Below are 72,089 nucleotides of genomic sequence, written 5' to 3'. Positions count from 1 at the left end.
ATGGGTCTCGCTCATTTCCTATCACAATGACTGCTATGGTGAGTTTGATTTTTTTTAAACTTGAATCCATTATATGTTGTTTGGATATGAAAATGTTATGTTGTGATACATATATATATGTTAAACTCTGTTAGTAAACATCTACTGTCTGCAAAAAATGTCTGCAAAAAATCTGTTAATGATACCCTTGCCACATGTTTGCATTCGAAATCTGTCTAAACTATACTCTGTTTTTCATTCCAAATCTATCTCGTCAAATCTGTTTCAATTCCAATTGAAAAAATCTGCAAAAATCTGTTTGACAAAATCTGGTTGGAAAAATTTGACGTACAATCTGTTTGCAAATGAATGTTTGAACAAATCTGCAAAGTCTGTAAAAATCTGTTTGAATTCTGTTTCAATTGTGTTTGAAAAATTTTGTACACACACGTTAGAATACACATAATATGAAGTGATTATAAGTGGCTATCAGTAGATGACTGACGTGTGATTGTATGCATGAGCAGATTTTGGTTTACCATGATATATCATTCAACTTTGTTCAATCAGTTCAAGTCAAATACGATATCCACATATGTTGGTCAAATCAAATACAATGTTCATTTGCATAAGTTCATATGTTGAGTGGCGTCATGATGGTGACTTTCCTCATTTACGCACTTGTCACGACCCAAACCCGGCCCTATGGGTTTAGCACCGTAACCGGCCAGTAATCCGAGATTACCAAAGGCCTGCAGAACAGTAATACAGTAAAACAGAGTACAGGGCCTGGCGGAAGCCAATACAGTAATGAAACAATGCCCAATGAGCTGTGACAGTCTGTATGCCAAAATATGTTTTTTTCATACATTCATACGTAAACAGTACAGAACAGTATGCACAATATTTACATTCATTCAAACTAGGGACTCAACCCTACACAACAGTACGGAAAACATTCAGTCTATACAGAACAGTAAGACAGTACAGAAGGGGGAATTGTAAAACACCCCTAAGCCTTAACACAATAGGCTCGGAACCTCGCAGTGAGGCACATAGGCTGGCTTGACAAAACTGGAGTCTAACCCACGCTCCTAGCTCCGGTCTGGTGGCTGAGCACCTACATGTATATATAAACAGTGAGCTAAAGCCCAGTGAATAACATAATGCGTAAAGAGGTTTAGAATGAATGTCCTTACGGTAATGAAAACAGTTCAATTCAATCAGTATTTCAGTTGTTCAGTACAGTAAACAGTCATATGTGGTACATCCATTAGCATAACAGTAACAGTAGGTCTTAAAAGACCGAATAGTAATGATGGCCATCAGTCAGTAAACAGTAGTGGCTCCACGAGGGAACCGACAGAGATCTCTGTAACAGTAACAGTAACAGTAAACAGTAGGTACTAAGGATGCCACAGTACAGTTCAGAAATAAAGGACATACATTCATTCAGTAATACCAGTTCAGTAAACAGTTCAGTTCAGTATTCAAAAGATATCAGTTGAACATATCTTTACACAATTGTTACTCACAGAGTTCGGGCTACAGTAAGCTAGAGCGTGTCTCCCCAGTCGCCAACCCTACACAGTTAACAGATTGAACACACTAAGCTACGCAGTTGGGAAAGTAACAACTTAAACCCTAATTTGCCTCGGTGTGTTCTACATCTATATCCTCAATAAGATGCCTTAAACTAGGTCTAAGAATGCCTAGAATGGAGTGGGGATGCAAAGATGCACATTTAAAAGCATTTTCAGAAAAACAGAGTCCCGCTCGAGCGCATGTTTCCCCGCTCGAGCGGACATGCAACAAAGGTACACGCTCGAGCGTAAACTTTTCCACTCGAGCGTACTGTAAAAGTACTGGATGGGTGAAATATCCGCTCGACGCCCGCTCGAGCTTGAGACATGACTCTGCTCGAGCGCCTAATCCTCCGCTCGAGCGGACTGCAAAACAGTGCAGAGAGATGCTGGTTGCTCGAATTCCACGCTCGAGCGTAACTTTTCCCGCTCGAGCGGAAGTGCGAAATCTGGAAAACCCAGATTGCACCTCCAAGCTCAAACTCAAGTTTAAATGCACCAAAACCGATCCTCTTGGGCTCATTTTCTGGAAAACATTTATAAACACATAGAATAACGTGGTTCAAAGCTCAATTTGAGAAATCAAAGCCCAAGGGTGTTTAATTCAAACCCAATTTCAAACCAATCTCAAATCATTTTCAAGAACAATCTTCAAACATGACATGCATGATCTTAAATCATTTTCAAAGCTTTAATGCTGTTTCAAAAGAGCTCAAGCCTTCAAAAACAAGATGAACTCCTGGAGTATGACCAAAAGATGGACATGCATGTGAGGTATGATGAACTACCACCTCAAAACTTCAATATATGTACATGCATGCAACACTTAAGCTTCAATTCAACAACAATGAACCAATTCATGACTTAGTTCTACAATAAAGCATGAATCATGCAAGAACAACTCAAAGACACCATTAAGATGATGAATGATCTACCTTAGGTTTAGAATTAGAAGTGAGGGAGCTCAAATATGCAATCTCCTCAACAATTTCTTCAATTTCCAAACAATTCACAAGCAAAATTGAGATGAAATCAACTCCTCAAGTCTCTCTCTCTCTAAGGTCGGCTAGAACAAGAAGAAATGGCTGATGAAATGTTCTTCAAGTGTGTACATAAGGCTCAAGTGTGTGTATTGAGTGGGCCACTAAGGGTGGCAATTTGGTAATTAAGCCTAACTCTTTAATTAGCTTATTTAATCTAATTTAATCATACCTAATCACTTTTTCAATGAATGTACCATAAAATTACATTAATTATGAGGATCATAAAACACTAACCAATTTCCGGTTCGGCCGCCGATAAGGCCTTCAATTAATAGTTTAAACATAAAACACGAACAGATCAAACAAACAGTCAACAGATAAAATGCAATTCAAACAGATGTATTCACTCAATTCAGTTTCAATTTCGGGCAGTCAGTTCAGTACCTTAATCAGTTCAATTCTCAGTCAGTTATCAGTCATTATCAGTTCCGTTTAACAGTAATCGGTGATTATCGGTAATCAATCAGTAAACAGTATGAGGGTTGTTACAGTCTCCCCTCCTTATAAAAAGTTTAGTCCTCTAAACTCGAGTTACTTTCATTCTGGAAGAAAACAGGGTTCAGTGGAAACAGTTCAGGATATCGTTTAGCCATGTCATCTTCCCTTTCCCAAGTGGCATACATACCACCATGGTTCTGCCAGTCGACTTTCACCAATGGGATTTCCTTGTTTCTCAGTTTCTTGATCCGTCTATTTACAATCTGTATAGGCCGTTCCTCGTAAGTGTAGTCATCACTCAACACTACACGAGTAGGCTCTATCACATGGAAGGGATCCCGGAGATAATCTCTTAACATCAAAATGTGGAAAACATTATGCATATGCTCCATTTCAGGAGGGAGCGCAACTTGATACGCCACCGGATTAATTTTCTCAATAATCTCATACGGTCCGACGTGTCTTGGCACTAACTTGCCTTTGACTCCAAAACGAGTTTGGCCCTTCATTGGTGTCACTTTCACAAAGACGTGATCACCCACTTCATACTCTCTGTCTCGTCTTCGGATGTCAGCATAACTTTTCTGTCTACTCTGTGCAGTTTTCAGTCTTTGCTATATCAGTTTCACTTTCTCAGTGGTTTCATAAACAATCTCGGGCCCAAGCAAAGGCCCATCTCCAGCTTCTGCCCAGCAAATCGGAGATCTACATTTTTTGCCATACAATGCCTCGAAAGGCGCCATACCAATACTCGAATGGTAGCTATTGTTGTAGGCGAATTCAACTAATGGCAGATGACTTTCCCAGTCTCCCTGAAAATCAAGGATGCACATTCTCAGTAAATCCTCCAGAGTTTGGATGGTCCTTTCTGATTGTCCGTCTGTCTGAGGATGATAGGCACTACTCAGTCTCAGTTCAGTACCCAGTCCAGTCTGTAGGCTTTGCCAAAACCTCGATGTAAACTTCGAATCCCTGTCAGAAACAATAGACACAGGCACTCCATGCAGTCTCACAATTTCATCAATATAGATAACGGCCAATTTGTCCGCATTATAGATTGTCTTGACAGGTAAGAAGTGAGCAGATTTGGTTAGTCTATCAACAATAACCCAAATTGAATCCATACCTTTTCTGGAGCGAGGCAATCCCACAATGAAATCCATCGTGATATGCTCCCATTCCCATTCCGGTATGGGTAAGGGTTGCAGTAATCCGGCAGGTCGTTGATGTTCAGCTTTGACCTGTTGGCAATGAAGACATTTGGACACAAAGTCGGCAATCTCTTTCTTCATTCCCGGCCACCAGAGATTCTGTTTCAGATCTTGGTACATTTTCGTATTCCTCGGATGGATAGACAATTTCGAATTGTGGCCTTCTTGCAGAACTCTTCTTTTCAGTTCAGTATCATTTGGTACACACAGTCTTTCTTGAAATTTCAGTACATTATTCTCAAATTTGAATCCCGGTCTCGGCTTAGATTCTCTTTCTTCGATGATCTTTTTCAAGAAGTCATCCAGTTGCTGTTTCTCTTTAATCTCCTCAATCAGCGCCGGTTGAGCAGAAATAGCAGCTAAGATTCCACCTTGTTCTCGTAAAACAATTTCGATTTCAGATTTTTCAAGGTCACAAAGCAACTCTTTCTGTCCTGTAAGCAAACAGGCTAAGTTTCCAATCGATTTCCGGCTCAATGCATCGGCAACGGTATTGGCTTTTCCCGGATGGTACAATATCTGTAGGTCATAATCTTTAATCAGTTCTAGCCATCTCCGCTGTCTCATGTTCAGTTCTTTCTGTGTGAAAAAATATTTTAAACTCTTGTGGTCGGTGTATACTTCACATGTCACCCCGTACAGATAGTGACGCCAGATTTTCAGTGCAAATACTACTGCAGCAAGTTCCAGATCATGGGTCGGGTAGTTCTTTTCATGCGGTCTCAGTTGACGGGAAGCATAGGCAATTACTTTCCCATTCTGCATTAAAACACATCCCAAACCCTTATGAGAAGCATCACTAAATACAGTATAACCATCCGTACCTGAAGGTAAGGTAAGAACCGGTGCAGTCACTAATCGAGTTTTCAACTCCTGAAAAGCAGATTCTCTTTGGTCACTCCAGTCAAATGATGTCCCCTTCTGAGTTAACTGAGTCAATGGTAAGGCAATTTTGGAGAAATCTCTGACAAATCTTCTGTAATATCCAGCCAGTCCCAAAAAGCTTCGGACTTCAGTCACATTTGTCGGTCTAGGCCAGTTCACTACAGCTTCAATTTTCTCGTTCTAAAAGCAGTTTTATCAATGTCTTCTGGTTTAACCTTCAGTTGATGATACCCCGATCTGAGATCGATTTTGGAAAACACTTGTGCACCCTGTAACTGATCAAATAAATCATCAATACGCGGTAATGGGTATTTATTCTTTACAGTTACCTTATTCAGTTTACGATAGTCAATGCACAGTCTCAGTGAGCCATCTTTCTTCTTGACAAACAAAACAGGAGCACCCCATGGCGAAGTGCTAGGTCTGATGAACTTTTTGTCTAACAGTTCTTGCAATTGCACTTTCAGTTCTTTCAGTTCAGTTGGAGCCATTCGGTAAGGAGCTTTAGAAACTGGTTGTGTTCCGGGAATCACATCAACGGTAAATTCAATCTCCCTGTCCGTCAAGTCTCCTGGAAGATTATCTGGAAAAACATCTGGAAATTCCCTGACTATAGGAACACAATTCACCTCAATTTTAACACTATCATCAGTAGACGCAGTCAGCACAGAACACAGATACCCTTTACACCCCTTCCTAATTAATTTAGCAGCTTTCACTGACGAAATCAAATACGGAGGAGGTACTACTCCACTCCCATTAAACACAAATTCAGGCAAACTAGGTGGATGGAAAACAACTTGCTTGGTCACACAGTCAATAGTGGCATGATATTTTTGTAACCAATCCATCCCCAATATTACATCAAAATGATCAATGTTCAATGGTAGTAAATCAATAAACAGATGCATATCCCCAACAAGGATTTCACATGCGGGGTACATATAAGCACATGTCATGGACCCTCCTACGGGTGATGATACGGCTAGCAGATAGTTCATAGGTTCTAAGGGTCTATTCAATTTTCGTGAGAAAGCATGCGATACATAAGAATGTGTAGACCCCGAATCAATCAATACATATGCATTTTGTGTACAAATAGAGAGAATACCTGACACAACGGTCTCAGTATTTTGCACGTCTCCCGGTACTAGGGCGAACACTCGGCCCTGCCTTATGGGCTCTTTCCCGGTAGCCTTGGGGTTCGGCTTTGGTGCTACAGTTGATGCTGCTGCGCTTAGTGCAGCTTTACTACTGGCTTGTGGAGCAGAGGGGCAGTCTTTAACCATGTGGCCCACCTTGCCACACCTGTAGCAGGCTCCAGATATTTTGTAGCAGACCCCTTTGTGCTTCTTGCCACACTTGGAACAGGGTGGTATGAACCCACTCCCTTGGCTAGGGCTAGTTGTCAACCCCGTATTCTGTTTCTTGTTGGCTGGGTTGTGCTTGCCTTTCTTAAATTTGAAACCCTGCCTCTTACCACGCCATTCCGACGTTGGTGTTTCAGTTTTCAGTGCTTCAACGTTTGACTCGGCCATTAATGCCCGGTCGAGAACACCCACAAAAGTCGGTAGTTTCAAAACATTTATTCGGTCAAGTATTGTAACATTAAGGCCACCCTCAAATTTTCTGGTCTTCTTATACTCAGTATCCACCATATGCGGTGCATATCTAGCAAGCTCGGTGAATTTCATCTCATATTCGGCAACCGACGTGGTGCCCTGTTTCAGTTGTTCGAACTCAATTACTTTCCTATCCCTGACACACTGTGGGAAGTACTTTTCAAAGAAGGACTCCTTGAACTGAGCCCAAGTCATAACAGTATTTGTATCACGGATCAACATCCACCACCTTCTAGCTTCTTCTTGTAGGGCGAAGGTAGCTAACAATACTTTGTTTGCTTCTGAGCACGGAAATACTTCAAATAGTTTCTCTGTTTCCAGAACCCAAGCTTCAGCCTTTAGCGGTTCCAGCCCTCCCCGAAAGGATGGCAGTTTCATTTTGCTGAACTTCTGGGTCAGAGCAATTATATCCCCATCATTTACATTTGCATTAGGTTCCGGCTGTACCGGAGGAGGGGGAGGTGGGGGCTGTTGGTTCTGTTGTTGTTCAAGTCTAACAGTTATCAGTTCCATCATTCTTTCCATTCTTTCCATTCTTGCCTCAGTAGATGAGGATTCAGGTTCATTTGCATTGTCCATTTCACTATAAGCAGTTATAACAGTTTTAAACATAAGCAGTCATTTGTTTAACAGTTTACCACATTAGTATGTATTCAGTCATAACATAACCACACACTTATCATGCTCATGAGATGCCCTAATAACTTTTCTAGGACACCCTATAGCTCATTTGGACACGTGTGTGCGGTATAACTCGTGGAAAGTATCGCTCTGATACCACTCTGTCACGACCCAAACCCGGCCCTATGGGTTTAGCACCGTAACCGGCCAGTAATCCGAGATTACCAAAGGCCTGCAGAACAGTAATACAGTAAAACAGAGTACAGGGCCTGGCGGAAGCCAATACAGTAATGAAACAATGCCCAATGAGCTGTGACAGTCTGTATGCCAAAATATGTTTTTTTCATACATTCATACGTAAACAGTACAGAACAGTATGCACAATATTTACATTCATTCAAACTAGGGACTCAACCCTACACAACAGTACGGAAAACATTCAGTCTATACAGAACAGTAAGACAGTACAGAAGGGGGAATTGTAAAACACCCCTAAGCCTTAACACAATAGGCTCGGAACCTCGCAGTGAGGCACATAGGCTGGCTTGACAAAACTGGAGTCTAACCCACGCTCCTAGCTCCGGTCTGGTGGCTGAGCACCTACATGTATATATAAACAGTGAGCTAAAGCCCAGTGAATAACATAATGCGTAAAGAGGTTTAGAATGAATGTCCTTACGGTAATGAAAACAGTTCAATTCAATCAGTATTTCAGTTGTTCAGTACAGTAAACAGTCATATGTGGTACATCCATTAGCATAACAGTAACAGTAGGTCTTAAAAGACCGAACAGTAATGATGGCCATCAGTCAGTAAACAGTAGTGGCTCCACGAGGGAACCGACAGAGATCTCTGTAACAGTAACAGTAACAGTAAACAGTAGGTACTAAGGATGCCACAGTACAGTTCAGAAATAAAGGACATACATTCATTCAGTAATACCAGTTCAGTAAACAGTTCAGTTCAGTATTCAAAAGATATCAGTTGAACATATCTTTACACAATTGTTACTCACAGAGTTCGGGCTACAGTAAGCTAGAGCGTGTCTCCCCAGTCGCCAACCCTACACAGTTAACAGATTGAACACACTAAGCTACGCAGTTGGGAAAGTAACAACTTAAACCCTAATTTGCCTCGGTGTGTTCTACATCTATATCCTCAATAAGATGCCTTAAACTAGGTCTAAGAATGCCTAGAATGGAGTGGGGATGCAAAGATGCACATTTAAAAGCATTTTCAGAAAAACAGAGTCCCGCTCGAGCGCATGTTTCCCCGCTCGAGCGGACATGCAACAAAGGTACACGCTCGAGCGTAAACTTTTCCGCTCGAGCGTACTGTAAAAGTACTGGATGGGTGAAATCTCCGCTCGACGCCCGCTCGAGCTTGAGACATGACTCCGCTCGAGCGCCCAATCCTCTGCTCGAGCGGACTGCAAAACAGTGCAGAGAGATGCTGGTTGCTCGAATTCCACGCTCGAGCGTAACTTTCCCTGCTCGAGCGGAAGTGCGAAATCTGGAAAACCCAGATTGCACCTCCAAGCTCAAACTCAAGTTTAAATGCATCAAAACCGATCCTCTTGGGCTCATTTTCTGGAAAACATTTATAAACACATAGAATAACATGGTTCAAAGCTCAATTTGAGAAATCAAAGCCCAAGGGTGTTTAATTCAAACCCAATTTCAAACCAATCTCAAATCATTTTCAAGAACAATCTTCAAACATGACATGCATGATCTTAAATCATTTTCAAAGCTTTAATGCTATTTCAAAAGAGCTTAAGCCTTCAAAAACAAGATGAACTCATGGAGTATGACCAAAAGATGGACATGCATGTGAGGTATGATGAACTACCACCTCAAAACTTCAATATATGTACATGCATGCAACACTTAAGCTTCAATTCAACAACAATGAACCAATTCATGACTTAGTTCTACAATGAAGCATGAATCATGCAAGAACAACTCAAAGACACCATTAAGATGATGAATGATCTACCTTAGGTTTAGAATTAGAAGTGAGGGAGCTCAAATATGCAATCTCCTCAACAATTTCTTCAATTTCCAAACAATTCACAAGCAAAATTGAGATGAAATCAACTCCTCAAGTCTCTCTCTCTCTAAGGTCAGCTAGAACAAGAAGAAATGGCTGATGAAATGTTCTTCAAGTGTGTACATAAGGCTCAAATGTGTGTATTGAGTGGGCCACTAAGGGTGGCAATTTGGTAATTAAGCCTAACTCTTTAATTAGCTTATTTAATCTAATTTAATCATACCTAATCACTTTTTCAATGAATGTACCATAAAATTACATTAATTATGAGGATCATAAAACACTAACCAATTTCCGGTTCGGCCGCCGATAAGGCCTTCAATTAATAGTTTAAACATAAAACATGAACAGATCAAACAAACAATCAACAGATAAAATGCAATTCAAACAGATGTATTCACTCAATTCAGTTTCAATTTCGGGCAGTCAGTTCAGTACCTTAATCAGTTCAATTCTCAGTCAGTTATCAGTCATTATCAGTTCCGTTTAACAGTAATCGGTGATTATCGGTAATCAATCAGTCATTAATCAGTAAACAGTATGAGGGTTGTTACAGCACTGGACCTTTAGAGGGTTTTACATATTTCTTATTTTCCGATTCTAAAATTTTAGTTTTCTGTCAGATTTTGCGTCTGTCACACTTCAATTCTTGTATATAAGATGACTACAATGTAATTCTTGTATATAATGTGAGTTTAGGGATCTACGTCCATTGCCACATATGAAATTTGTGTAAACTAGAATATTGCTGCCTCTATTTCCAAATCTCGCTACAAATCTGTCTGAAAATCTGGCTGCAAATTTGTCCATAAATCTGTCTAAAAATCTATCCAGAAATTTGTTTAAAAATCTGAATCTGAAAATTTTATTTTTCTTGTATCTGTCTACAAAGAATCTGTGTAAACTACAAATATGTCTACAAAAACTTTGTTATCAAACAAATCTGTTTGCAACAAATCTGTATCCCAAAATCTACTTAAAGTGTCATTGATTTATACGTTGATGTGTTAACAGGTTGCAAAAAATGGAGAGTTGGATTTTCCAAAGTTCTATGAGGACAGCCACACTTCAAAGAAAATGAATGACTAAATCCATCCGAAATGCCGTGAGCTGCATGTAAGTATGTGACAAGGAAATATATGTATTCAATATGACTGTACTTAGTACCCAATAATACATATATGTTGCCAAAGTTTTCTTCGTCTTATTTATTTGCAATGATAGCAAGAGATGGTCAATGTACAAGCGGCTGCCATCAAGTCGGGGACGTCATTGGCACAGGAAGAGCTTCCAAGGCAAGTGCTTGAACAGAAGAAAAGGTACTTGCTTGGATTTGGGAGTGGCCCACACCCCTCTACCATATTTGCATCACGAGCACACGATAAGGACATGGAGGCAATGCGAGCTGAGGTGGAGGCACTTCGTGAGGAGCGGCAAAAAGATCATGACGAGTTAATGAAAGAGCGAGAGGAGTGTGAGAGATGTTACAATGAGCTGTTGAAAGAGCGAGAGGAGCGCATTCAATTATCCAATGAGATGTTGAAAGAGCGGGAGGAGGGACAAAAGGCAAGGGATGAGACAAATACAAAGGTCGAACATCTTAATAACGTAGTTGCCAAACTGTCACAACTCTTGGGAATCTAAGTTGGGCATCCGACGTTTGTTTTTTGGTAAGAACAATTTCATTAATGTCACACTTACTTTGTTTAAATATGTTCGCTTTAAGAGTTGAAAATGTCATCAATTTGGGAGTTAATCTGCCTCACAAATTCAATGGGAGTTGTTTAAATATGTTCGCTTTAACTTTTGTTTATAAGTTTCTAAGCTGATTCTTTATACTCATTCCTAGATTACAAACCAAGATTGTCATTCACTGAAACCTTTGTTTATACCCACCAACCATCAACAAAAACCTTTGCATTTTCAACTATAATTGACATTGTATCATTACCACCCAAGACCCTCATTCACTGAACTCTTACCTAACAAAAAGAATACTTCAAATGAGAAGTTGTAAAGGAAGAGCACTACTAAGTGACAATTAGGAGACATTTAAGATGCATTGACAATTCATTGAACACTCTACTAACCAAGTTTGCTTGTTTCATTAAACTATCTACTACCTAGAAGTTTAAAGCTTATTTATGAGTTGTTATAAATTAATAAAAACGCAAATCTCCTAAACTACCAAATGTTATTTGTGCAATTGATTTCTTGTGTAGTTACTAGAGTTTGGTATTGAGTTTTCTTAACAATGAACTTGTGAATAAGATATTTACTTGATTAAGATTAACTATAGTAGCAACATGTTACAAAAACATAGCGAATTTCAATCTTCGTTTAAAGTACCATGTTGTTTTCAACAGTGGTATTTTGAATAGTAACTCGAACCATTGTTTTAACGTAATGGTAAGCTTCCCGGTAACAAATGTGACATGTAGGGACAGACGGTACGTAAATAGGACAAATACGTTGGGAGTTAGAGTTGAAAATGTCATAAACTTAGTCGAAAAAAGGGGTTCGGGGGCAAAAATGCAAAACAACCCCCGAGCCACTATTTTTTTTTTGTAACAGAAAGCTTCCTGGTGACAAATGTGACATGTAGGGACAGATGGTACGTAAATAGGACACGTACGTTGGGAGTTAGGGTTGAAAATGTCAAAAACTTAGTTGAAAAAAGGGGTTCGGGGGGAGAAAATGCAAAACAGCCCCTGAACCACTATTTTTTTGTAACGGGAAGCTTCCCGGTGACAAATGTGACATGTAGAGACAGATGATACGTAAATAGGACACGTACATTAGGAGTTAGGGTTGAAAATGTTATAAACTTAGTCGAAAAAAGGAGTTCGGAGGGCGAAAATGCAAAACTGCCCCTGAACCACTGTTTTTTCGTAACGGGAAGCTTCTCGGTGATAAATGTGACATGTAGTAATAGACGGTACGTAAATAGGACATGTACGTTGGGAGTTAGGGTAGAAAATGTCATAAACTTAGTCGAAAAAAGGGGTTCGGGGGGCGAAAATGCAAAACAGCCCTCGAGGCACCATTTTTTCGTAACGGGAAGCTTCCCGGTGACAAATGTGTCATGTAGGGACAGATGGTATGTAAATAGGACACGTACGTTGGGAGCTAAGGTTGAAAATGTCATAAACTTAGTCGAAAAAAAGGATTCAGGGGGCACCATTTTGCAAGAACTAAATGTGACGAAGGACATACAGTTCATGCCTATACAGTTCATGTCCATGTGTATTAGAAGTGTATGTTAATGCCTATACAGTTCATGTCCATGTGTATTATTACATGAAAGCAATTCCATTCATGTTTAGTGAATTATAATTCTATGACTTGAGTTCATGATTTACAAAAAAAAAAAAAAAAAAAAAAAAAACCTATTTACATTGTTTCCGAGGCATGATAGGACTTGCAACATATATAAATAGATTTGAACATTGTTCTTAAGGCCACTGTTATTCATGTTTAGAATAATAATAAAATAAGAATGAAATTACAGTTGGTTGGTAATGAATGCATGATTAAGATATTTGTGTATATATATATAATACTTCACTCACCAGTTTAATTAGCATTTCAGTTCATTGGTATTAATAGGCTACTATTACATATATTGTTGCTTGGGTCAATCTGTAATTATAATAAAATATATAAATATAGGTAGATGTATGCTAATGTTTCATGATTTAATTCATCGGATTGCTCAGTTTGTGAACTTTTTTTTTTTTCTTGATTAAAAACAAAATTGCATGCTCATGAGTCTCTAGTTTTATTTCCTATAGTTCATGATATATGTTCAAACTGTCAAGTTAGGAGACAAATACAAAGGGGTACGTAAGCAGGACACGTACAAAGGGGTAGTATGTTTGTGCCTCTTAAATATAGCATTGCCACTGTATTTTCGTAACGGGAAGCTTCCCGGTGATAAACGTGACATGTAGGGACAGATGGTACGAAACTAGGACACCTACGTTGGGAGTTAGGGTTGAAAATGTCACAAACTTAGTCGAAAAAGGGGGTTTGGGGGGACTAAAATGCAAAACAGCCCCCGCGGCACCATTTTTTCGTAACGGGAAGCTTCCCGGTGACAAATGTGTCATGTAGGGACGGACGGTACGTAAATAGGACACGTACGTTGGGAGCTAAGGTTCAAAATGTCATAAACTTAGTCGAAAAAAGGGGTTCGGGGCGCACCATTTTGCAAGAACTAAATATGACGAAGGATATACAATTCATGCCTATACAGTTCATGTCCATGTGTATTAGAAGTGTATGTTAATGCCTACACAGTTCATGTCCATGTGTATTATTACATGAAAGCAATTCCATTCATGTTTAGTGAATTATAATTCTATGACTTGAGTTCATGATTTACAAAAAAAAAAAAAAAAAAAAAAAACCTATTTACATTGTTTTCGAGGCATGATAGGACTTGCAGCATATATAAATAGATTTGAACATTGTTCTTAAGGCCACTGTTATTCATGTTTAGAATAATAATAAAATAAGAATGAAATTACAGTTGGTTGGTAATGAATGCATGATTAAGATATTTGTGTATATATATATATATATAATACTTCACTCACCAGTTTAATTAGCCTTTCAGTTCATTGGTATTAATAGGCTACTGTTACATATATTGTTGCTTGGGTCAATCTGTAATTATAATAAAATATATAAATATAGATAGATGTATGCTAATGTTTCATGATTTAATTCATACGATTGATCAGTTTGTGAACTATTTTTTTTTTTTCCTTGAAACAACTTGAATTTGTTTTAGTAGTATGTTTGTGCCTCTTAAATATAGCACTGCCTGATTAAAAACAAAATTGCATGCTCATGAGTCTCTAGTTTTATTTCCTATAGTTCATGATATATGTTCAAACTGTCAAGTTAGGAGAGAAATACAAAGGGGTACGTAAGTAGGACACGTACAAAGGGGTAGTATGTTTGTGCCTCTTAAATATAGCACTGCCACTATTTTTTCGTAACGTGAAGCTTCCCGGTGATAAATGTGACATGTAGGGACAGACGGTACGAAACTAGGACACCTACGTTGGGAGTTAGGGTTGAAAATATCACAAACTTAGTCAAAAAAAGGGGTTCGGGGGGCGAAAATGTAAAACAGCCCCCGAACCACTATTTTTACGTAACGGGAAGCTTTCCGGTGACAAATGTGACATGTAGGGACAGACGGTACGTAAATAGGACATCTACGTTGGGAGTTAGAGTTAAAAATATCATAAACTTAGTCGAAAAAAGCGGTTCGGGAGGCAAAAATGCAAAACAGCCCCTGAATCACTGTTTTTACGTAACGAAAAGCTTCCCGGTGACAAATGTGACATGTAGGGACGGACAGTACATAAATAGGACACCTACGTTGGGAGTTAGCGTTAAAAATGTCATAAACTTAGTCGAAAAAAACGGTTCGGGGGGCGAAAATGCAAAACTGCCCCCGAACCACTGTTTTTACGTAACGAGAATCTTCAAGGAGAAAAATGTGACATGTAGGGATGGACGGTACGTAAATAGGACACCTACGTTGGGAGTTAGAGCTAAAAATGTCATAAACTTAGTCGAAAAAAGCGGTCCGGGGGGCGAAAATGCAAAATAGCCCCCGAACCACTGTTTTTACATAACGGGAAGCTTCCCAGTGACAAATGTGACACGTAGGGACGGAAGGTATGTAAATAGGACACCTACGTTGGGAGTTAGAGTTAAAAATGTCATAAACTTAGTTGAAAAAAGCGGTTCGGGAGGCGAAAATGCAAAACAGCTCCCGAACCACTGTTTTTACGTAACGAGAAGCTTTCCGGTGACAAATGTGATATGTAGGGACGGATGGTACGTAAATATGACACCTTATTAGTTATGTGGCACAATATTTTTGGTATGTAAATAGGACACCTTATTTTGGTAATACTATAGTTTGTTTAACTCTTTCCTTATTAGTTAAACGTGGCACAATATTTTTGAAAATTTGTTTAGTGCTTTTGTTGATTGTGGCCCTTTTAATTGCCATAAACACAACTTTTGGCATTAATTCATAGAATCGATGCTTGTCAAGAATTCCATGTTTGGGTGTCTTTCATTAATTAATAGCTATTACTCTCCTTGGCTTTTAATGTTTGAAATTATTACAGTTGCTATATAGGCACCAAACTAATGAATTTTATTTTTTTTTTTTTGCAGATGGTTTTGGACATACAAATGTGGATATATAATTTTTTGACAATTACGGGAGGGCATTATTTTTGTACCTCTATCCGTATATATAGTGGTTCGTACAAATTACTCTTTTGGTGTGGTAGAAATTAGCATAGCACGTGGTACAAAATAGTTTTGGGGCAGTACAGATTAAATTTTTGTTGTGGCGCATATGTTCTTTTTGTCAATTAATTTGGTTATTCCTGTATTATGTATGGATTTAAATTATTGACGTTGGATTAGACTTGGAGTGTATGGAATTTGAATTATATATAGAAATTGGATGTTGAAGATTAATTTTTTGGATGCTTGGAATTGAAATGTGTGCACGTTGTTGAATGCTGTAATGGTTGATAATATATTTTAGTGTTGATGGATTATATTGTTTATACAGGGTACAGGTTGTACTAATAATGAATACAGATTGTTTACAAATTTTTTTTTTAAAAAAAAAAACAAAATATTGTTTGGCCACCAAATGTTTTGGTAGCGAAATAGGTAATCAAAAGTTTTGGCTACTAATAATTTAGTAGCAAAAACATAACCCAAAACGTTTTTGTGACCAACAAATTAGTAGCTAAAAAATTTGAGAATGAGAGAAAGAAACTATTGGCCACTAAATTTTTTAGTCACGAAAAAAAGGATATCATTTAGCGACTAAAACTTTTGGTGGCAAAAAGTTTTCAAATGAATCTTAATAGGTTTTTGGCTACGAATAGTTTTAATCGGCAAAAGTCACCACCACTAATGACATGGTGGCTAAAAATATGTATTCTATTGGTGACCAAATTATTTAGTCTCTAATAGTTGGTCAAAATTTAACGATAGAACTTTTAGTGACTAAAAATTTAGTAGCGAAAAGGTCACATTTGCTGACTAACGAAGGATTCGTAGGTAAATGTTCACTTTCAGTGACCAATATTTTCGTAGCAAAAACGAATACCTTCCCCGACTACATGAGCGTAGTAGGCAAAAGTCACATTCGGTGACTAACGATTTTAGTGGCGAAAAGATACCATTTGGCTACTAAAAGAAATTTAGTAGGGAAATGTTTCATTTTTTGGCGACGAAATGAAGTTTGGTTGCCAATACTATCGCCGACAGGGTATAGGCGACGAACTTGGCGACAGGAAAATTTGGTCGGTAAATCGTTTCAGCAACCAAATTTAGGCCTTTTGCCGACCAATAGTTTAGTAGCCAAAAGTGAGGGAAAACACCCAAAGAAGATTATATGTTGGAAAAACAATGAGCAGAGCACATTATGCTTGTTGACTTGGAAAGGAATGATGTTGGAAAGGTTTATACTCCCTTTTACTAAATTATGTTGGTATAAATTTGCGTTTTCCAAAAACTCCCAAGGATAGAGTTCATACACAATGTTTGTCCTAAATTTCTGTGTAAACCTGTTCTTAAATGGATGAAATATCTTGGCAACCAGAGATGAAGGGCGTCCTGCAATGAATATCCTCAACAGAGCTCTCAACATTTTCACTCTTTTCTTGCCTTTCTGATAGATCTATTTCCGAAACTTTGGATTTGAATTGAACTGTTTTAGTTTTTGTTGATCTTGGTTGGTACAATCATCAGAGGCAAGGCCACTAATCGACAAAGGGGGGTCGTAGTGGTAGGGAAGAGGCTACAGGAAGAGTGGATGAGAGGAGAGGCGGCAGCCATGGATGGTGATGGTGATGGTGATGGTGATGGTGATGGTGGAAACTAATGGTTTAAGAGAGTTAGAGTTAGGGTTAGGGTCAGGGTTTTGGGAAATAAATATTTTGGTAATTAAATTTTAAGACAAAAATGTAATTAAAAAAATCATTAAATGTATAAAAAGAAAGGAAGTCGTGTGTGAAAATAGAATTTTCCCAATCTCACCCATGGACCGTGCGGTGAAACTCATAGTTATTTTTGCTATCTGAACATTCATTATTCACGTGAAGTTCAAAATATTGCTAATCCAATGATGTTATCTATGAAGTCAAACAAACATCATCTAAAATGTGTAAAAGCTTTTATTTGTGTATTTACTACTTATCTTCTTAATTAATCATATTTATTTATAATTGTGGAAATTACATCCATCTCTTTGAAGTTTCTAATTTCATAAGAAATTATCGATTTTATCAATAAATTATCAAATTAATTAACAATTTTTAATGATGATAGGAATTTATTTTAATTAGTAATTCAGATAGTTTTATCACTGTATAAGAAAACAATCATGAATTTATTTTTTTAATTAATTTTGTCAAATAAAAAATTCTAACAAAAGAATATTTATAATTTTTTAAAACAACAAATACCAATTCGTATTTTAAACAAATTTTAAAAAATGTATTTATAATTTATCCTATATATCAATTTCAATGATATATACAAACTATCAATTCCACAACCGCCCAAAAAAAAGAAAAAAGAAAAAAAAGGTCTAAACTACAGTTTATATTTATACAATGAGAGAGAGAGAGAGAGAGAGAGAGAGAGAGAGAGAGAGAGAGAGAGAGAGAGAGGGGGGGTGAGTGAGATTTGATGGTGGTTGGTTGGTTTGGTTGTATTATATTATACTATATTATAATATAATAATATTATAGTATTGCATTGAATTGAAGGGTGTCCAACTCCAACGTGCGAATTTGCAGCGGCGACGCTTGCTCCTCCAGTCCACACCTCCAACTTTCTTCTTCTATTTCTTCTTCTTCTTCTTCTTCAATATAAATATATATATATATATATATACTTTGTCTTTGGCTTTGGTGAAAGTCTTCACCTATATCCATCTATCTAACCCAATCATCATTGAAAGAAAAGCTCATACCCAGAGATAGATTCCAAAATGGATATCATTAATTTTTTTTTTATATTTTATTTTTCTTTATTTATTTCTACTCTGGTTAAAAAATTTAAAGATTGAGAGGAAATGGGGTGCTCCCCTTCTAGTGGGTCCAACTTAGATTTATTAAGTATTAACAGTTATATATGATCGGATTATATTTATTTTAAAAAATAAATGATTTGAGGTTGTTAATATCTAATTGACTTTTCTTTTTTTTTTTCTTCGTATGGCCTCGCCACTCTATTTAGAGATGTCTTATTATTTCTAATAAGATGATTCGTTAACAGATGGCTATCTAAGAGCGGATAACAAATGTGTTTCCAATATTGAGCAGGGTTTCAGGGTCAATTCGTGTAAATGTCCTTACAATCTATTTACCCTGATAATAATGCTGTAAATATAGCATTACAATGCCCTCTACCTAAATAACAATAAAAAAGGAGTTAAGCAATTTGCTATGAATTCTTCTACAACCATTACAAATAAACATCTCAAATTATTGAAGGATGCCTGGGATTTCCCCACTCAGAAGGGGCAACCATCTTGTTGTGTTTAAGCCTGATCAAAAAAAAAAAAAAATCTTGTTGTGTTTAAGGCATAACAAGATTCCCAAATCCAATTAACGATCTTTTGTCACACCTTTTCTTATCCCTTAAACATTGATTTGATTGCAAGATTTATCTCCGACTCTAATCTTGTGAAAAAGAGAGCTTAGCATGAAGGGACACGGGAGAATAAGACAAAGGATTTGGTTTTATATTTGAAACACAAGATTCATCTAGTCCATATGCATTCAATTTGGGTTCGTAAGGTCCCTAATTAGTTCCATTCAGATAATTTGAGTCGTTCATTATTCATAAATCTTTATGTTGAAAAAATTAAATTGATCTGATTATCGTAACCATATGTTTTCATCATATTTCTATATACTTATTTTGCATTATTTTATTTTATTTTCATAGATAATCTACATATAAAAATTTATTAAGATGAATGACTTAAATCATCGTAATAGAATTTGTCATGGATTCCACATTCCCAACCTAGACACATTCCACTCTGGTGTGTGGATTGTAGAAAATATTTTCCCCCTTATATTTCTTGCATTGTTGCGTGTTTGACCTTAGATTAAGGTGTTACTTCCATGTAACCATGAACCACACAACTAATTTAATATTGGTTATATCATAATTTTTTTTTGTAATTTTTTTATTTTATAGTGGTTATCATCTGACGATGCACTAATAAGACTTAATTCATGCATTAATGAATTGAGATATGTTTTTAAGTCATGAGATATATTGATTTTGTGCTTACATTTAAAATTCTCTCTCTTAAATTAGTATCTTTTATTCAAAAAATCAACTCTTTTCAATAAACATCATCCTATTACGATCCACTTAATATGGTGTGGAATCTAATTTTTTTTTTTTATAAAAAAAAAAAAAAAAACTAAATTTTTGTGAAAGAATCCAAACTCTTAGTTTAAATATGATAGTCATCTTAACAAATGTTATACACACACATATATAAATCACTAATGCTATATCGTATCAATTTTAGACCCCTAATATCAACCCTCAATTGCATGATAAATACTTATTGGATAGTTTTTATATTTTAGTGGGATTTTTAAGTGATATGACTTATGACACATCACTAGAGGTTAGTTTGAGAGGCCAAAATTGGAGGTTCAAAACATTTTCTTACATAAATAGATAAATAAAAATAAAAAATTTATCAAAATAAACCAATTAGAGTTGGTTGGATAGCCCCTTTCCTCTTCCCTTGTATAGTAATTATATATATCCTATAATATTTTTACATGTATATATTTAAAAAAATCAATTGATGTTGTTACTTGTTAAGTAAGGTTATCAGACATGTCAACGATTCTCTATTCTCTATTCTTAAATTTTGACTTATTATTGTATTAATTATTGAATCATGTAAATTTTATAACATGTAAATCTTAAGACATAATATAATTTAATGATTATGAATGTATTAAGATAAAAAGACATAATAATTTAGAGACAAATTAAAATGAGAGACATTTAAAATGAGCATGGAAAAGTCAGTGGATTGTCCTCTTCATGTGACTTGCATTGAGTTCAACAGTTCACAAACAAAAGTCATATAATTCATTCATTTTTTTCTTTTTTTGGGGTCATTGCAATAACTAAATCAAAATGTAATTTGCTGACAGTCAATCCCATATTCCAGTTAATGCCTTAAGCACATTATCTAAGTGACTAGATAGTCTAAAAATTGATCGTGATTAGTAACGACGTAAGGGATAGACAACTTAGATGTTCGCTTAAAGATTGCAAAGTAGGGGAGCCCCCACTTTTTTTTTTTTTTAGTGTAAAAAGATTATAAATAGGATTATTTTAATTGTGAATATTATGAATTTTAAATAAAATTATAATATCAAAAAATTAAAATTGCAGTGTAAAAAATTATAAAAAGTTTCAATTAAATTTTTTAAACTTTAGACTTCAAATAAGATTGAGCCGCCTTTAATCCCAAACAAAAAAGACTTCACCATGCATGTATTGAAATTGTGTGCATTTAAATATATATTTATATATATATATATATATATTGTCTCCTGTTTGGAATTTCTACTATCTTCACAAAATCTCAGCTTTCACTATCACACCAACTGCAGTGAAAAATCAAGGACATACTTCAAAAGTGTATTATCAGAAATATGTACAAAGATGATAGAAGATTAACCAAAATCAAACGCAACAATCATTCTAGTTGAGTTAAATTATGCTGCCATATACAGGGCGGCCCTCGGGCATAGGCCACAAGGCCATGTCCTAGGACCCCTCAAAATAGACTTAAAAAAAAGGGCCACCTCCTGTTATAATTTAATGTAATATATTATGTATGTTTTAAGTTTAAAAAAATTTAAAAAGGCCTATACAAACTTAAAATAAATTGACCCATTAAAAAATTGAAAGGCCATTCAAAAAAATTAACATTGTTATCCATTGAAAACAGGCCAAAAAAATGGGTCTCTCTTATTATAGTTTAGTCTAATATATTAAGTATATTTTAAGTCCAAAAAAAATTAAAGAAGGCCCAAATTAACTTAAAATAAATTGATCTATTAAAAAATTGAAAGGTCCATTTAAAATAATCAGCACTGTTATTCATTGAAAATGATTTTGCAAAAAAATTAGATTATGCAAGTATGATTGATTTATTTTGCTTCTAAAAATACAAGAAGAGTGAGGATTAAGCGATACTTATTAGTTATTATAATATAATGCTAAGTTTTTTTTTTGTGATTTTGACACAAATCTTTTGTCTTTTACTTTCAATTTTTTTTTTTCATTGAATGTGAAGGGCCCAGAAATTTATTAGTTGATTATCGGCTGTGGGCCCTGGAAATCTCAGGGCCGAGCCTGGCCATATATATATATATATATGTATTTTTTCCTCACACGCTATGATATTAGTAATTTGGTAGAATTATATTATATTATAACAAGCCGACACTATTTCATTGATTCAGATATGAAATCTCACCTTATTGACATTTAAGTATTTTTTTTTTTGGATCACTTGAATCATAACTCAAAGAAGATTTACTCGGTCGTTAATTTCAGGATCTCAAAATTAATCGAGATGTACGTAAGTTGACTCGAACACTCATTTTAAAATAAAATAAAATTAAATTAAAACAAAACTCACCCTTGCACCTGTGTAGTTTTGCATTTACTTTTCCATATCTCACTAATTTACAATTTTTCAAAAATCAATGCATCATAGGTTAATATATAATCTTTTGTTAATTTTAGTCTTTTAAAGCTAACATGGTGGGCGGTGGTTGATCAGAAGTCCATTATTAAAATGGTTTTTAATCATCATGAAGAGTGGAAAAGGTGGTGTGTGCGAGAGTCTCCTAGTTGACAATTTCATCAAGATCTCAGATCCCTAGGTTTTCTGGGATTTCGTACAAGGCTCATTTTCCATAACCATGAGGATGAGATGATATTAGCACATTATTATTTATTTTTATTTTAAATTAATTATACATTAGTCAGCATAGACATAGGATTGTTGCCCCAATCATGTTCTCTCTCTATATATATTTTTTTGTTAATGAAAAGGAAATTAAACTCCCTATATATATTTAAAAACAAGAAGAATGCCCTCTATGTTGTTAATGAAAAGGAAATTAAACTCCCTATATATATTTAAAAATAAGAAGAATGCCCTCTATGGAAGCGTAGTCATCCTAATGAATCGGTGAACATTTTTTTTGATCAGCAAATAAAAGAGAAAATATATATAACACTACGCCAAAACAGGGCATTAACGGCGATTTTTTTAACGGCGGTAACGAAAACCGCCGTTAAAGGTACTATTAACGGCGGTAACGAAAACCGCCGTTAATACCGCCGTTAATTTATCATTAACGGCGGTTTCATTACCGCCGTTAAAAAAACCGCCACTAAAGTGTCTTTAACGGCGGTAATGAAACCCTCTATTAACAGTGGTAACAAAACCGCCGCTAATGCCGGCCTTTAACGGCGGTAACAAAATCGCCGCTAATGCCCAATCATTACCGCTGTTAATGACGGCGGTCTTTGCCGGCGAAACTTCAGCGTGCTCCGGCGAAACTTCGGCGAGCTCCGGCGAAACCATTTATAATAAAGTAAAAGTAATGTTTAAATATTTATTTAGGGAATATATTTCATGAAGAGTGGCTATGGCAGAGTGGTTGGTGTGGGTAGATGAGAGGTCTTGGGTTCAAAACTTGGGGAGTGCAAGAAGAAAGAATTACATTTTGAAAAAATCTGAACCTGTTTACGGCGGTAAAAAACCGCCGTTTTTTGTCCTATATTACCTCCGTTTTTGGTCAACTTTTAACGACGGTAATTTACCTTTTTACAACGGTTGTACTTTTTCCGACACGTGCATAAACGGCGGTAACGAAACCGCCGTTAATATTGTCGTTAAAGATTTTAACGGCGATTTTACAGCCTTTAATGGCAGTAAAAAACCGCCGCTAAAGCCCAATTTTGGCGTAGTGTAACGAACGCAAATACATCAGTAGCATAGCAATTGAAACCAAACAAACTTGACACCAATGAGCTAGCCCGAACATCCGCTAGTAATACAACCGTTGGTGAGAAACCAACAAGAGGAAAACCAACAGGAAACATAGGAAAATAATAGCATAAACCAGAGGAGAATAAACCAGTAAGAGTCACCAATGTGGTAGCAGCAGCAGAATAACCCACAAAATATATCAACAGCATAGCAGCATGCACCAGCAGATAATAGCAGCAGAGTCCGAGAAAAATCAGCAGAGGCACGGCTGGTTTTCAAAAGCAGCAGTAGAGTCCGAAAAGAAGAAAAGAAATTAGCACCAAAATAGGCACCAAGAAAATGCACCTACCAGAGAAGAAAAGAAACAAGAAGTAGGACAGGCACGGCTTCAGCCTATCCCTCTTCGACAAAACTTAATTTGTTGTAAGTTATACAAAAAATCATTGACTGAAAAAGGCAGCTTCACATCAGCAACTTTAACCCACATAGCAGTCCTGGTTTTAATTATATCACACAGACCAAACAGATCAGGTTGCAATTCAGAAAACAACACCTCATTCCTGTGTTTCCAAATAGACCACAAGGCAGCAATAGGTAATCTTTCATATCTTTCGAGATCCACCCTACAATATGGGGTAAAAAAGCCAAAATAAGTGATTTTAGCCCTTATAAAAAGAAAACGGATTCTTGAACCTCTTTCACGCTCAGGTCACGTCGAGGTACTGCAAAAGAAAAAACTGCAAAATTTGATCCAATTTATCGCAATCAATCAGTTAATATGTTGGTTAACCGTATTCTGAAACACAGAAAAAAATCATTGGCTTATCAAATTATCTATCGAGCCATGAAAAAGATTCAACAAAAGACAGAAACAAATCCACTATCTGTTTTACGTCAAGCAATATGTGGAGTAACTCCCAATATAGCAATAAAAGCAAGACGTGTACGTGGATCGACTCATCGAGTTCCCATTGAAATAGGATCCACACAAGGAAAAGCATTTGTCATTCGTTGGTTATTAGCGGCATCCCAAAAACGTCCGGGTCAAAATATGGCTTTCAAATTAAGTTCTGAATTAGTGGATGCGGCCGTTAAGAAATTGCAGCCTTTCAAATAGGAACTAGCCAATCCATGAGTATACCATGAAGTTACAAAGGTTGTACCTGTGAACCAACCCCCTAAAGCAAAATAGGCACAAGTAAAAAGCAATAAACCGGACCAGCCGACAAAAACGAAACGGTCCCTACGTAACCAATCATCCATAATATCAAATAAATCATTTTCTTCTTTTGTAAATTTACCAAGGGCTATAGTCATAGTAATCCTCCTATTCAACTACTTCAACCATTTCCGAACACCTCATAACATTTTCAGGGCGTTTAAAGATTCGATCATTTATGTATGATTTGATTTCTCGCGCAATAGGTATATTCTCTATAACCTCCCCACCAGGACATAGCATGCATTCTTTATTCTTTATTCTTTATTTTATAATTTTGTTGCGCATGCATTATTTTTTATTTTCTTGGAAGGTGTATTCTTTCTTTCTTTTCTTTTTTTTTCCTTGGGAAAATTACATATCAGTTTAGTTTTTCAAAAAAAAGTTTCAAATCAATTAAAGATTTTAAAAATATTAATAATTAAAATTTTAAAATTTTAAATATTTTATAAAAATTTCACTGATGTGTAATTTCTCCATTTTTTATTTCTATCATTTTTGGGATGAGGGTTTGCATATACATGTTATTGATCTCACATGCATGATGAGTATATATGTAGCATAAATTTCAATCTGATGGTCAAAACTTGAGGGGTATATTCTCTTCAAAGGTTTCTGATGAAAAGCTTGAACTCAATTCTCATTACAAATATCAAAGATACAAAGTTTATTTATACAAGAGGTACCTAACCGGCTTAACAAATTATAACTATTTCTAACTAATTACCATGTGATATGGAAGTCAGTTGGAAGGTGTAACTATCAGTAAGCCTTGAGCTGAAGCTGAGCCATGATCTTGTACTAAGGAAGTTGTATGAGTTGCAACTGAACTTGCAGCTTTGATTGCAGTTGAATGAGCTGCAGCTGGATGATCTGTTGCAATATGAGTTGCTTCAATATCCTTATCAGCCCCCTTCAAGCTGATGGGAGAGGAGTGGACCATGAGCTAATTGGACTAAAGAAAATGAAAATGAGAAGCAGACAAAGGCTTAGTAAATATATCTGCAATCTAATCAACAGAGGGAATGTATTTGAGAACAAGTTGTTTGCCAGCAACCTTTTCACAGATAAAGTGACAGTCCACCTCAATGAGCTCGGAGCGTGTATGAAACACAGGATTAGAGGCAAGAGCAATTGCTAATAAGTTGCCACACCAAAGAATAGAGGGAATGGTAGTAGGAATAGAAAGATCATGAAGAAGCATCTGTAACCAGCTCAATTCAGCCGTAGCATGAGCAAGTGATCAGTATTCAGCCTTCGTACTGGACCGAGAAACAGTAGGTTGTTTCTTTGCAGACCAAGATATGATATTTGAACCAAGATAGACACAATAACTCGAAGTAGATTTGCGGTCTATGAGGTCACCAGCCAGTTGGAATTAGAGAAGACTTGTTAGGTGAAAGAACTAAGACAAAAAATTAGACCATGAGAGAAAGATCCCTTAACAAACCGAAGAGTTCTCTTGACCAAAGCAAAGTGACCATTTGTAGGGACATGCATGTATTGACATGCTTGATTGACAACTAAGGAAAGATCTGGATGAGTAATAGTAAGATATTGCAGTGCTCCAATCAAGCTTCGATATAACTGAGGTTGAGCAAAACGAAGGGAAGCAACAAGATTGAGAAGAGGTTTCATGGAGCTAGGTGTAGGACAAGATTTACAAGAAGTCATGCCTGCTTTGACAAGAATATCAGAAGCATACTTCTGTTGGGATAAAAAAATAAGAATCCCCAAGAGATTGAATTGAAATTCCCAAAAAATAGGAAATGTCACCTAACTCCTTCATGGCAAATGCTGAATGCATATGGTGGATAAGTGTTTAAAGATGAGAGGGATTGCTTCCATTAAGGAGAATCTCATCCACATACACAAGAAGAATAATAATAGAGGTATAAGTTTATGGATGAACAAAGAATTATCACAGTGGATAGAGGTGTGCGCGGTGTGGGTCGGTACGGTTTAGGAGAAAAATATAAACCGTATGGCGGGTGGCGGATTGATAAAAATGTCATTAGAATTTGTCATTTTTCTTATAAAAAATCGACAGTTCGTTTGGCAAATAATGACGGATTTACCTTGGCGGTTCGGGCGAATTGCCGGTTTATAAAAAATATAATTGAAATTACAAAACTTGAATCAAAGAGTAAAAAGACCTAATTTATAAAGTAATTGAAATAGTCAAAATTAAAATATTCATCTAATATAACATTAAACATTAACAAACTAGTAAACTAAAAATCCAACACTCCAAACAAATATACAATAACAATTTAACAAGGAAATAAATACTAAAAAAAAGTTCAAAAAAATATTCTAAAGTTGATCTAAGTTCAACCTAGTTCACAAATAATTCAACATAGTTCAACAAAGTTCATCCAACATCTAACATAGTTCAACATAGTTCATCCAACATCCAACATCCAACATAGTTCTAAAATAAATTCTGAAAAAATAATCAAAGTCCACAAACAATCTAAAAGTTCGCAAGTTAATCTAAGTCCAACATCCAACATAGTTCTAAAAAAAAATTATGAAAAGTTAATTAAAGTCCACAAACAATGCAAAAGTTCAAAAAGTTAATCTACTCATCAAACTTCCCAATAACTTCAACCCTTCACAATTGCTTCAACCAAACTCCAAAAACTTCATTAATCTGTAGACATAAGCAAAAAAAAACATAAATAAATAACAAAACACAATCATCAAAATCATTATTAAAAAATTAAAAAAAACAATACAATAAAATAATATTTAAGAGTAAGAATTAAGTCTAACCTCAAGAACTTTAAAACCAAACTAACTTGGAGACAAATTAGTCCTCAACAATAGTTGCTTCTTGTATAGTAGATGATGCAAAAAATTTTGAAAAATAAAAATATTTTTAATGTTATTCAAAATTACATAAAAACTAAAATCAATATTGAATAATTAATTTAAAATAAACACAAATCAAAAAAATTACCTGACTCGATTTCTTCATATTGTTGAACATCATCCATACATTCTTTAAGATTGATTGGAATTGATGAAGACCGTAACCAATTTTGTGCACAAATTAGCGCCTCCACCATCTTTGGCGTCAAAGAACTCCTAAATGGATCAGGCACACGTCCATTGGTACTAAAAGCTGACTTAGAGGCTACTGTAGAAATTGGGACATCTAACACATCTCTTGCTATTAGATAGAGAACATTATACTTATTGCCATTAACCTTCCACCAATTCAAAATATCAAAGTTTGGAACTCTTGGGTCTACACAATCATCAACCAAATATTTTTCCAACTCTGACTTGTTCTCCACACTTTTTTCCGACTCCAAATGGTTAATATATTGAGAGGCAAAGAGGGTCATGGGATCTTCATCTTCCTTTTCATCAACTTCCATCACTTGAGGAGCTTTACTTGCAAATGAAGATGCAACATTAGCAACATTGTTCTCTTCAACATAATGATCGAACAAGCACTCCAATGTTGCCTTCACCCTCGCCACTAAAATTTCTACCTTGTCATTTTCATACACTTTATTGAATGAAAACTTCAGATATGTCAACTTGTAGCGAGGGTCTAACGCAACGGCAACATATGACAAGAAATTGATATTATCAAGATTCTCGCAATATTTGTCGTATTTCAATTTCATCTTATCAGCCATGTTACTCAACACTGCATCCCCACTTTTACTCAATTGAACTAATTTAGATTGCACCGATACAAGTTGATAAAACAAAACATTAGATGTCACATGCAAAGATCCTGAAAGTTGCAAACTCACATGATAAAAAAATCTTAAAAATTTCACAAAGACTCTAGCTACCTCCTAATCCTCTTCTTTAGGATATGAAATGAATCTTTTTCCTTTTCCTTTGCCTCTTCTACAGGCCCGGCCCTGAGATTTCCGGGGCCCAAAGCCAATAATCAACTAATAAATTTTTGGGGCCCTTCACATTTTTTTTTTCATTGAATGAAAAAAAAATGAAAAAAAAATGAAGATAAAAGACAAAATTTGTGTCAAAATTACAAAAAATATTTAGTATTACATTACAACAATTAATAAGTGTCGTTTGATCCTCGCTCTTCTTGCATTTTTAGAAGCAAATAAATTAATCATACTTGCATAATCTATTTTTTTGCAAAATCATTTTCAATGAATAACAATGCTAATTATTTTAAATGCGCCTTTCAATTTTTTAACAGGTCAATTTATTTTAAGTTAGTTTGGGTCTTCCTTAAATTTTTTTTTTAGATTTAAAATATACCTAATATATTACAATAAACTTTAATAGGAGGACCCTTTTTTGGGTCTAGTTTTAGTGGATTACAATGTTAATTTTTTTGAATGGGCCTTTTAATTTTTTAATGGGTTAATTTATTTTAAGTTAATTTGTATTTTCTCTTTATTTATTTTTTTAACTTGCAACATATCTAATATATTACCCTATACCATAATAAAAGGGGCCCTTTTTTAAGTCTATCTTGAGGGGCCCTAGGCCATGGCCTTGTTGGCCAATGCCCAGGGCCGGCACTGCTCTTCCACCATCATTCTCATTTGAATTTTCATTTTCATCAGCATTTTCCATAAAAAATAACTTGAATCGTGGGTCTCCCTCTTCTAAACACTCAAAAGCTTTTTGGAATTTCTCGGCTACCTCCAACATCAAATAAGTGGGATTCCACCCTGTTGGAACATCAAGGCATAGCAAACTTTTACAAATAATCTTTTTATGCTCCACACAATTTTTAAAAGTTTGTAGCCTAACTAGAGATGACTTTACATATTTCACAGCTTTTCAAATCTTGGCAATTGAATGATTTTGTTCTTTTAAATCATCATAAACAATTAAATTCACTATGTGTGCACAACATCTCATATGCAAAAACTCATTTGTCAAGATAGTGGAAGGCCAATCTTTGGTTCTTCTCTTCAAAAATGCAATAGCACCATCATTAGAGCTTGCATTATCAACTGTAATAGTGAAAATCTTCTCAATCCCCCAGTTTTGCAAGCATTTGTCTAATTGTTTGCCATTGTCTCACCCTTATGATTAAGAACTATACAAAAATTAAGAATACTTTTGTGCAAATTTCAATCATTATCAATCCAATGGCTGGTGACACAAATATAATTTAGATTTTGAATTGATGTCCAAGTGTCAGTGGTTAGGCATACTCGTTGTTTCCTTATAACTTTTATCAATTTTTTCTTTTCATCAAGAAATAAGTTCAGATAATCACGAGCAACAGTAGTGCGAGAAGGGACAGGAAACTTAGGTTCTATAACTAAACAAAAATTTCTAAACCCTTCCTTCTCCACATGCCTAAAAGGTAATTCATCAATTATAATCATCTTTTTTAGTGCTTCCCTACAAAGTTTTTCATCATATCCTACTGCTTTGAGAGATCCAATCCTTCGACCATCACGTTTCTTTTCCTCTCCTTCTTTTTTAACAAAAGATAGCGTCTTTTGTTTTTTGTCCACTTCCCTAATAGGAGACTTCATACACTGATACTTAAAGTGGTTCCACATATTACTAGTCTCGTCTTGTTTTCCACGAGCACCATAATCCTTACCACAATAATTACAAGCAACCCTAGGTTTATCAGGCTTATAATCATCAAGTAAGGTGAAGTGTTCCCAAACCTCAGATTTCTTTTTATCTAAATTAATACTAGGGCATGGACGAGTTTTACCAGAATTTTTAGCAGGCATTGTGGTAGTGGTAGAACTAGCAACAGTGGTTGATTCGGCAGTTGGTGTAGGATTTCCACCAGCAATTGTATTTTCCTCATCCATTCCCTATTACAAAAATAAAAAAAAAATATATGAATGATAAGTAAATAAATAAAAATTAACAATGATAAATAAAAGTGAAGCCCATTCTCTTGCATATTATTTTGGATAGAAATTATGAATAAATAAAAATTATCAACGATAAATATTATCAATGATAAATATAAGTAAATAAATAAATAATAAGTATATTCCTGTGACCATTCTCTTGCATATTATTTATATAAAATCCTTAATGTGATAAATTTGTACAAAAGTGAAGCCCACAAGAGTAGCTCATCTATGGCTTCTAAGCAAGTCAATGTTTAACATATCCATGTTCAAGTAAACAAGATGTGATAACAAATAAACACCTAATAACTATAATAATAGAGAGAACATGAATAATTTTAATTTTAATTTAAAATTATTATTATAATTTTAATAATAATTTTAATTTATTTTCAATGTTTTAACACCTAATAACTATTATTTAGGTGATAGCTTATTTACCTCAGATCGAACAATGTGATTATAATAATAGAGAGAACACGAATAACCACAGTAGCAATTGATAATGTTGAAAATTAATGCACGTGTGTGTGTGTGTGTGTGTGTGTGTGTGTGTGTGTGTGTGTGTGTAACCTAGTGATCCAAAGGAACATATGGGTGTGAATCTATGCTGGGCCTTATCTATAAGACTTAAAAATCTCTATATAGAGAGAGATAGTTTAATCATACACACTGCAGCAACATTGAAAAATCTATAACGAAATGAACACTGAGAAATCATACAGATCATAAACTATATTTAGCAAAAAAAATAGGTATGGAAAGCGAAAAACTGAGCTAGATCTGAGCTAGTCGAGCAATGTAAGAAGGGGAACTGGGTGGAAACTTACCATTTATTATATGTATATAGAACATATACATCTGAGAAAGAGAGCATCGAAAGAAACTATTAGACAGAGAGAGAGAGGGAGACTAACAGCAGTGGTGGTGACGATCGGCACAGTAGCGGCGGTGAGAAAAGGAGACGAAAGGCTGTCGGCGGTGAGGATAGACTGTCAGCGGGGAGTCGATTAGCACAGCAACAGCGGCGATATGTGTAAATCGATGAAATGTTGTAGCAGTGGCGATGAAAAAAGACTGTGTGTGAGTGTGAATGAATGAGACGAAATTGAAATGGGTCAATTAGGTTTGATGGAGAAATTATTCTATGTGTGTGTGAGAGAGTATAAGCATAATAGGTTTTTTTTTTTTTTTAAATATAGGCGGGCCGGGTCAGTTTGACCTGCAGGTTGGGATATTCCACCCGCCACCCGCACCGACTCGCCAATGTTGGACCTCCCACCCACCCAACCCACCCGCTAGAGTTGAAATTTTGCAAGATTCGGAACGGTTCGGTGCGATTTTTGCAGTATTATGCACAGCCCTAACAGTGGCTATTAACAAAGCCTTGAGAAATCAAAAATATGGAAAAAGTAGAATACCGAGCTCTGGGAGCTTGTTTCAACCCATAGATAGCCTTCTGTAATCTGTACACAAGTTGTAGGGAAGAAGAATTGACAAATCCTGGTGGTTGTGTCATTTAAACCTCCTTATCCAAGGTACCATGTAAGAAAGCATTGCTAATATCCAGCTGCTTTAATGGCCAATGATGATGTAAAGCAAGACAAAGCAAAATGCGAATTGTAGGATGTTTAGCTACGGGACTAAAGGTTTCAGTATAATCAATACCTTCTTGTTGCAAGAAACCTTTAGCCACCAACCGTGCCTTATATCTGGCAATGGAACCATCACTGTTTCTTTTAATGCGGAACACCCATTGACAACCAATACCCTGCTTAAAAGATGGAACAGGGACAAGAGACCAAGTTCCTTGAGCCATTAAGGCATTGTACTCTTCAAGCATAGTAGCATGCCAATGTGGAGAAGCAAGGGCCTATTGGTAAGTAGAAGGCTCAATATCAACAAATGAGGAGGATGTGTGTGCCACAAGACCATGGATCTTTGAACGAGTGACCATGAGATGAATGTTTGCAGAAGAAGAAATAGAAGGTAAATCAATAAAAATAGACTGAGCAAGAATAGGTTGTGCTAGTGCAGTAATATGTTGAACAGAAATATACTAAGCTGGTGCAGCAATAGTCTGAGTTAGTGCAGCAACAGAGAGCTGCTGAGTCAAAACAGGTGCAGGAACTGATGGAGGAGGCTGAGCTGATGTAGCAGCAACTGCATGAATGGAAAGTGCAATAGAGGTCTGAGGTAGAGAAACGGGAGCTGCAGACATAGAGGGCAAAGAAGAAGCATGCCAAAAGAAAGACTGAAAAGTAGACAAGGAAAAGGCTGCAGAGACAGGAGATACAACAAAAAAAAGAAAGATATCCTCATTAAAGCTCACATGTCGAGAAAGATGGACTTTACCTGTGGCCATGTCCAAACATCTGTATCCTTTATAGGAGGAGTGATAACAAAAAAAAAAACACAGAGAGTAGACCTAGGTTGAAGCTTATTTCTAGTATAGGGTTTCAACCAAGGAAACCATTGGCACCCAAACACTCTGAGAAAAGAGTAATCAGGTAAAGTATGAAAAAGAAGTTCATAGGGTGATTTATGAGAAAGAGTTGCACTGGGCAGTCTATTAATGAGATGAGTAGTAGTTGAGACTACATCAAACCAAAACTTGGTGGGAACAGAAAAGTGATGAAGCAAAGCAATAGTGGTCTCAATAATATGTCTATGTTTGCGTTCAGAGACACCATTCTGAGGAAGAGTGTATGGACAAGATAATTGATGAACAATGGCCCCGTTTGGTGTAGCTGTTAAAACAGCTTATAGATTATAACTTAACAGATTATAGATTATGGCTTTAATCAGAAGTTGTTAATCTGTTTGGTATAGCTGATGGATTATAGATTTAAGTTGCTGAGTAGTGTTTATTAAATAAGCTGTGAAATAGTTTTTTCAATTAATTTTTATTTTTTGTTTGTTTACATTTCTCATAAAAAATAATAATAATAATCTATAGTCCATTTGAGTCTTTTTCTATTTTTAAAAAAATAAAAAATAAAAAAATTTAAGAGTATAACCATAAATTAATATGTCCATAGCAGAAACTGATAATCAGAAGCAAGGGGTGAGCAGCTTCTCAGAATCAGCTTTTTTGAGTTAAAATAAGCTGTTAGAATCATAAACTGTTTGAAATAAGTTTAACCAAACAGTCCAAAATAACTTTTTCAAAGTTAAAAGCCATAAGTTAACTCTGAAAAGCTGAAACAAACACTCCCATTGCCTTGAGCTTTCAGAAATTAAGTCATAAAGGAATTAACAAATTCAATACCTCCATCAGTCCTAAGCACTTGTAGTTTAGTAGAAAATTGAGTCTCAACGTAAGTTTTAAATTCCAAAAATTTGGAGAAAACTTCACTTTTATAACAGAGAGGATAAAGCCAAGTAACCTTGCTAAAATCATCAATGAAAAGCACATAGAATTTGTAACTAAAAGAAGAAGAACGAAATGGCCCCTATACATCACTATGAATAAGAGATAAGGATTTATTACAGTAGAATTGGAAAGCTTGAAAGGAAGTCTATGACTTTTAGCTATACTATAATGAGTACAAGGAAAGACAGAAGACTTGGAGTGATTATCAGCAACATGTAAGTGTTTTTTTAAAGCTGTAAATTTCAATTAAGAGGGATGACCCAATCTCTTATGCCAAGTAATCTCAAATACAGGACTGGTAGTAGTAGAAAATAAAGCATGAGATAATGATGTTGGAAGAACATGAACAACAATAGTGGAAGATGATGTCAAATGTGAAAAGTGATATAAGCCATGAGCATTATGGCCCTTGTACAGAATGGCCTTTGAGTGTTTGTTCTAAATCACAAAACTCATCAAATGTAATAGTGTAATTATTGTCCTTGGTGAGTTAATGCACAGAGAGAAGATTGGAAGAGATATGAGCATGCAAAAGTTTATTAAGCTTAAAGGAAAGATGAGGAGTAGGTAAGAGGCCTTTACTTGTATGATGAATGGGAAGAGAATTACCATTGCCTACAGTGATCTGATCAGGCCCTTGATAAGCCTGATACATGTTGAGATTAGAGAGATCATGAGTAATATGATCAGAAGTAACCGAATCAAGGTACCAGGGAGAAGATTCAATAGGGACAGTGGACGGAGTAGAAGCCACAAAAGCTCGAGGAGAAGAATAGCCAGAGGAAGTGAATACTGGAGCAAATGGAGAAGGAAAATTGAACGAAGAGGATTGATGAAAGTTTGCATCCAGTCTAAGCCAGCAGTCTATTGTAGTATGACTGCTTTTACCATAAATTTGGCAAATTAAGTTGGAGAAGTAATGACGACCTCTGCCACGAGAAGCAGATTTGCCACTGCCACCATGAAAATCACTTATAAAACCACCTCTGAAACCTCGAAAGGATGAGCGTCCTCCTCTAGAAGTAGTACTAGATGAACCTCACTAGGCAACATAAGCAATTGAAGGCTCATGAGATTGTGACTTTCTCTGTTTAGCTTTAATGTGAACCGATTCAGAACTCAAAGAGATGTTAACTCTACTATAGAAATAGGCTCAACACGTGCTCGAATAGTGGTTTTAAGAGCATCAAACTCATTTGGTAATCCATTTAGAGTGAGAAGTACCAGATCTTCTTCATCAATAGGAGACGAAGCTAGAGTTAATTGATCAGAAAGTTCTTTTATCTGAGTCAAATACTCATCCATTGACAGTGAGTCTTTTGTTAGATGAGTTAAGCGATTCTTCATTTGATGAATGTGAGATCTAGATAACACTATGAATCGTTTACAAAGAGCATTCCAGACCACATAACTATGTTGCAAATGAAGAATAGAAGAAAAAATTACAGGTGTAAGTGTAGCTGTTATACAGATGAGCATTGATTTTGTTCCACTGTACTCGATTTGGATTTAGAACTTCAACACTACTTGAATCTTTGATTTGCAACGGTGGACAAGAAATTGATCCAGTTGCAAAAAATCTAACAACTCAGTTGCACGCAATATACTTTGAAACTGACTGCGCCATATAAGAAAATTTGCAAAATCAAGTTTAACTGTAATGAATGAACTGAGATTAGAGATCAATAGATTGAGATTGGGAGGTAAAGAAAAAGATAGAGATGAATCAGGAGAAGCTATGGATAGGCCAGAGTTATGCTCGTGAGAGCTTCAGAGATGCTCTGATACCATGATGAAAAGCTTGAACTCAATTCTCATTACAAATATCAAAAATACAAAGTTTATTTATACAAGAGGTACCTAACTGACTTAACAAATCATAATTGCTTCTAACTAATCACCATTTGATATGGAAGTCAGTTGGAAGGTGTAACTGTTAGTGAACCTTGAGCTGAAACTAAGCCATGATCTGGTACTAAGGAAGCTGTATGAGCTGCAGCTGAACTTGCAGCTATGATTGCAGCTGAATAAGCTGTAGCTGTTTTTGCAGCTGGATGATCTGCTGCAATAGGAGTTGCTTCAATATCCTTATCAGTTTCAAGTTCAATTTTTTTTAAGTGAAAACAATTCATTGGTGTTACATTTTAATTAAGCTCCCCACTGGTGAATGGTAAAATTAGCATCTCGAATTATCAGTCTAGTGGACCGAATACCGAATTATTAAAAAAAAAAAAAAGAAGAAAAAAAAAGAAGCAGCATAAGCATACTTCGAATAAAATAAAATGATGCAAATTTAATTAATCAACAGTATAAAGTTTGTTTCTTTTCAATGTCATCAATAGAATTAGACCCATTCATGATTAATGTTGCACCCACCAAAAAAATTGTTTGTTTCTAAAATAAAATAAAATTTTCAATGAGAACCAAGAATTCTTCATTTATGTCTAAGTGGAATAGTTTAATCATTAATGCCAATCTGATTATTTTAGTGCATCGTATAGTTGCTTGACATGAGTTATTTATAACTTTGCTAAAGCAATTTTTTAATTGCTACATTATTTGATATCAATATTTTTCATTCTTTTGTTTTGTTTTTGTTTGTTTTGTTTTCTTCCTCAAAAGAGGCACGGCGGTCAAGACAACTCATCTAATAAATAATTAATTAGTGTGCAAATTTTGTATACGTCCTTGACCTTATAACAAGAAACTTAATACTGTATCATGCAGGGAACTATAGACGGTTGGTGAAGAAAAATGAAAATAATAAGTTTAAAAAATAAATATAAATAAATTAAATGGGAAACTTCTTCTATTTGAGAGATATTACTAATTAATAAAAAAATGAAATTAGATGGAACACTTCTTATTTTCCATTAATCCAATTGTATGTTTCTATGAAAATTTGCATTTCAAACCAATCCAAATCAGACCATACTCACATATTATTTATATCCAGTATATACTCAAATTTTAAGAACTTTATAAGGATTTTGTTGTCTTTTAGCCATAATAAGGAGCCACATACAAAAAAAAAATAATAACAGTAATACCACTTGTATAAAAACAAATAGAAAACTTATTTGATGGTATTAGGGTAAGGTCATATGATACCCAACTTGATTTTTACGGGTGAAAATAATGGGACTTAGTACTTTTGTGTTGATTTTTTAGAGAGAACATAATAAGTAGTGTGAATTATTGGTCCAAGACTATCAAATAACTTCTCAAAAAAATATAAATATAAATATAATAAGGCAAATTATACCGGTGGTCCGTACATTTTGCTCCTTGTGTCATTTTGGTCCGTACACTTTCAATTGACACAATTTTGACTCTTAATTTTAAATTTTGTATCAATTTTGTCCAATTAATAATGTCATAAGTGTTTTTGACTGAAAATAATAATTGAATTGATTGAGGTTAACTCACTAAGGTTAGTAAATTTATAATTTTACTCTAAAAAATTATGATACACGCCACTTATATGCATATTTTCTGTTAAAAGTGTAAAAAATTGTAATCAGTTGAACCAAATTCAAACAAAATCATAAATTCAGTGTCAAAATCGAGCCAATTAAAATTACAGGGACCAAAATGACATAAAAATCAAAGCACAGAGACTACTATTACAATTTGTCCATAGTAATAAGTGATCAAGCTTTGGAGACCACGTCAAAAATTAATCTAATAAATCACAAAATAATTATGAATAATACTCAATATCCAGTCTAATAATTCGAGAGACCAATCTCATCATCTATTACCAAAAGACTCAATTAAAATCAAGACAAAATCCCATATAAACTGAATTGTTTGCAATTACTGAAGTGATAAACTGGCGACCCAACACTCTACTCGTCCGTGTATCTATAATACTACTATTATTATTATTGTGGCTTTTTTTTTTTCTTTTTTTGGAACAAAATTATTATTATGGCTTGCAAAGCATATAAATGTGGGTTATATGTAAGGACCTAAACAAAGTCAAAACTTAGATGCGTCCTTGAGTGTCTAATTCTATTTATACGTTTTTGAGACGATGGAATTGACTTTGGTGCCTCAAATGCAACATTCATAGAGAGAGAGAGAGAGAGCCTGCAAGTTTGCATTCATGGATAGAGAAGAAAATAATGAAATGGATATTGATCTGTCACTGAAACTAGATTCTAAAGATGAATCAAAAGAAGATGAGCAAGTCCAAAAAGACGGTCTGATAACTGCCCAAGACAAGAAAAAAGCAGAAGTAGAAGAAGTAGATGATGAAGCATCAGTAGACATGTCCTTGCAAGACAACTTCAAGACAGAAGAGGTACTGTTACAAACCTATTGTTTACTTATATTCATTTATAGTTTGCCATATGAATCTGTGTGTGGTATATGTATAGTATATAGCCATATCCATGTATGTAGGAGAGAGAGAGAGAGAGAGAGAGAGAGAGAGAGAGATTATGCATCTATATGTATAGCCACAGCCAAAAAAAAATCTTTTTGCATTTCGGGGTATTGGTAGTCGCTAGTGATTTGATCTGAGTGTGTGTGCTAACATAGTTGGGATATATTTTGTAGCGAGAACCTTTTCTTCTCTAATTCCTATTGTCTTGATGTATCTTATTATTTTTCGAGTTAATAAAATTTTCTATTTTCAAGTTAACATATAGTTGGCTTGTTTATTATCATTTGATGACTGATGAAGCAATTGTGTCATACCAGTTATCGGTGTTGCAGATGGAGATGAACCGGATGAAAGAAGAGAACAAGGTGTTGAGAAAAGCTGTAGATCAAACCATGAAAAATTACTATAATTTGCAGATGAAATTTGCGGTCATCCAACAAAATAACCAAAACAAGGTAACCACCATTTGATGCAAATTTAGACTACTTAAAAACCTTTTTAATTTAATTTTTTTTCTTTTCAAATTTGACTTTTTGTGTACTTAATTATGTGATCTAGGATCCTAAGATCTTCCTATCGCTTAACGGGAATGAAAATGCGATTCAAGAGATGAACAGAAGCCCAAGAGCTTTGGATATCAATACCCAAACGCCGGAATCACCATCACAAGAAGATGATACCAGAGAAAGTCATGAATTAGGGTTATCTTTGAGGCTTCAAACTTATGAAAGTCAACAAGAAAGAGAAGAAGAAAAAGAAAAGAACAAGCAAAATCAAGATTTGACAAGGTTTGCACCAGTACAAAGTAACCTACCGTGCGGTGACTTGGCCGGAGTCACACATGTTGCTTCTCCACCCAACAGAAAAGCAAGGGTTTCAGTTAGGGCAAGATGCCAAACAGCTACAGTGAGTTCAATTCACCATTGTCAATTACTTTCTATGAAGTTTTATTTTGCTTAATTAATTAAGTAGACAATACCAAGCATAGTTCTAAATCGTGGTGCATTAATTAGTATCAGGAGTATGAAATGATATGTATTGGGAATTGGGCATTGCGATTGTGAATTTTTTTTATAAAAAAAAATCATTAACAATTCCTCTAAAATTCAATGATATGCCTTTTGTGATTCTCTTAAACGCAATTTACCACATTTTTGCTCATTTTTTAAACCATGATTCCAAGTAATTCTAAATTTTATCATAGATGAATGATGGTTGCCAATGGAGAAAATATGGGCAAAAAATTGCGAAAGGAAATCCTTGTCCACGAGCCTACTATCGATGCACAGTAGCTCCAGGATGTCCGGTTAGAAAACAGGTATGATTATGAAAATGTTTTCAGGAATTCAATATCAGCATTACATTGATTGATCTCAAATCTTGTTAATTTTGTTTTGATCCTTAACTGCTCTTAGTGATTTTTACATATAAATAGGTACAAAGGTGTTTGGAGGACATGTCAATACTCATCACAACCTATGAAGGAACCCATAATCATCCACTCCCAGTGGGGGCCACAGCCATGGCATCAACAGCATCCACAGCTGCATCCTTTGTCTTAGTAGATTCAAGCAATCCTCATTCAAATGGCATCACAAACTTCACTCAATCACCATCCTTCCCATATCATAGCTCTCACATGCTAAACTCAATATCCCCTTACACACCAAGTATTAGAAACCTTAACCCTAATGACCCTTCTAAAGGGATTGTCCTTGACCTCACCAACAATGCTTGTGACCCACAACACCAGCAATACCCTGCGGCGGGTCCCTCAAGCTCAGCAGCTCAATTAGGGTTTCCTTGGATGCGTAGCTCACTAAGCAATAATCATAGCGGTAATGCTATCAATGCCAATAATCTTTTTTCGGGTACTAGAGGAGCGGAAGGAAACAAGTTGTTGGCCGATAATGTAACTGCAATCGCTTCTGATCCAAAGTTTAGGGTTGCTGTCGCGGCAGCAATTTCATCGCTCATTAATAAAGAAAACCAAAAGAATCATCCTATGGGGAATTCTTTAGGTCCTCCCAAGGATGGGGAGGGTGGTGGTGGTGGTGGTGGTGTTGGAAGCTCTAGTAAGCAACATTTGGGTTCTTGAATCTCTTTTTGCATGTGGAAAACTTATGAATGGTAGTTAACCATGTTCAAAGACATGTTGATAGATATACATATGTAGAATATGTACTGTTTTTCGGATTTGGATTCCTGTTTGAGAACATAAATGTTGAAATTGAAATTGTTTTTCTAATATGTAAGATATTATTTTACTTGTTTTTGATGGGATTCCCATGTGAGTTCTCTTGAATCTTGTAAAACCCAACTACTTAAAAAAAAACAAACAACGGGAAGGTCAATTAATGCTATGTATTTGTAAAAAATATATACATAAATAAAATAAAAAAATTATTTATAAGTCTTATTTGAAAGACTTATTTAATGTAAAGTCTTATAAATATTTTTTTAGAATTTGAAATCCTCTTTAAATAGGAACACGTTTCATAAGGTCTTATAAGTTGTAAATGAATAATATTAGTGTACTAATATACCCTTGATTTGTTTCCATATTGTACCTTATTCTCTCATTCATCATATTACGTTTGGAAAAGCTTTTAGAAAAGACAAGTCTACAGGTAACGACCATGCGAGTTTTTTTCGCCTTGATCGCGGGATTCCAGTGCATTTTCAAAATATTTCTTAAACGGATATGAATATGGTTGCTGATATGATGAAGTTTGAGAGTTGTGTGTTGATTCTTTCGACATATTTCGACTCCAATCGGTTGAAGGAAAGAGGTATGTTTTTTTTTTTTTTGGTTGAAGTGTGTTACTGTTTGTTGAAGTGTGGATTGTTCATCTTTAATAGGATATTAACAATCTATTACACTCATTGATAGGTACACTTTGGTCAATGTTCTGATTGAATGTGTGTATTTGACATTGTGATGGTTGATGCGATTTGATATGTTCGATATGTGGGGTGATGTGTATGGGTTCAAGGGTTAGGTTGTGGGTATTTGGTTTTGGTAATTAATTGGATGTCGAATGTAAACCATGTCGCAGGATGGCAATTGTACATTCAGATCTGGATGATCGTCTTAGGATGTATGTTACATTTAGTGTGTAATGTTAATCCACATACACAATGTAGTAGATGACATTTGTGTGTTTGTTCGGTTGTATATGTATTTGAATGTGTATTGTGTTTTTATTGTAATTAGTATTTACATATATATCACAGTACATTGTGCAAAATTATTGGAGATTTGGGTTTGTGATTGAATGTGGATTGAATCCTATCGCTTGACGTTGAAGTTACGTTGAGTTGGGGGTGATGGTGGTTCAATACATGGGGTGGGTTGTGTTGGGATGTTACATGTTAGATTTAGGAGGTTACATTATTCATAATTCAACAATGGAGTATTGAAATGTTACGATGGGTTTGGGATGAGAAACATATGATATGAGAATGTCACGGTGGGTTTACGATGTTACATGTTACATTTACGTTGAATTTGCGATGAGAAGTATATGATAATGTCACGTTGGGTTTAGGAATGTCACATTAGGTTTAGAATGCTATGTTACATTTATATTTTGAATTTCAAATTTCCAACCATATAGATATGATCACAATCTATGGTAACATTAGATTTTTCATATGATATTACCATTAATCAAGTTATTTTAAATTTCAAAAATATATGGGAATGTCACATTGAATTTGGGAATGCCACATTGGGTTTGAGATGTTACGTATTACGTTTACGTTTTGAATTTTAAATTTCCAACCGTATAGATATGATCACAATCTATGGTAATATTGGATTTCTCATATATGGTATTGCCATTAATTAAGTTATTTTGGATTTCAAATTTCTAACCATATATAGATATAATCATAATTTATGGTAACATTAGATTTCCTATATATGAAATTGTCATTAATTATGTTATTTTGAATTTCAAATTTCTAATCATATAGATATGATAACAATCTATGATAATATTAGATTTCCTATATATGGTATTATCATTAATCAGGTTATTAATTAATTAAGATTGGGGTAAATGTGTCCACAAGAAAACCACAAAATCTATTGGGTTATAAGTTTTTTTCATAAGACCATATCTTGTATAAGTCTTCCAAATAAGATTTATAAATAATTTAACCAATAAAAAATTGTCCAAAATTTATATGTATGTTATAGATTTAAATTTGATGTGGTGTTAACACACCGGAAATGAATTGATCCACACGTTCTTTCGTTTGATTGTGAAATTTGATGAAATAAGTGAATCTAATTCCTAATTGAATTGGTAGACTGCATTTGGAACCATAGACTAACATATACACACAAACAAAAAAAATAAAATAAAATCTTAGATCCAATTTATAGTAGTCGAATCCATATATATATATATATATATGTGTGTGTGTGTGTGTGTGTGTGTGATTGTTGAATTTTTGACTTTCGAAGGTTATTATTGTAATTTTAAGCGTGCCAGCAAGGATCAAGCAGTCCTTACAGAATATTAATTGTCAACCAATTATCAAATGATTGTATTTTAGTTCTTTCAGCCTCAATGAAGAGGACTTTTACTGGTGGCTTTGTTTAAGAGAATTAAACAACGATTAAATGAAGAACAATTGTAGCATTTCATTAAGTAAAATGGAAGACTTACAATGATCCAAATCAGTCTCGCAGAGGTTTACAGCAACAAACTACTTGAAACTACTCCTACGAACGAAGTGTAGTGCAAGAATTTGAAATACAGAAATATAAAGAACAAGAAATGTAAAAACTGGAAGAAAAATAAAGTAGATAAAATTGGTTTTTTAGATCTGAGTCTGGGGGTTCTTTCTGGGGCATTTTCCACTATATATACGTCTTAATGATAACCGTTGAAATGAGCTTCCAACCGTCGAATCATCCCTCCATGATTACTGATCATGTTTCCTCACAGTTAGCTCCACTACGCCATGTCTGCAGTTAGGCTTCCCTCCTGATTTTAAATTTAAATATATGAGTAACTGTTAAGGCCATGGTATCTTGCATCTCTTTGCTGATCCAGTGCTACGCAGATTTACAATAACCAATACTGACTGCCACGCGTATGATTACGGTTGAAAATTTGAATTGTCTTCCCGTATTACCCTCATCTTGCCACGTGTTAGACTGTGATTGGCCTATACAAAATATGCAGCCAACATTACCCCCTGCAATAATATACCCAATACTTAGTGATATTAGTGGATCAAGGCATTTTATCCATGTCTTAGAACGTGCATGAGCTTTGCACTTTTCAGAAATGCAACCGTCATTCATCAATGAAACATTTGCATTAAATTCTCTTCTAACCTTTGAACATTCCGACTATCTCAGTATTCGAAGAGACTGGTACATCTTTTATGGCCAAGCAAGTCTCTTCTTACATTGATCAAGCATACGAAAAGTTATTTGATAATGTTGTTCGTCCTTGAAAAAACCTCCATGCATTGATTAGCCACCTTTATCCACCCCCATTTATACAAGTTATGGAAGCTTTCGCAAGTCACCGACCTTCGAACCAAGAACTCACTGCTTACGATTCTTTGGAACACAAATTTGCAACCATGGATATCAGAAGCTCTTCTTCTACAACAAAGCCTTCCGCGTGGGATGAAGCTGCTGTTTCTTCTTCTTCTTCTACGACCTCTGGCTGGGGAACTTGGCCTACTCCTACTCAACCTCAAACGAGGGAACGCATTCATCACCGAATCCCTGAATTCGATGACTCTTTTAAAATCCCCCTTTTCAGACGCAGTTCTGTAGTATATCCATATGTTTCTATTGACCGTATACGCAGTCTTGAGGACAATCTGCTTTCATCATGGTATATTTCTACCTTGCCATCTCGGATGGTTTGAAATGTCCCACGTCCTGATGAAGCTTTAGGGATCAGTCATGCGCTTTTAGCCAAAAAAGCAAAACTTTATACCTTCGATTAGCTAGAATGTGTGGCCAGACCTAAATTCCAAGATTCAAACAGGGAACCTCCGACTGCTCCTCCTCTGCCTTCCAATCCAAATTGGATTGATGAATTGAGGCTCACTCTCTTTGAGGGCCAATACTTCACCCCCTACCAGGCCCCAGTGCCTCCAACTCCTTATCAGCAATTTAGGGCTCAGACCTTGCTTGCTGCTTTTTCCCATTTATCCTTTGAAGTCCTTCGAGATGACATTCTGTCACACCCCAAATCTGGGCATGACCGGCCGTGGCCCACAGGGACTTAGCCCAAGGCACACGTAAGCCTAAACACGAATCCAATCACATTGAACAACTGAACAATAGTCCAATAATAAATAACCAAAACTCAATCCAGACATGTCACAATTATAAACGGCAAAATCAACCGTAATCAAAAACCATCCAAACTTATGGGATATAAACAACCCATATATCAAAAATAATCCTAAATGAACTTCGATAAGAATAAATATAAATATGCACAAACTTGACATAACACTCTAAACTAAAGGAATGCCCTAGAGGTCCATGCAATTGAGTCCCCGCCACGCCATGAGTCCACTCTAAGTCCTTCTAACACCTGGAAATGGTAACAACTAAGTCAGCTGATAGCTCAGTGAGTAGCAACATGGATAGTAAATATAGTTTTGAAAACAGGGTTCAATTCCAAAATAAGATATATATCACAGAAACTAGATTGGCATACAGTTTGGTAAATACAATCTGTTTCAAAAAGAAGGTTCCACAATTCAACACTTAAAATACTCATGTCTCGCAAGAACATGATAAACGACATTTTCCACTTAAAACAGATTATAACATGAACACCAATAATTTTCTGGGTACCAAGAAAAACAAATAATCTGCCACACATTTCTCAGGCTATAAGCCCCGTTGGATCCAATACCGAACTAAGAGTCATCCTCAGGGTGGCACCTGGGCCTTTTCTCAAAGACGATCCGATTGAAGGTCACCTAGTTATTTTTAAAGGTCTGTTCCTTACAATCGTTGAGCACTAGAGTCATCACGGCCCAACCCGGATCTGTTCCCTAGTGGCCAGAGTCACCACACACAGTGGAATAATTTCCCTGGACTAAATACACACATGGTCCCAATAATCAATACACATCAGTTTCGCAAAACATGGTAGTTCATCATTATAAACATGAGACCAAAACAAATAGTTTACAGTATGCCAAGTTCACACATGTTTCAGAAACAATTTGATTCAATTGATAATATAATAATTTATCAAAACAGTTTAGTCTTGAAACAACAATTTAATTTTCCAACAGTTCAGGGTAGGGGAACATTTATAAAAATACGTAGCATGAAACTACTCACCTGGAAACGAAATAATATAATCCTCAAATAGAGTATGAAAGTCCAACTAGTGCCCTGAACCAATATGAAAACTACACGTCACTACTAATTTAAAAATACTAAAGAATACGAACTAAGTAACTCCAGACTAAAGCGCACTAACACGGCTCAACCCAACTCACCGTTACTCTTAAATATTACCTAAGTTCATGCTCTTCAAGGTTTAAAATCACCCAAGACATGGGTTCCGGTCAAAACTTAATTAATTGTGACTTTAAGATAAAACAGAATTTCAAACAAACCTTCCCAACCTATTCGCTGACTTTGAAAATTACAAAACCCACTCCACGCTATTCAAAAAATTCCAATAACCTCTAGATATGATCTAATATATCCTAAGTTTCAAACCCAATTGGTTTCACTTGATTTTCTTATCAAAATAATTATCTACAATTTATTATATCCAAACAGGTTGTTTTCTGCAGCACTTTAAAGAAATTAACGGTTCTCTTAATATACACGAGCAATCAATGCAAGGCCAAAAACGTACGAAACTAGACTCATAACCGGTTCTAATGACACTAATTTGATAATTTTTGGATTTATACCCAAAGAGAACAACAATCCCGAATTTACTGTTTCGGACTGGTTTCCTGGACAGATTTGAATACCTCAATTTATATGGATTTCGACTCCCAAAAATTATGAAAAAGTTCAGATATGCAATTCAATGTGTAATTGATCTACTGTAAAAATTTCAGATTAAAATTCATCCGTTTGATATGGTTTCTTGATTTTTAAAGTTAGCGATTATGTGCAGAATTTTTGGACTAAGATTCACACCGATTCTTTATACATGAATTTAACTCCTTAGATTTCTTAACAGCATATATATATACACAAAATACATACACCTACAATCTCTCCATCAATGAATTAAATAACAATATTATTAGGATAAAGAACAAAGAAAGAAGAGAAGAAAACCTAGGAAGCCACACAGCACAACACACCCAAAGCTCTCCTTCTTGGTGTAGACACCCCATTTTTGACCGACCTTAAGACTCAGACGTCACCAATTGAGCGCTTGGTGATGTTGCATGATGTGCTCGTTCAGAAGTTTCGGAGTTGCGGCCGTGAGCCCTGCCTCCGGACTCCCGAACCCTTTTCTGTGCCTTGTCTCGGTTTGCGAACCAGACTCGGTTTTCTCTGTTTCTTTTCCTGAGGGAAGGGAGAGGTCCCGTGGACCATCTCTCAATGTCCGTAGGCTGCATTTGGTGGCCGTAGGCCATTTTGCCCATTTCGGAGTCCGGTTCCCGGTTTTCGGAGCCGTCAGGTCGTGTGCCTCGGTTCGGGACCGCTTAACCATCTCTTATTGCTCTGATTTTTGGCATACATCTTATTTCATCCCTTTTGAGGGACACTGGGGGCTAAGAAACCCACTTCGAGGTCGAATACCATTTTCGGTGCTTAACAGCCCATTTTCGGGACCCCAAACTGCGTGTTTTGGCCCCGGAACGTTCGTTTTGCAGCGGTTTTCGTTAATTTTTGGCAGGTACCTCTGTTTTATCACAGGGAAGGTCACTGAAGGGTGGGAGGCCAGCAATTGTTGCAGCAACCAGTTATTTCTCTTCCGGAGCCTCCCGGCGCCCGTTTTTCGCACTTCCGGGCTAATGTTGAATACCTTGGAGCTAGTGTTGCCAACTTTGAACCACATATCTGTGATGTACACACCTGGGAGGCCCCTAAAAGTTGGTGGCCGGCCATTAAGGTCACCTGACCCTTTTGACCCCTTTCTTCCGGGCTAATGTTGAACCCCTTGGACCTTTTTTCTTGAACTTTGAACCACATATCTGTGATGTACACACCTGAGAGGCCCCTAAAAGTTCATGGCCGGCCAGTAATTCAACTTGACCCTTTTGACCCCCTCTTTCCGAGCCAATGTTGAACCCCTTGGACCCACTTTCTCGGACTTTTAACCACATGGTTGTGTTGTACACACATAGGGGTACCTCTCCAGTAGCTGGCCGGCCAGAAAATCACATTGACCCTTTTGACCCCTAGCCGGCCGGCTAGGAGGTGTGGCCGGCCGGCCACCTCCAGCAAAAGTGATAGGCCGGCCGTGTCCCTTGCACTGTGCACTTTACAGCTGTGGGGCAATATCCCCCAGATATTTTCTGTATCCGGGGGATATTTTGTGGGGGAGTTTTACTCTCCTTTTCCCCCACCTTTACACCCCTTCTTTGGCCTATTTAGCAAGCAAACCTTGTTCTTTGTTGAGGTTAGAAAATTTACTCTTCAAGCTTCCATAGCCAACTCCATCTTCTTCCTTCTCAATTCTTCAAAAAACCCTAAGTCACTAACCATCATTCCTTCTACACCACCAAGCTCTACCACCACCATCTCATTTCCAGCAACAAGGAAGGATTCTTGAAGGCTAAAGAAGCTGCAAATCCATCCAAGAAGCAACAAAAGTTTGAATCTTCAAGGGTAAGTAACACTTTTACCCTTTTGAACCTTTTTCTTGATCTATTTCTAAGCCCCACTTCTTTTGGGTTTCAAGCTCCGGCCCTAACTGAAGAGGGCCATATTTTGAGCTCATCTTCACTTTTTATCAAGGGCTCAACCCTGTTTGAGCCCTCCATCACACACTTGCTTCATTGACCCTCTTGTATGTCATAGTTTTGCATGCTATTTTTGACCCATGAGAAATTCATTTTCGAGCATGTTGTAAACTGATATTAGGCTTATTTTGAGCCCCTCTCCAACATTGGAGAAGGGCTCAACATTGTTTGGTGTCTCCATGTGTCACTTGTAGTTGTATCCCTTATTTGGCCCCATTCTTGCATGCAATGGCAGCCTACCATGCTTAGGTTTTTGGCCATTTTACAGTTCTGAAAAAGTCCTTATTTTGGTCCATTCTTCATGTTTTGTTTAGGGTCTTTCATGTTTTGGGACCTCCATAAGCCCCTTTATGTTATATCTCACTTTCGGTTCGTTTTCTTGCATGTTTTGTTAGCCTACCATGCTTTTGTTTTCGGCCATTTTACAGGCCTAGAGATAGTCTTATTTTGGCCTATACTTCATGTTTCATTAACACTTTTTTTCTGTTTGGTGATTATTTTGTATACTTCATGTTATAGCACCTTTTGAGCCTTGTTTTGCATCACATTTTTAGCATATTTGTATACTGATTTTGAGGCTTCCATATACTGTAAATGTTCATATTTTTGGTCCATCCTCAGTGTTGTAGAAGGAAATTTTTCAGTTTGGGTTTTGTTTGTGTCACTTGCTTCATTACCCCTCGAAAATACCGTATTCTTGCATGCCTTTTTTGCCATATCTATACTTATTGTTTGGCCATGCTATAAACTGTGAAAGTGAATATTTTGGGACTGTCTAGCTTCTGTCTTTGCATTGCATGTCCATATTGTGCATGTTTAGCATAGCTATAGGCCATTTCGGGTGCCTAATGTTGCATTTCGGGACATTTCCTTGCATTTCATGTCATTTCGTTTCATTTCGGGACTGTTTTCCCCCATATTTTGTTGCTGAAATTCCATTAGCATGCTTGCATATCATTTCCATGCCATTTCATTGCATTTTATCATTGCCTCGGTTTGCGTGCCCGTGTGCACGCATTTCGAGGCACTCCATTTTTTATCCACCGGCATCCGATGTGAGTGTAGCTGAGGCTCATTCATGTTGGTATAAGTCCATTTGTCATTTCCATGCCATTTCATTGCATTTTATCATTGCCTCGGTTTGCGTACCCGTGTGCACGCATTTCGAGGCACTCCATTTTTGTCCACCGGCATCCGATGTGAGTGTAGCTGAGGCTCATTCATGTTGGTATAAGTCCATTTGTCATTTCCATGCCATTTCATTGCATTTTATCATTGCCTCGGTTTGCGTGCCCGTGTGCACGCATTTCGAGGCACTCCATTTTTATCCACCGGCATCCGATGTGAGTGTAGCTGAGGCTCATTCATGTTGGTATAAGTCCATTTGTCATTTCCATGCCATTTCATTACATTTTATCATTGCCTCGGTTTGCGTGCCTGTGTGCACGCATTTCGAGGCACTCCATTTTTATCCACCGGCATCCGATGTGAGTGTAGCTGAGGCTCACTCATGTTGGTATAAGCCCATTTGTCATTTCCATGTCATTTCATTGCATTCTATCATCGCCTCGGTTTGCGTGCCCGCGTGCACGCATTTCAAGACACATATCTTCGCCTCGGTTTACGTGCCCGCGTGCACGCATTTCGAGACACATATCATCGCCTCGGTTTACGTGCCCGCGTGCACGCATTTCGAGACACATATCATCGCCTCGGTTTGCGTGCCCACGTGCCCGTATTTCGAGACACATATCATCGCCTCGGTTTGCGTGCCTGTGTGTACGCATTTCGAGACACATATCATCGCCTCGGTTTGCGTGCCCGTGTGTACGCATTTCGAGGCACCACATTTTCAGCATTCTGTCATTTTCTCGATTTGCGTGCCCGTGTGCACGCACTTCGAGGCATCTCTTTTTCATAGCATTGTGTATGTTAGGATTGTATCTTAGTTGCATTTCATGCATATCATGCATATTGCATCGTGTCCGGAATAAGAGTTAGCCCGGGCACGGGAAACGAGGTACATTTCGTACTCCGAGTGACGGAATGTGTCTCAATTCCCCAGTCACCGACACTCCGGATTATCCATGATGGAGTTAGGTTTTAGCTGTAGTTTCATGTGCATTCATCCTATATTGAGTTGTGCATTTCGACTCCTCGGCCATCATGCCTCGGTATGCGTGATTGGTGGCACGAGGATCGAGACATGCATATATCTGTGCAAATACATTGCTGTGCCCCTTTCCTGTTCTCTGTTGCAGCAAAATCAGGAATCAGCAATTTTTCGGGATTCGGCACGCATTTCAAGGATAACTGCTAAACGGAGGCTAATTGGGGCATTCCGGTGGATTTCCGCGCAAGACAACCCGGACATGCATCATCCATCAGAAGCGAGACAGTCCCTGGCTTGCATGCCAGTTTTTACTTGCTTTCTTAGTTAATTCATTAATTAATTAAGAATCTTGTAATATTTTCGGGACTGTATTATTTATTTGGACCCTCCGAGTGAGGGCACAACTGTAATAAGTGTGGGTGAGTGTGATGTATGTCTTCCAACCCCACGTCTTTCTCCCTTTTATTTATCCGCTTTTGATGGTTAGATTAGGGCATATTTCAATTAGCATACAGTATGACAGCATGTTTGCATCATTCATCTGTATTGCATGCATCGGGCTCGGCGCATCATACTAACTGCATTGTACTTTCAATTCCAAATTGAATACATGGTAGTTATAGCATTTCATATGCCATCTTAGAATAACCGAGCCTGCTATAGTTGCATTTTGCATGTGTTGCATTAGGCATTTCTGTACACTTAGGATCATGCATGATTTCTAATATAGTTTCTATTTTGGCTTGGAGTACTCGGTGAGTTTTATGCTTTAGCATCCTTGCATGCGTGTGAGTGAATGCCATGATAGCATGCTTACCATGAGGCTATGTGCTTATATGATATAACTGCCTGAATGCCTGTGGGTGAAGGTCGGGTTATCTGAATTGGAGTAAATCATCAAATGTTTCAAGCCTACCTGCGGGTAGCAAAACGTCTTTCAAAAAAGGCAAACATGAAATGTTTTGTTCCAATTCGGACGACCCAGTCTATATTTATATGCTGCGAGCATCACATAGTAACCTAGGCTAATAACCGGAATAAGAACATACAATGTTTTCAAAAATTGATATCATGGTTAGTAGAGGCCGGTCTATGACCGGGCGAGCGGGGGTGCTCACGAAGTGACCTTCCCCAATCGTACCCAAGTTCCCGAGCCGAGGCAACTTTGGTGATGACGGACACGTGGCCTTTTGGCACCGAGTCAGGGTTTCCTAAATTTCCCAAAATAAAATATTTAGGTGGCGACTCTGTATCTGGCAAAGCAGTCCATGTTTGGCACTTCTTTCAAAAATCAGTTTTCCTAAAACGATTTGCCGGATTTGGACTCTTTGGTTCAGATTTAGAACCGTGACTGCGAAAGTCGAGTCCGAGCTGTAGCGAGGTCCCCCGCGGGCTTGTTACAGTTTCTGGCGACTCCGCTGGGGATTTAGAGAACTTGACTCGAACTCATGATATCTGTTTTTTTGACTACACTTGTGTGTTTCTTTGCATTGCATTTGCATTGGTGCGCCTAGGACACCGTGTTTGCCATCTGCTATTCCTGAACGGTTTGCCGGAGGCTTGTCTTGTCAAGGCATGACCATAAGGCTGACCGGTTGTGGGCTCTGCCAGTATGGGAACACAAACCCCGGTTTTACCGGAGCACCCTCTTTGACCATTCGACCTAGTGCATATTCGGATCCATAGTGACTATTCCAAATTAGGACAGGTTGCTTGCCCGTTTATAGGTTGTTTGAAACCGCTGCGTGCATAGTGAAACCCTAGCTCCTGACAAAATATGACAGGGAAACCCTACCCCAACATAGGGGTGTTTTGGCTCTCACTTATCTGTTATGTGCTTTAGAGTGCGTCTCTACAAGAATGCATGTATCAGTGTATGAGTTTGGGCATCAGGCCTGCGGGCATCAATCAGTATCTGGGAATCAGTTTTGCCTGAGGGTATCGATTCAGTAGAGAGCACACTCATTCAACTATGTTCATATCTGTTCAGGTGAAATCAGGCTGAGATGCTGCACGTTTTCTCTTTTGCTAGGGTAATCCTGGAACTATAGCTTCAGAAGTCTCCGATATCCCCCGGGTACATTGGATCCGTGTTGATAGACTTTGTCAGGTCGGAAATTCAGTTCAAAGGCAAATCAGTGTTCCTTCGCTGAGGTAAGGCAAAGGAGGGCCAGATAGGGTTCATTTGTTCATCTGATCCGACAGTCACCAGTCACATCATCAGCAAACCCGTGATGGCACAGGGTTCGGAAGAATTTGTGGCCATGATAGCAACGTTAAATCAGGGAACTGCAATGCAGAATAAGACCAGTGCTGAAACGCAACGCCCATCTGAGGCATCTGTTTCGTATCCACCTTCAGACCCCAATGACCAAACATCTCCTGCCTACCTTAATCTCATCCATATACTGCCATCCACCTATGACCCCAGCATATACATCACCCTGGCCCATCTACCCAAACCTGAGGTGTTTATTCCAGAAAGTATGGACTTATGCATGATGGGTGCACCTGAACCCCAATCATCTCAAACCCGAGAACCCACTACTTCTCAGTTGATGGGAATGATAAAAGATCTTCAAAAAACTGTGACAGATTTGGCCTCCGGGACATTGGCTCCGTCATCAACCACATCTCATACCAGGGAGTTCGTGTCAAAAGGCTCCCCAGTCTTGGGACGGGCGGTACTTGAGGAATGCCAATCCCTTGGCGAGGTAAATGCGAGTGGAAAGAACAAGATAGGGACGAACATGGATCCCCATGAACATCTTCTGTTGGCTGTTGAGGCTTTGAAAGCCAAGGGACTGGACAAAGAGCAAGTCCTCACAGTTGTTGCAAAAGCTGTGGATGACACTTTCGCTACTCAAGTTGGGAGCAGTCTGAATCAAAGGGAAAACCGGGAGACGGGTCGTTATACCAGAGGCAATCCTGTTAGCTCTAGTCCTCCACTCGGAAGAGATCACCGAACCAGGCCAGCACCTGCCAATCCCTTTCTTGGTGCGTCCAGCAAAAATCCACAAACCCAGAAGTACCAACCCCGAGGTCGGAGGGTCTTCCATGCCCTCTATATGCCTTTGTCCAAAGCTCTCCAAATCCTTGTTGGACAAGGCCATCTCAAACCCCTTGAGCCTCGGCCTCTCCCGAACCCTCTTCCGGCTACACATGATACTACCCAGTACTACGCGTACCATCAACAAACTGGCCATACTACCAACACCTGCTTCCGTCTTCGCCATGAAGTACAGGATCTATTTGACAATGGAGTCATCCCCGCACCAGGTCCTGCAAAATCTATCGGCACTTGATCAGTGAATTTGTAGGGGATAATGTGATGTGATTGGAGGGATGAACCACCTGCGGGCAGCGCTCAGTTTACTCCAGATATGGTGGATGGCATGCACTGTTTTGAGCATTGGCGAATGCCGGTTTCCGACTCGGGTATTGAGTCGGTCTTGTTGTTTTGTTTCTGAGTCTGTCTTTTTGCTTTGAGTCAGTCTCTTTTTTATTTTGGATCTGTCTTGTTGTATCGAGTCAGTCCTGTTGTACAGGAGTCGGGTGATTCCGGGGGGTGTTACCTCGGGCGTCACCATTTTGTTTTGTGTTTGTCTTTTTCGTTTTGTTTTGAGTCTGTTTCTGCCAGGGAGCCAGTTGTACCAACAGATTTGAATGAAACAGCAGTAATTTTTGCACTTCTATGTTCGCTTCTGCCGTGCGCCAGTTGTGCCAGAAAGTTTGAATGAAATGGCAGTACTTTTCGCCTACTCTTCTGCACCCCAAAATCATTGTATCGACCTAAGTTTTTCAAAACTTTTTTTTTGAACACTGCGGTGAAAACGAAGAGGAAGGAATTCCTCGGGATTTGCAAAACTTTGATCATTTGAGAGAAAGAGAGGCGTGCTAAGCCCTTAATGAATGAAATCATACTTGTTAGCGTGAGTACTGAGAAGGACCCTGGCTTGATCCAGACTAGTTTCACACTATTTTCAGCGCGAGCGATTTGTCGCTTCCTTAAAAAACTTTCAAAAAAAAAAATGTTTTGAGCGGTCCTGCGAAGACCTGTGTGGAATCGCTCTTGAGATTGTGCAGCTTAGGATCGCTCTCAGCCTCGAGACTCAACCCCTCCGCTTCCAAACCTTGAACTTGAATTCAGAAGGTTCGACAGTCAACTACGATGTGAGGCCTGTGTGGCCGGATTTGAAACAGCCTTCGAACAAGAGGCACCAAAGTTAGATAAGGAAGATCAGACCTCATCAGAAGAAGCTTGCGAAGCTAGAACAGAAACACCCCTCGAACTAGGAGTGAAAATGTCCGATGTGCTTGAAGAGCCGAAGATGGATCCTTCTGCAAATCAATACAGCAGCCACTCTCTTGGATACGGATGGCTTCGAGATCCTAAAACCATTTGGCATGGACTTGTTACACTTTTACCCTTTGAGAGGCTCGCTGGGCCGAAAACCCGGAAGGGCGACCCAGGCAAAAGTTAGAGCAAGAGAAAAATACAAAAAAGAAGAAAAGAAGCAAAAAATGTAAAAGAAAAAAAAGAAAACAAAAAAAGAAAGAAAAGTGAAGAAAAATGCAAAGAAAATAACAAAAAAAGAAAATCAAAAGAAAAGAAATGAAAAGAATCGAAAAGAAAAGAAAAACGAAGCTCGCAAGGTCGAAAACCTGCAACAGGCGCCTTGGCAAAAGTTAGAGCATAAAAAGGAGAGGTTAATACCCGAGTGTACCTTAACCCCGAACTACGTAAGGCTTGATTCCCATCTATGGGATACGTAGGCAACTTCATTCTGAAGTCCAGCCGTAAAACACTTCAAATTCGACTGCGTCCATGTAATGGTTTTGATCATCTTCGCTTTCTCTGTATCCGAGAATTTGGTTGTGTTCGTCACTCTGAGGACTGACTACAATGTGCTGCAGGGCCATTCAGACAAGGGGCAACTTTTCGTTGCCATTCAATGTGCTGCGGGGCCATTCAGACAAGGGGCAACTTTTCGTTGCCATTCAATGCGCTGTGGTGCCATTCAGACAAGAGGCAGCTTCCCATTGCCATTCAATGCGCCGTGGCGCCGTTCAAACAAGGGGCAACTTTCCGTTGCCATTCAAAACGCCGCAGTGTCATTTCAAACAAGGGGCAACTTTCCGTTGCCATGCAGTGTCCTTCAGACAAGGGGCAATTTTTCATTGCTATGGATCCAAGGTTGTGCATCTCAAGAGTAGGTTCCGTGCTCGTTCAGCAGTGGCCGTTTGCGAAATATTTTTGAGAATTTTTTTACTGAGGTTGACTAATCTTCTCGAAAAGTATTCCATTTTCAAAACTGGACCATTTCTTGGACCCAAAAGAGAAAAATTTTCAGTGCTTATAGCCTAACTTGCATGATTTTAAATCAGAAAATTGAACAAGCATGTTAATCTAACTCTCATTTTGGTCAATTTTTTTTAGGAGAAAACTAAAACTAAAAAATGGTCAAAATGATGAACTACGGGCACAGTTGAGTCAGGCTTCCTGTCTTTCCCATTGTCAACATACTTGCCAAGAAGGGCACTCTATCTGCCAGAAAAGGGCACAACAAAGGGCAGAAAGCTCTCACATCCTCCAAGCAACGAGGTATCGAGCAAAGTGCGAAGCACGAACTAGAATGGGGCAAGATATTCCACTCCATCATCCGGACAGATCTTACCACGTCCAAACTCCCCAACAAAGCATCATCAACTGATGTTAGTTGCAGATTTGCTACACACCCAGTTGTAGCGCAACCTTTCCATGGGAGGGATTCACTAGTTGTGAGCAGAAGAAAGAGAATCTAGCAGAATGCTAGGGACACGAGCCCACAGTTTGCTGTTCGTCCATCAACCACCCAGGGGAGGGATGAAAAATGAGAGAATGAAGAATAGAGAGATGTGCGATGAGAGGAAAAGTGAGAAGAGGGCTTTTTCAGAAAAACCGAGCTTGAGAGCCGAGTGATGTGAGAATCACAAATAAGAAAGGGTGGGAATAATACCCGGTGAAACAGGCTCCCTGTGCACGCTTGTGTGTCATGTCTTTTGCTTTGTTTGTCTCGTTTCTTGTTTTGAGTCGTTTCGAGTGTTACTCGATGTGTCTAGGTTGTGTGCCTTTTATTTCCTTGTTGGGTCTTTTTCGCTATGTTCAGTCGTAGGCCCGATACCCGGTCAAAAGCTCATTTACCAATTCCAAAATAAAATCATTTTGCGCTCCGAGTGCTGTACCGTTCTCTACATCTGTGCAAAACAAGATTCATTCTTTCATAAAACCGCAGGGTTCAACCCAGGTCATTGTCAGAGCAGCAAAACAAGGACCTATCTGAAGCTATATAAGTTCCGGACTGCGAAGCAAAAGAAATAGGGAAAATTTTGAGCATCTGAGTGTGTTTCACCTTCAGAAAATTCTGGGATTGCAACCCGTATGTACCTCTTCAGGCCTTGCCAGTGCCCTGAAGAATGAGCGTGCCTCTACTCCAAGCTTAAGCATGCTTCAAGTCAGAACGGCAATTAAAGCAGCAGCAGCAGATGTTACCTCTCGCCAACATGAACAGGGTGTGCCCTTTTTGAACTAAGTGTGTTGCAAAGTCCTCTAAGAGGTAAATCAGAGGCACCATAGTACATATTTGATACTCCCCTACTACATAGAATGTGAATTTTCATATACACTGTTGTTGCATGCGTGCCACACATCGTTATGATACTTGCATAGAATATGCTCGTATCTTTTGCATAGAAAATGCACTCTTCCATACTTGCATAGAATATGCTCGTATCTTTTGCATAGAAAATGCACTCTTCCATACTTGCATAGAATATGCTCGTATCTTTTGCATAGAAAATGCACTCTTCCATACTTGCATAGAAAATGCTCGTATCTTTTGCATAGAAAATGCACTCTTCCATACTTGCATAGAATATGCTCGTATCTTTTGCATAGAAAATGCACTCTTCCATACTTGCATAGAATATGCTCGTATCTTTTGCATAGAAAATGCACTCTTCCATACTTGCATAGAAAATGCTCGTATCTTTTGCATAGAAAATGCACTCTTCCATACTTGCATAGAATATGCTCGTATCTTTTGCATAGAAAATGCACTCTTCCATACTTGCATAGAATATGCTCGTATCTTTTGCATAGAAAATGCACTCTTCCATACTTGCATAGAATATGCTCGTATCTTTTGCATAGAAAATGCACTCTTCCATACTTGCATAGAAAATGCTCGTATCTTTTGCATAGAAAATGCACCTCATTTGCATAGAACATGCATTCACTCGCACTATCTTGTGCACTTACACTTTGTATCTCACTCGCACTTTTTTGTGCATTTCAAAATCAATCGCGCTGTTTAGCGTATCGCACTGTTTAGTGCATTTCAATCGCGCTGTTTAGCGTATCGCACTGTCCTGTGCATTTCAAATCACTCGCGCTTTCTTGCGCATTGCATTATTTTGTGTACCTTACTTGCATTTTGCATGCATTCCATCGCGCTATCTTGCGCATCTCACCTGTACTTGTTAGTGCATTGTATCGCGCTATCTTGCGCACCTTATTTGTATCGCACTGTTTTGTGCATTCACCTTGCTCGTACTGTTTTGTACACCTTTAGCATCACGCTATTTCGTGCATCTGTTTAGCACTGTTTTGTGCATTCACTCTGCATCGCACTGTCTTGTGCACTCGCCCGGTCTAAGAAGACCTTATCCTTGGTCTAAGGAGACCTTAAATCCTGCATCATCATTCGCGCTGTTTTGCGCATCGCATTTGCATTTATTCGCGCCGCCTCGTGCACTTTCCGGTCTAGGAGACCTTAAATTCTCTAAAGGTGCAATTCCTTTGGTGTTTGTCGTGCCCGAACGACTCGTCATGGTCTGGTATAGCCACCTGCCTGTGTTTGCGGTGAGTTCCTAGGAGACCAACTGAGACGGTGGAAACTAGAGTTCGAATGGCTTATGCCTAGAACGCAAAGGTTCGGGATTTCCGAGACTAAAGTCTGGTTTAAATACCCAGGGGTATATCCTCGGCTTGAAATCTGTATGGCAGCCCCATAGATTGAGATAGCATCTGTATGCACCTCAATTCTGGATACTGATCCAACCTAGTCTGTCACCCTGTTGGAGAATAGGGAAAGCTGCGACCATAGTCAGGGAGAAAAGTAGTACCTGCGGTTCAACCAAGAAGAAGCGAGAGATCCCCAGCAGCATGAGGTAAGTCATTACCAATTGCCCCTGTGAGGTACCTTCATTTCCTAGCTATTACATTGCATTTCAGTTATTACATTACAGTGCATTACATGAATCCTCAACTTTCAAATTGGCTTCGCGTAGCGTATAAGTCCACTCGTCAAATCGGCTTCGCGTAGCGTATAAGTCCAATCTTCAAACCGGCTTCGCGTAGCGTATAAGTCCAATCTTCAAAATATTTCTGCGTATCATTTTGCATTTTGCCCCCTGCCTGCGGGCATGCCTGCGGGCGCATCTCTGTTTATCCTGTATGTTTGTCTAAGTCTTCGGCCTTGTCAAAAATGGGTCGTCTCTGGGCTTTAACATTCACTCCCGTCACTTGTGACTTCCGAGTTCTGTCAAAGAGGGGCAACTGTAGACACCCCATTTTTGACCGACCTTAAGACTCAGACGTCACCAATTGAGCGCTTGGTGATGTTGCATGATGTGCTCGTTCAGAAGTTTCGGAGTTGCGGCCGTGAGCCCTGCCTCCGGACTCCCGAACCCTTTTCTGTGCCTTGTCTCGGTTTGCGAACCAGACTCGGTTTTCTCTGTTTCTTTTCCTGAGGGAAGGGAGAGGTCCCGTGGACCATCTCTCAATGTCCGTAGGCTGCATTTGGTGGCCGTAGGCCATTTTGCCCATTTCGGAGTCCGGTTCCCGGTTTTCGGAGCCGTCAGGTCGTGTGCCTCGGTTCGGGACCGCTTAACCATCTCTTATTGCTCTGATTTTTGGCATACATCTTATTTCATCCCTTTTGAGGGACACTGGGGGCTAAGAAACCCACTTCGAGGTCGAATACCATTTTCGGTGCTTAACAGCCCATTTTCGGGACCCCAAACTGCGTGTTTTGGCCCCGGAACGTTCGTTTTGCAGCGGTTTTCGTTCATTTTTGGCAGGTACCTCTGTTTTATCACAGGGAAGGTCACTGAAGGGTGGGAGGCCAGCAATTGTTGCAGCAACCAGTTATTTCTCTTCCGGAGCCTCCCGGCGCCCGTTTTTCGCACTTCCGGGCTAATGTTGAATACCTTGGAGCTAGTGTTGCCAACTTTGAACCACATATCTGTGATGTACACACCTGGGAGGCCCCTAAAAGTTGGTGGCCGGCCATTAAGGTCACCTGACCCTTTTGACCCCTTTCTTCCGGGCTAATGTTGAACCCCTTGGACCTTTTTTCTTGAACTTTGAACCACATATCTGTGATGTACACACCTGAGAGGCCCCCAAAAGTTCATGGCCGGCCAGTAATTCAACTTGACCCTTTTGACCCCCTCTTTCCGAGCCAATGTTGAACCCCTTGGACCCACTTTCTCGGACTTTTAACCACATGGTTGTGTTGTACACACATAGGGGTACCTCTCCAGTAGCTGGCCGGCCAGAAAATCACATTGACCCTTTTGACCCCTAGCCGGCCGGCTAGGAGGTGTGGCCGGCCGGCCACCTCCAGCAAAAGTGATAGGCCGGCCGTGTCCCTTGCACTGTGCACTTTACAGCTGTGGGGCAATATCCCCCAGATATTTTCTGTATCCGGGGGATATTTTGTGGGGGAGTTTTACTCTCCTTTTCCCCCACCTTTACACCCCTTCTTTGGCCTATTTAGCAAGCAAACCTTGTTCTTTGTTGAGGTTAGAAAATTTACTCTTCAAGCTTCCATAGCCAACTCCATCTTCTTCCTTCTCAATTCTTCAAAAAACCCTAAGTCACTAACCATCATTCCGTCTACACCACCAAGCTCTACCACCACCATCTCATTTCCAGCAACAAGGAAGGATTCTTGAAGGCTAAAGAAGCTGCAAATCCATCCAAGAAGCAACAAAAGTTTGAATCTTCAAGGGTAAGTAACACTTTTACCCTTTTGAACCTTTTTCTTGATCTATTTCTAAGCCCCACTTCTTTTGGGTTTCAAGCTCCGGCCCTAACTGAAGAGGGCCATATTTTGAGCTCATCTTCACTTTTTATCAAGGGCTCAACCCTGTTTGAGCCCTCCATCACACACTTGCTTCATTGACCCTCTTGTATGTCATAGTTTTGCATGCTATTTTTGACCCATGAGCAATTCATTTTCGAGCATGTTGTAAACTGATATTAGGCTTATTTTGAGCCCCTCTCCAACATTGGAGAAGGGCTCAACATTGTTTGGTGTCTCCATGTGTCACTTGTAGTTGTATCCCTTATTTGGCCCCATTCTTGCATGCAATGGCAGCCTACCATGCTTAGGTTTTTGGCCATTTTACAGTTCTGAAAAAGTCCTTATTTTGGTCCATTCTTCATGTTTTGTTTAGGGTCTTTCATGTTTTGGGACCTCCATAAGCCCCTTTATGTTATATCTCACTTTCGGTTCGTTTTCTTGCATGTTTTGTTAGCCTACCATGCTTTTGTTTTCGGCCATTTTACAGGCCTAGAGATAGTCTTATTTTGGCCTATACTTCATGTTTCATTAACACTTTTTTTCTGTTTGGTGATTATTTTGTATACTTCATGTTATAGCACCTTTTGAGCCTTGTTTTGCATCACATTTTTAGCATATTTGTATACTGATTTTGAGGCTTCCATATACTGTAAATGTTCATATTTTTTGTCCATCCTCAGTGTTGTAGAAGGAAATTTTTCAGTTTGGGTTTTGTTTGTGTCACTTGCTTCATTACCCCTCGAAAATACCGTATTCTTGCATGCCTTTTTTGCCATATCTATACTTATTGTTTGGCCATGCTATAAACTGTGAAAGTGAATATTTTGGGACTGTCTAGCTTCTGTCTTTGCATTGCATGTCCATATTGTGCATGTTTAGCATAGCTATAGGCCATTTCGGGTGCCTAATGTTGCATTTCGGGACATTTCCTTGCATTTCATGTCATTTCGTTTCATTTCGGGACTGTTTTCCCCCATATTTTGTTGCTGAAATTCCATTAGCATGCTTGCATATCATTTCCATGCCATTTCATTGCATTTTATCATTGCCTCGGTTTGCGTGCCCGTGTGCACGCATTTCGAGGCACTCCATTTTTTATCCACCGGCATCCGATGTGAGTGTAGCTGAGGCTCATTCATGTTGGTATAAGTCCATTTGTCATTTCCATGCCATTTCATTGCATTTTATCATTGCCTCGGTTTGCGTACCCGTGTGCACGCATTTCGAGGCACTCCATTTTTGTCCACCGGCATCCGATGTGAGTGTAGCTGAGGCTCATTCATGTTGGTATAAGTTCATTTGTCATTTCCATGCCATTTCATTGCATTTTATCATTGCCTCGGTTTGCGTGCCCGTGTGCACGCATTTCGAGGCACTCCATTTTTATCCACCGGCATCCGATGTGAGTGTAGCTGAGGCTCATTCATGTTGGTATAAGTCCATTTGTCATTTCCATGCCATTTCATTACATTTTATCATTGCCTCGGTTTGCGTGCCCATGTGCACGCATTTCGAGGCACTCCATTTTTATCCACCGGCATCCGATGTGAGTGTAGCTGAGGCTCACTCATGTTGGTATAAGCCCATTTGTCATTTCCATGTCATTTCATTGCATTCTATCATCGCCTCGGTTTGCGTGCCTGCGTGCACGTATTTCGAGACACATATCTTCGCCTCGATTTACGTGCCCGCGTGCACGCATTTCGACACACATATCATCGCCTCGGTTTACGTGCCCGCGTGCACGCATTTCGAGACACATATCATCGCCTCGGTTTGCGTGTCCACGTGCCCGTATTTCGAGACACATATCATCGCCTCGGTTTGCGTGCCCGTGTGTACGCATTTCGAGGCACCACATTTTCAGCATTTTGTCATTTTCTCGGTTTGCGTGCCCGTGTGCACGCACTTCGAGGCATCTCTTTTTCATAGCATTGTGTATGTTAGGATTGTATCTTAGTTGCATTTCATGCATATCATGCATATTGCATCGTGTCCGGAATAAGAGTTAGCCCGGGCACGGGAAACGAGGTACATTTCGTACTCCGAGTGACGGAATGTGTCTCAATTCCCCAGTCACCGACACTCCGGATTATCCATGATGGAGTTAGGTTTTAGCTGTAGTTTCATGTGCATTCATCCTATATTGAGTTGTGCATTTCGACTCCTCGGCCATCATGCCTCGGTATGCGTGATTGGTGGCACGAGGATCGAGACATGCATATATCTGTGCAAATACATTGCTGTGCCCCTTTCTTGTTCTCTGTTGCAGCAAAATCAGGAATCAGCAATTTTTCGGGATTCGGCACGCATTTCAAGGATAACTGCTAAACGGAGGCTAATTGGGGCATTCCGGTGGATTTCCGCGCAAGACAACCCGGACATGCATCATCCATCAGAAGCGAGACAGTCCCTGGCTTGCATGCCAGTTTTTACTTGCTTTCTTAGTTAATTCATTAATTAATTAAGAATCTTGTAATATTTTCGGGACTGTATTATTTATTTGGACCCTCCGAGTGAGGGCACAACTGTAATAAGTGTGGGTGAGTGTGATGTATGTCTTCCAACCCCACGTCTTTCTCCCTTTTATTTATCCGCTTTTGATGGTTAGATTAGGGCATATTTCAATTAGCATACAGTATGACAGCATGTTTGCATCATTCATCTGTATTGCATGCATCGGGCTCGGCGCATCATACTAACTGCATTGTACTTTCAATTCCAAATTGAATACATGGTAGTTATAGCATTTCATATGCCATCTTAGAATAACCGAGCCTGCTATAGTTGCATTTTGCATGTGTTGCATTAGGCATTTCTGTACACTTAGGATCATGCATGATTTCTAATATAGTTTCTATTTTGGCTTGGAGTACTCGGTGAGTTTTATGCTTTAGCATCCTTGCATGCGTGTGAGTGAATGCCATGATAGCATGCTTACCATGAGGCTATGTGCTTATATGATATAACTGCCTGAATGCCTGTGGGTGAAGGTCGGGTTATCTGAATTGGAGTAAATCATCAAATGTTTCAAGCCTACCTGCGGGTAGCAAAACCTCTTTCAAAAAAGGCAAACATGAAATGTTTTGTTCCAATTCGGACGACCCAGTCTATATTTATATGCTGCGAGCATCACATAGTAACCTAGGCTAATAACCGGAATAAGAACATACAATGTTTTCAAAAATTGATATCATGGTTAGTAGAGGCCGGTCTATGACCGGGCGAGCGGGGGTGCTCACGAAGTGACCTTCCCCAATCGTACCCAAGTTCCCGAGCCGAGGCAACTTTGGTGATGACGGACACGTGGCCTTTTGGCACCGAGTCAGGGTTTCCTAAATTTCCCAAAATAAAATATTTAGGTGGCGACTCTGTATCTGGCAAAGCAGTCCATGTTTGGCACTTCTTTCAAAAATCAGTTTTCCTAAAACGATTTGCCGGATTTGGACTCTTTGGTTCAGATTTAGAACCGTGACTGCGAAAGTCGAGTCCGAGCTGTAGCGAGGTCCCCCGCGGGCTTGTTACACTTGGCTACAACAATAATCTTGATGATTGAAAAACCCCTCTCTTTTCTTCATAAACCCACGGCTGCTAGGGCTGCTAGTGTTGTGGAAAACAATTATAACAAGAGTTAGGGTTTGTGTTTATTTTATTTTATACTAGTGGTGGGCACACATAGGTCAAATAAATAGATAAATATACAAAACATATTTATAAGTTACATGCAACTCAAATGGTATGAGTCTTATATATTAACCTTGTGGTCTAGAGTTCAAGTCACCCCCTCCTCTCTCTCTCTTTTTATTTTTATTTTTATAATAAACCTTGTCTCTAAATTAAAGACTTTCACCATAAATTTATTTTAGGTTTAAAATTAATTAAAAGATCCTCCAATATGTAATATTATTATTTAATTATTTACTTAATTTTTATATTCGGGTTCTCACATTCTCCCCTCCTAAAAAAAAGTTTCGTCCTCGAAACTAACCTGAGTAAATCATGAGAATAGATGTGGGTACTTCTCGCGCATCTCGTCCTCGCATTCCCAAGTCGCCTCTTCAACTAGATGATTATGCCACAGTACCTTAACCAATTTAATGACCTTTGTATGCAACCTTTTCTCTTTCGAATCCAAAATCTGAATAGGTATCTCCTCATACGAAAAATCCTCTCTAATCTGAAGCGGCTCATAATCTATCACATGCGACGGACTGTGCACATATTTCCTCAGCATAGACACGTGAAACACATTATGCACTCCTGCCAACCTAGGGGGTAAAACAACACGGTACACAACCTCACTAACCTTCTCTAATACCTCAAATGGTCCAATGTATCTAGAACTCAACTTTCATTTATTTCCAACCCTGATGACTCCTTTCCATGGTGATCCTTTCAAGAATACCATATCCCCCACATGAAACTCTAAGTCTCTCCCACGATGATCAGCATAACTTCTTTTTTTTTTTTCTACTCTGAGTAGTCAATAATCTCTCTCTGATGGTGATAATTTTCTGTGTAGCATCCTCCACCAAATCAGGTCCCAACATTTGCCTTTCACCAACCTCATACCAACACAAAGGAGACCTACACTTCCTTCCATACAAAGCCTCATAAGGGGCTACTCCTAAACTAGAATGACAACTATTATTATGTGCAAACTCCATAAGCGGCAAATAATCATCCCAATTACCTCTCCACTCCAAAGCATAAGCCCTCAACATATCCTCAAGGGTTTGAATAGTCCTCTTTGATTGCCCATCTGTCTGAGGGTGAAATTTAACCGAGTACCTATAGCTGACTGTAACGCACCCCAAAACTTAGACACAAAACGAGGGTACCAATCTGACACTATTGACACTGGTGCACCATGCAATCTAATAATCTCCTTCACATACAACTGTGCAAATCAAGCTAGAGAATAGGTCATCCGTACTGCAATAAAATGTGCTGACTTGGTTAATCTATCAACATCTACCCAAACTGCATTGTGATTACTACTAGTACGAGGTAATCTGCACACGAAGTTCATGGTAACATGATCCCACTTCCACTCTAGTATAGTTAAGGGTTGTAGTTTCTCCGCAGGTTTCTAATGTTCTACTTTAACCTGTTCACACACCAAATACTGAGCCACAAATTTTGCAATATCTCCCTTCATACCATTCCACCAAAAGTGTTCATAAAGATCCCGCTACATCTTAGTACTTCCAAGATGAATGCTATAACTATAACTAGAACTATGTGCCTCCATCATAATCTCCTTCCGCAAATCACCACCAGTAGGAACACAAATTCGGCTATGGAATCTAAGTAACCCATCATCACTAACCACAAAGTCTACATGCTTACCCTCTGTCATCTCTCCTTTAATACGCTCACACTAGGGGTCAATCTCCTGAGCTAAATGAATCCGTTCTCTCAAGGTCAGCTGAACTTTCAATTGACTACAATAAGCCCTATCACCAGGCGTAACAACCCCAAGCCTCAAACGTCTCATGTCTTCCACCAAACAACTCTCAATAGACAAAGCAGCTACATTTCCAACTATAACCTTCCTACTCAAGGCATCTGCAACCACATTTGCCTTCCCCGGATGACATAATATATTCACATCGAAATCTTTTAGTAACTCAAGCCATCTTCTTTGCCTCAAATTTAGTTCCTCCTGTGTGAAAATATACTTTAAACTCTTATGATCAGTGTAAATCTCACATGACTCTCCATACAAATAATGTCGCCAGATCTTAAGAGCAAAAAATCACTATTGCTAACTCCAAGTCGTGCGTAGGATAATTTCTCTCATGTACTTTCAACTTTCATGACGCATAAGCAATCACCTTCCTATGCTGTATGAGCACACATCCTAAACCCTATCATGAAACATCACTATAAATCACAAAACCACCACCATTAGTAGATAAGGCAAGGATTGGAGCTGATGTTAACCTCTGTTTAAGCTCTTTGAAGTTACACTCACAATCATTATTCCACTCAAACTTTACCCTTTCCTAGTGAGATTGGTAAGTAGCAAGTAATACAAAAGAATCCTTCCACAAGCTGTTTGTAATATCCAGCAAACCCTAGAAAGCTACGTACCTCTATCACAGAAGTAGGTCGTGGCCAATCAACGATTTTCTACCACCTTTGTGCTATCCAGAAATACCCCATCTTTACTTACCACATGACCCAAAAATGATACAATGCTCAACCAAAATTCACACTTCTTAAATTTTGCATACAGTCTCTTCTCCCTAAGGATCTGCAGTACTACCCTCAAATACTGCTCATGCTCCTCCTTACTCGATTAAATTGGGATGTCATCAATAAACACTACCACAAATTTATTCAGTTGGGGTTTGAATACTTTGTTCATCAAATCCACGAATGCGGCTGTTGCATTTGTGAGACCAAAAGGCATCGCCAAAAACTCATAATGCCTATAACGGGTTCTAAAAGCAGTCTTAAGAACATCCTCATCCCTCACCTTCAACTAGTGATAACCTGACCTCAAGTCAATCTTAGAGAATATATGAGCTCCCTACAATTGGTCAAATAGGTCATCAATACATGGCAAAGGACACTTATTCTTCACTGTGACTTTGTTCGGTTCTCAACAATCAATACACAACCTCATAGACCTATCATTCTTCTTCACAAACAACACAGGTGCTCCCCAAGGTGAAACACTAGGCTTAATAAAACATTTCTCTAACAACTTCTATAACTAAGTTTGTAACTCCCTTAACTCTAACGATGCCATTCTATAGGGCGCTTTAGAAATAAGTGCTGTGTCAGGGACCAAGTTAATGGAAAATTCTACCTCACGATCTAGAGGAAGTCCAAGTAGATCCTTTGGAAAAACATCAACACAATCACTCACTACAGGCAACTCCTCTAACTTCTATTTTGGTAGTTTGATACTCACCACACAAGTTAAATAACCATGACACCTTTTTCTCAACATTCGATTAGCCTAAAAGGAAGAAGTAAAATAGATAGAAGACCATTTCCTATCCCCCTGGAAGAAAAACTCAAGTTGTCCCAGCATAGCAAAAACTACTCCCATTCTAAAACAATCAATAGAAGCATGATGCTTCGTCAACGAATCCATCTCCAAAATCACATCAAAATCCTTCATCTCTAAAGAAATCAAATCCACTAGAAAAATCCTACTATCCATCTTTATCTGACAAGATCTACAGACATCTCCCAATATTACTATTTCTCCAAATGGATTACACATAATAATACAAACATCAAAGGCTCTTAAAGAATAGACAATCCGTGTAAATATCTAGGTGTCAACTATTAACCATCAAAACGAAATCAAGAACAATTCAACACAAGTTTAAATAAAACTAACTTAACCAAACACTACTAAGTACTATAGGGACTCGGACCTCGTCTAAATGATGAAATGCAAGGTATGTAACTTGATAAATCTATAGCTCTGATACCACAATTGTCACACCCCAAATCTGGGCATGACCGGCCGTGGCCCACAGGGACTTAGCCCAAGGCACACGTAAGCCTAAACACGAATCCAATCGCATTGAACAACTGAACAATAGTCCAATAATAAATAACCAAAACTCAATCCAGACATGTCACAATTATAAACGGCAAAATCAACCGTAATCAAAAACCATCCAAACTTATGGGATATAAACAACTCACGTATCAAAAATAATCCTAAATGAACTTCGATAAGAATAAATATAAATATGCACAAACTTGACATAACACTCTAAACTAAAGGAATGCCCTAGAGGTCCATGCAATTGAGTCCCCGCCACGCCATGAGTCCACTCTAAGTCCTTCTAACACCTGGAAATGGTAACAACTAAGTCAGCTGATAGCTCAGTGAGTAGCAACATGGATAGTAAATACAGTTTTGAAAACAGGGTTCAATTCCAAAATAAGATATATATCACAGAAACTAGATTGGCATACAGTTTGGTAAATACAATCTGTTTCAAAAAGAAGGTTCCACAATTCAACACTTAAAATACTCATGTCTCGCAAGAACATGATAAACGACATTTTCCACTTAAAACAGATTATAACATGAACACCAATAATTTTCTGGGTACCAAGAAAAACAAATAATCTGCCACACATTTCTCAGGCTATAAGCCCCGTTGGATCCAATACCGAACTAAGAGTCATCCTCAGGGTGGCACCTGGGCCTTTTCTCAAAGACGATCCGATTGAAGGTCACCTAGTTGTTTTTAAAGGTCTGTTCCTTACAATCGTTGAGCACTAGAGTCATCACGGCCCAACCCGGATCTGTTCCCTAGTGGCCAGAGTCACCACACACAGTGGAATAATTTCCCTGGACTAAATACACACATGGTCCCAATAATCAATACACATCAGTTTCGCAAAACATGGTAGTTCATCATTATAAACATGAGACCAAAACAAATAGTTTACAGTATTCCAAGTTCACACATGTTTCAGAAACAATTTGATTCAATTGATAATATAATAATTTATCAAAACAGTTTAGTCTCGAAACAACAATTTAATTTTCCAACAGTTCAGGGTAGGGGAACATTTATAAAAATACGTAGCATGAAACTACTCACCTGGAAACGAAATAATATAATCCTCAAATAGAGTATGAAAGTCCAACTACTGCCCTGAACCAATATGAAAACTACACGTCACTACTAATTTAAAAATACTAAAGAATACGAACTAAGTAACCCCAAACTAAAGCGCACTAACACGGCTCAACCCAACTCACCGTTACTCTTAAATATTACCTAAGTTCATGCTCTTCAAGGTTTAAAATCACCCAAGACATGGGTTCCGGTCAAAACTTAATTAATTGTGACTTTAAGATAAAACAGAATTTCAAACAAGCCTTCCCAACCTATTCGCTGACTTTGAAAATTACAAAGCCCACTCCACGCTATTCAAAAAATTCCAATAACCTCTAGATATGATCTAATATATCCTAAGTTTCAAACCCAATTGGTTTCACTTGATTTTCTTATCAAAATAATTATCTACAATTTATTATATCCAAACAGGTTGTTTTCTGCAGCACTTTAAAGAAATTAACGGTTCTCTTAATATACAAGAGCAATCAATGCAAGGCCAAAAACGTACAAAACTAGACTCATAACCGGTTCTAATGACACTAATTTGATAATTTTTGGATTTATACCCAAAGAGAACAACAATCCCGAATTTACTGTTTCGGACTGGTTTCCTGGACAGATTTGAATACCTCAATTTATATGGATTTCGACTCCCAAAAATTATGAAAAAGTTCAGATATGCAATTCAATGTGTAATTGATCTACTGTAAAAATTTCAGATTAAAATTCATCCGTTTGATATGGTTTCTTGATTTTTAAAGTTAGCGATTATGTGCAGAATTTTTGGACTAAGATTCACACCGATTCTTTATACATGAATTTAACTCCTTAGATTTCTTAACAGCATATATATATACACAAAATACATACACCTACAATCTCTCCATCAATGAATTAAATAACAATATTATTAGGATAAAGAACAAAGAAAGAAGAGAAGAAAACCTAGGAAGCCACACAGCACAACACACCCAAAGCTCTCCTTCTTGGCTACAACAATAATCTTGATGATTGAAAAACCCCTCTCTTTTCTTCATAAACCCACGGCTGCTAGGGCTGCTAGTGTTGTGGAAAACAATTATAACAAGAGTTAGGGTTTGTGTTTATTTTATTTTATACTAGTGGTGGGCACACATAGGTCAAATAAATAGATAAATATACAAAACATATTTATAAGTTACATGCAACTCAAATGGTATGAGTCTTATATATTAACCTTGTGGTCTAGAGTTCAAGTCACCCCCTCCTCTCTCTCTCTTTTTATTTTTATTTTTATAATAAACCTTGTCTCTAAATTAAAGACTTTCACCATAAATTTATTTTAGGTTTAAAATTAATTAAAAGATCCTCCAATATGTAATATTATTATTTAATTATTTACTTAATTTTTATATTCGGGTTCTCACACATTCCCCACAAAAACTTTCTATGGGCTTGTGAGATTATGTCTCGAAGTCATCTTCTCAACCCTGTGACACAAATAGAGCATTATACCTTTTTAGACCAACTTCCTCTCCTGCTCAACTGGCACTTCTATGCTTCCATTACCAGTGAAGTTTTGGATGAAGCCTTCTCTACTCGAATTCAGGTTCAGTATGAGGCAGAGAACCTCCTTGATGAATATGAGGACTTCAAGAGCCAGGATTCTGAGCATGGGGAGGGTGTTGCTATGAACGAAGTGGATGAAGAAGAGGAGATGGACGCCACAGACAAAGCCCTAAAACAGATAGAATTCGAAGTGAAGGCCCAACAACTCACTTCTCAATTAAGGGCTTACTAATTAGATAAACCAAACCTGGACAAGATAGAGGATAGAGTAGGAAAACAATGTTCATTTATTGAATTTTGTTGGACTAAATTCCATGATCTTGTAACTTTGTCCATTTCATATTTCTTTGAAATTGAGAATGTAATCAAATGAATCCCGGTGTAAACAACACTTATCAATAAAACTAGGCTTTCCGAATTTCATTTGTCAAACTCTGATTTACCACTCCAATTGTAAACTTAATTGTATGGTTAATGTGAAATTTTCAAACTCAAATCCTAACTCAAACTTTTCCAAGTGTGAAATTTTCTTTTAAAGAAAACAATTATTGCTCTTCATATCGATTCTAGGATTAACATAATTCTTCAGCTATTAGCTTCGAATTAACCAACTTTGTCTTTTGAAACTTGATTTAAACACATCCAACGAAATACTGGAAGCCCAATTTGAACTTTTCCAACAAATGGAGTGTAATTGACAACTTTTGCCGGTTTCCTTTCAGAATCAAAGCTTCGAATTTACCAATTTTGCCCTTCGAAACTTGATTTGATCATATCCAATTCCCAACATATGGTTAATACAATCAAGTTATTTCAAATCAACTAATTTTGTTTCGAACAAACAGTCTATATTTTCCAACATATGGAAACCTCTTTTAAGGACTGCATTGTTTTATTCTGAAAAAATGATTTCTTCTGTATACTACCAAACCAACTATTGGTTTGAAACCTAGAATAAACAAATTTTAGTCGTAAGGTATTTCAATTTTGCTTTGAAGGATCTCATCAAGAAACCTAAAACAGGTCTTCAATCCTTTTGAAATAAACAAATACCTAAGCATTCATACGCCCTTAGGTGTGGAATGTGCTTCGAAGTCGACTTCCTGCTTTCAAAGCCGTTTGTCAATTGATTTTGGCGCCAAAACTTGGCTTCAAAGCCAAACATTCTATTTCGAAGCTAACATTAGTATTTGAGATACATTTCCCTCCATAACTATCAATTTTGAGGGAAACTTTTCACACGCGTATCTTTAGTACTTCTTTATAAATTTCGCTCGTATAAAACGACTAAGTGTTTTTTCAGACAGAAAGGTTTAAAAACCCTTTT

General features: G+C 37.9%; 1 protein-coding gene and 1 long non-coding RNA gene across 2 annotated transcripts; one reads left to right on the top strand and one right to left on the bottom strand.

Annotated features, from left to right (window-relative positions):
• The first annotated feature begins 37,984 nt into the window (after positions 1-37,984).
• Positions 37,985-40,672, top strand: LOC114282815 (putative WRKY transcription factor 9). The gene is made up of 5 exons (XM_028225567.2): positions 37,985-38,315; positions 38,717-38,854; positions 38,958-39,305; positions 39,604-39,717; positions 39,835-40,672. Exons 1-5 carry the CDS (start codon positions 38,118-38,120, stop codon positions 40,495-40,497), a joined length of 1,461 nt encoding a protein of 486 aa, XP_028081368.1. The 5' UTR covers positions 37,985-38,117; the 3' UTR covers positions 40,498-40,672.
• A 4,057-nt stretch (positions 40,673-44,729) lies between these two features.
• LOC145819552 (uncharacterized) lies at positions 44,730-45,806 on the bottom strand. The gene is made up of 2 exons (XR_014360309.1): positions 45,751-45,806; positions 44,730-44,986 (listed from the first exon to the last, which is right to left on the bottom strand). It is a non-coding gene; the product is annotated as an uncharacterized LOC145819552 (long non-coding RNA).
• Positions 45,807-72,089: the final 26,283 nt, after the last annotated feature.

This window comes from Camellia sinensis, chromosome 2 (assembly GCF_055761805.1).
Source record: "Camellia sinensis isolate YWXY chromosome 2, ASM5576180v1, whole genome shotgun sequence".
NCBI classification, from domain to species: domain Eukaryota; kingdom Viridiplantae; phylum Streptophyta; class Magnoliopsida; order Ericales; family Theaceae; genus Camellia; species Camellia sinensis.
This window is presented reverse-complemented; position numbering and strand designations above follow the sequence as displayed.

Coding starts and splice junctions, on each gene's coding strand:
- LOC114282815 (XM_028225567.2), top strand. CDS start 38,118: ATGGATAGAGAAGAAAATAATGAAATGGATATTGATCTGTCACTGAAA. Junction 38,316..38,716: donor ACAACTTCAAGACAGAAGAG/GTACTGTTACAA, acceptor GTGTCATACCAG/TTATCGGTGTTGCAGATGGA. Junction 38,855..38,957: donor AACAAAATAACCAAAACAAG/GTAACCACCATT, acceptor TATGTGATCTAG/GATCCTAAGATCTTCCTATC.